General features: G+C 45.6%; 2 long non-coding RNA genes across 2 annotated transcripts; one reads left to right on the forward strand and one right to left on the reverse strand.

Annotated features, from left to right (window-relative positions):
• Nucleotides 1–18,098: 18,098 nt before the first annotated feature.
• LOC121138754 lies at nt 18,099–23,387 on the reverse strand. Its single transcript, XR_005875612.1, has 2 exons — nt 22,062–23,387; nt 18,099–19,664 (listed from the first exon to the last, which is right to left on the reverse strand). It is a non-coding gene; the product is annotated as an uncharacterized LOC121138754 (long non-coding RNA).
• A 638-nt stretch (nt 23,388–24,025) lies between these two features.
• Nucleotides 24,026–50,342, forward strand: LOC121138755. Its single transcript, XR_005875613.1, has 3 exons — nt 24,026–24,775; nt 29,175–29,227; nt 49,690–50,342. It is a non-coding gene; the product is annotated as an uncharacterized LOC121138755 (long non-coding RNA).
• The last annotated feature ends 21,747 nt before the right edge of the window (nt 50,343–72,089 follow it).

Raw genomic sequence — 72,089 nt, forward strand, 5'->3', positions numbered from 1 at the left:
GATTATCTTATAGACTTTCAGATAGAAGAATTCTCAGAAATCTTTAGTTCCACTAATACAGTGTTTCTCAGCTTTATGTTCTTCATATCTGATATGCGACCCCTGTAGGCACATAGGTTGAGAACCTCTGCAATAAAGCCTGAATATGTGCAAATTAGAGATAATAGTGCACACCATTAATCCCAGCACTTGGGAGGCAGAGGTAGGAGGACCTCTATGAATTCAAGGTCAAACTTGTCTAAAGAGTGAGTTCCAGGACAGCCAAGATTACACAGAGAAACCCTGTCTCAAAACCACCACCACCCCCCAAGGAAAAAGAAAAGAAAAGCTTAGCACAAAAAGAATAGTAGGTATGCCTTTTATAGTTGATTTGAAACAAGAAAATAGCCCATGAAGGTTTTGAGGACATATGTTAGTGGCAATGCTTCCAGTATGGACTAAGAGACTTAAATGGTTCAAAACACAAAAAGGCCTTATAGATCTCAATTTTCATGGTAGGTAGAGGCACCCAAACAGTTGATAAGAGGAATTCCTCCCAGTGCTTACCTTGTGGAATTATAACATTGCTATGAGTGGTGATAGGAACTGCTGTAGTTAACCTTTTCAACTGGGAGCATTTATTCTATCTTGTGCCTCTTATGTAGAAGTACTATGTAGTGTTAATTGCCAACTCTAAGTAAAACATCTTTAAAACTTAGCAGTTTAAAAACACATTTGTCATACCGTTCTGATTCAGTGTCTGTCACAAAGTTCCATACATTTCCATCCGCATCTGTGTCTTGACCACAGAGTTCAGTGGGGAAAGCTCTCTTCCTGGGCCCCACTTTGAAATCCTCAGGTTTCATTCCCTAAGGACTTTAGAACGAGACCTTTCATTTCTCAATGGCTCTTCGCTGAAGGTCACTTTCTGTTCTTTTCCTATAAACCCCATCAACATGGCACATGTATCTTAGTGGGGGCAGGAAAAGAAAAGGATGGAAACAGACAGGCAGACACTGATTAGCAAAATAGAAGTTGCCATCTTATGAACCTAGTCACTGGCAGGATCCCCTTCTGTTTGTACTCTTCTGGATGACAGCAAACTATTCTAGTAACAAGGATTGTACAGAGCCACAAATTCCAGGACATGAGGACCATGGGGACCACTGAAGAAGCAGTCTAAGCCAGGCGGGTAATTTCCTATTCTGTTCACGGGTGTTTAAATCTGGGCCTGATGTATATCACAAGAACCAGCTTGTGGTGGGTGCCGTGATTAGATGAGGCTTTGGGAGGAGAGGATGCAGAATAGGGCCAGATGAGAAGAGCTCTTAACAAGAGGACAACCATAGTGATTGGATTGTCCATCCCTATCTTCATCCCCGTGTGGTGCACACACACACACACACACACACACACACCGCTACCACACTGGTCTCATGGTAGAAAAAGTGAAGCATCGTCACCATGTGTGGCTTGTTTCTGTAGTGGATGGAAGCTAATGACACAAATGAGTTTAGGGAAGAGGAAGGTGAGTCTGTGAATACAAGATCCAGATTTGCGTATTAAAGAAAACCAGGGAGTTTGAGGACCATCCCAGACTTTGAAGCCCACATTAATGGAGCACTGTGAAACTTTGAAACCACAGGCTGGTTAGGCCATTGGGTTGACCCAGTATTGCATTTCTTATATTCATATCATTTGGGCTTTCTTAAAATAAATATACAATTTAGTGTGTAAGCCCCCAAGGGAAATGTGTAGTTTTTTTGGAAAGACTATAACTCTGCCCCCATGTTTCTTTTAAACTAATTACAAAGGACTTAGAGATGCTCTGACCCCAAGGAGGTGGGATAAAGAAAACTGAAAGAAGGGGCCTCACCAGAAGCCCTGGAGCCTGTGTTCTCCGACTGTGGGCGAGAGAAAGTGGAATTTTGAAGGCCGCATGTTAGTTTTCAGGTGAAAAGTTTGTACGGACCTCCAAATCATCCTGGGAGCAGATGAAATATTCAGAAACCAAAAAGTGGCTCGGATTATTACCACATACTTCACAAAATCGGCTGCTTGAGAATTAAGAAAACACAACCCCACTGTTCACCACACTCTATAAGTCTCAAATCATTGTGGTTTGGGAAAATGCACATGAAACTATGATAGCAATAATTAGTTCACATGAATGAATGAAAGAAAGCAGGAGACTGCTTTTCCCAGACAACATTTTAGGGCAGAATCTTCCATTTTAAATGCAGTTAATACCACAGAAGCCAGATGACAACCCAGCTCCCGAAACCATACAGAAAGGAGTGGAGCCAGCACAGGATCATGGGAAAATGCTACAAGCCCCACTGGTTGGAAATAGTGGTGTGTCTGAGTCACGCCACCACCAGTCACTCTGGTGGATGTCAAGATGCCCAGTGTTCCAGTAGATTCCTAAAGAGGACTACAAAATGGATGCCAGTATAGTAATCCCATGCCTGTAATTGTATTTAAAAATGGATTCTTATGCTCCGTTAGGCATTTTGGGCTTAGTTAGGACCTGTTTCCCACTCACCCTCTGGTGCAGGTGTTACCAAAATTTACAATAGATTAATGGACCAGAAAAAGTCCCAAACAATATCCAGGTGGATATTATCATCAGCATCCACATAATCTGATTTAGATGCCACTTGATATGTGTGGGGCAAGAACTAGAAAAACCAGAAAAGACACTATTTCATAAAAAGCAAACAGGAGCGTGGCTAGAAACGTGGGCCTCTGTTAACCTCAGAGTTAAAGCCTTCCTCATGGGAGGTGAGCTCACTTGAACATAGCTAACTTGGAATTGTTCTTAAGCCTGCAGAGGGACAGGGAGTATTGGTCAGGGGTGTAAACCAGGTGGGCTGGATGGTTCCTTGGGAAGCTGCTGGATGGTTCCTTGGGAAGCTACGGAATATGCAGGTCCTTATAGGGAAAGACAGCTCACCTGTTCAGTCCATCCCTGTAGGGCACTAGGAGGTGCTTTGGATAACTTCCTTCCTCTGGTTCCAGGGCAGAGGCCTGCTTCTGCTTTCACCATGCCCTCCAGACAAAACCCAGCATACCTCAGAGCTCTAGGCCAGAGCTGGGCAAAGTGAGGCCCAAGGAAATCAGGTGTGCTCTCTCTCTCTCTCTCTCTCTCTCTCTCTCTCTCTCTCTCTCTCTCTCTCTCTCTCTCTCTCTCTCTCTCTCTCTCTCTCTCTCTCTCTCTCTCTCTCTCTCTCTCTCTCTCTCTCTCTTCTCTCTCTCTCTCTCTCTCTCTCTCTCTCTCTCTCTCTCTCTCTCTCTCTCTCTCTCTCTCTCTTTCTCTCTCTCTCTCTCTCTCTCTCTCTCTCTCTCTCTCTCTCTCTCTCTCTCTCTCTCTCTCTCTCTCTCATGAAAAGAGACTGTGGCCCTTCCTAGGTCCTAAAAATGACATGCCTTTGGGACAAATGTAACCTTCCTTCTGACTGAAGAAAACCATGGGAGTCATTTCCTCATATTCTCTCAGCTTCGTGTCAGGGTGCTGCCTCTGCCTCCCAGCACAGAATCTCCCAACAGCAGCTAGTCAACAGTATTCCTCCCAATGGTTCCGCTACTGCACCGTCTTCCCGGCCTCCATGAACTACGAAAATGCTTTCCCCAGAGCGGATCATCGTTGGTGTATAATAGCTCTGGGGACAGCTGGAGAATATGATCCTGACTAACCATCTTGTTATGGTATATTAACATTTAAGGAAAAAATGCAGCAGAGTATTTTATTGACCAAAATCACTGCAAGTTTCTGATTAATTAGAGATCTTACTGTGTCCAGGGAATATGGAAAATGTGCACTCAACCAAATCTTGCCAATAAAATGAAAAGGCATTATTCAGTCTCTTGGCCCCAAAACATTTCCTGCTTTTTAAACTAGCAAATACTAAACAGGATTTAAAGTCTTCCTTGATGACTCAGGGCCACCATTATGGAAAACAACTTCATACTGATGTGATTTCCCGGGGATTATTAAGACGGGGAGAGCTGCTGGCGACTGTCTAATGCCCAGGCCACTGGAGTCTTTGAAGTTTTCACTAGCTACCTCCAGCCTCCCTGGCTATCAGCTCTTTTCCTTACACTGATGTCAGACAGCCTGTCGGCCACGTCTAGTAGTTTCCGTGCCAGTCTAACAGGCACCATCCACCTGAGGAGATGCTATGCCTATTTGCTAAGCGAATTAACCACTCTTCAGTTCTCCTGTTCGCTTTTCTCTGGTACTAATTCTCCTTTTTCTTTATACCCATGTGTCTTTTAGTTACTAATTTAGTGGCTTGTTTTCTAGTAGTTTGAAAGGGAGTCTGAGGTCAGTTTTGTAGAACTCTAGAGTTGTGCTGAACTGTGATATCCTGTTTTGTTTTGTTTGTTTTAAATTTTTTTATTTTTAAATTTAAATTAGAAACAAGGTTGCTTCACAAGTCAATCCCAGGTCTCTCTCCCTCTCCCTCCCCTCCTCCCACGCCCTCCCACCAACACCCCCAGTACCCCCTTATTTCCCCAGAGAGGGTGAGGCCCACCATGGGGTGTCCATAGTCTGTTGACAGACAGAGAATTCATTCTTATCGGCCTGCGGGCCCGTCCTGCAGGCATGCACATCTCCAAGTTGTCGGTGCCCACTGCTTCCTATCTAGTACTTTTCCATCATTCATAGATATTGTTTGAGTGCCAACAAGCAGCTTTCCCTCATGGGTGCTGAAAGACGGTTATGTGGAAGCCAAGCCTTTGGCCCCTGTTGAGTCCTCACAGAAAGATGATTCCTGCTCTTCCCTGTGAGAGCCACTCCTGTGCACTCACTGTTATACAAATCATATGGTGACCTTTTCTCCGTGGGTATAACAAGCCTCATTCAAGGGTATCAGTGTCACACAGCAAATTCTCATTAGTTCCATGTGGGTTTCTCCCATCCAGTCCCTACAGATTATACTGCATCCTAGTGGGAAATTCTTCGCCTGTCTCGGAAAATACAAGCAAAGTAATGTAGGAAAGCAACCCAGCTAGACTCAACCTTCTAACATGAGGTAGACCTCTTAAAATGCCTTCATGAGGAAGCTCTGGGATGTTCATTCATTTGCCTTTCCCTGTTAGGACTTCAGGATAGACCCACGGATCTGCTCTGTATGATATTCATTTCAAATTGCAGTTAAGACATCAGGGACAATTACAAAGCATTTAAGTGGTCAGCATTGTATCGACACCGGTATAAACTGTAGGCTGGATCCTCCTGCTCCTTCTGACCTCAAGTTCGGCTAAGGAGTGATGTCATAGACTACACGTAGGGTGGGCCCCAGGACACCTTGTTTTTGTGACCTTCCAAGTGACTTTAAATACAAGGTCCCAAATTCTTGATAAGTATTCTAGCATTTTGGTTTCCACACTCACCCTAAGGGTAGTGCTCACAGTACTCTGCCCCTGAGTACTGTGGGGCATCACTCCTTGTCTGGAAGGAAGCCTCCCGTAAGTACTAATGGATATGATCACTGAGGAAAATTGATTCTGTGGCCCCGATAGTTCCTAGCCAGTTCTTTACGATGGATTGATTACCTTTGTACTCATCTGAAATCTCTTGTCTAAAGAACACAGAGTATCCGTTTTTCAATGTTACCTTTCTCCAAATATTTTCAGTGTGTTTAGGGTTGTATTAAAACAAATAAATAGATGCTTTTCTTCTCCTAAAGCAAGTCTCTGTCAAATGATGAATGAAGTATTCATAGATGGATTTTATCTCTCACATGGCATACCTTTGAATTGCTTTTACTTAGTTATTTAAAATGGTATCATTTAGGATTTATATCCCACTTCTAATAGATAATGAAGCAGTTCATAAAATTGCCTAGATTCAAGCCTCCTGAGTCAGAGTTTGATTTAATTCACTAGAACCCTTCTATTTAGCCTCCTTTGAGAGTCTGATTATCTGGATATAGAAACACCCCAGAGCCCTCTTTCTTCTTTGGACTCTTGCAGATCCCCTGTCCACAGGCCAGTGTGTAGCCTCTGCCTGGAAATGCAGCCTAGCTGCTTCCGCCTCCCTTTCCATCCTATCCCATTTCCTGCCTTTGTGTCTCCAAAAAATGTGGGCTATGGAGATGTCTGGTTCACAGGAGTCACTCATGGTGAGTGTGCTCAGAGAGGACCAGCAAATGCTCATCCAGTCAGTCCCCAGGTCAAGTTTCCCATGACTTGTTAGAATGCTTTACAACTTACCTCATTTTGCATTTGAATTTGCTATGTTTTAGTGTTCTAAAAATATCCTCTCTGTCTTTCTTGCCTTCAGCTTTGCATGCTAGAACCCAGAAAGACAATAGTGCCTTCCAGAACTTTGTGTTATATTCAAATGTCAAAAACAAACTATAGCTGGGTGTTCACAAGGATGGGATGGATGATATTTTCTTTAATCTTGCTGAATGTTGATAGACAAAATATTGTAACTGTATTCTTACTTGATAACTGTTCTGTTATATATAATTTGACTATGTTAAAGTTAAGACCTTTCTTTTTGTTTAGACAGAAAAGAGGAGATGTTGGGGAAGTCCTGTGTATATGTCAATAAAGCGCTGTTGACCAATAGGGAACCAAGATAGGTGGGACTAGGAGTCCAGGAGGACTCTGGGTAGGAGAAACACAGGAAGTCAAGATGTAACACCATGGGGTAGGAAGCCCGGAAACCTCTCCAGTAAGAGAAATACTTAGATTAACAATTATGGGGTAATTACTTAAGTCAGAGCTAGCCAGTAAGAAACAAGCAAGGCCAACAGCTTCATAATTAATATAGCCTCCTGTGTGTTTATTTGGGACTGATGCGGCTCTGGAATCAGGCTGGCGGGAAGGCTCCTCTCAAGGAAAGACTTCCCTTTACAGCTGGGAATGGTGGTATAGGCCTTTAATCCTAGTACTTGGGAAGCAGAGACAGGAGGATATCTGTGAGTTCCAGGCCAGCTTGGTCTACAAAGTGACTTCTGGGACAGCCAGAGCTATTACACAGAAAAACCCTGTGTCAAAAAAAACCCAAATCAACAACAAAAACAACCTGTATTTTCTAGTCTATATTTACCTCTTCAAAATTCATACCTTTAAAAGAAGTAGACAAGACTTATATGAAATGACAGACTTTGGAGATCCCCTCAAGGAGGGCCTCACCATGGGGAATGATGTGGGGATGGGTGGGGGACTGGGGGGGGTATTGGAGGGACAAGGGAGGAGGGGTGGGAGAGGGAGCTGAGATTGACAAGTGAAGCATTCATGTTTCTAATTTAAATAAAAAAAATATATTGAGGGAAAAAAGAAATAGACAAGAAAGCATTAAAGGAGTCTCACCTTCAACTATGCATAACTGATATTTTCTAGTTTAAGATAACAAAGAGTCGGGTTGGGGAGATGGTTAAGTACTCACTGAATGCTCTTCCAGAGGACCCAGGTTCAATTCCCAGCACCCACATGGCAGCTTACAACTGTCTGTGACTCAAGTTCCAGGGGATCTGACACCCTCACACGGACATACATGCAGGCAAAAACACCAATGCACTTGAAATAAATAATACGTAATAAAACCAGATTTATTTTTAAAAAGAATATTTTAAAAAGATAACTAAAAGAATCACAAACTAAAAGATGAGGCTGAGGAGGTGGCTTGGGGGTAATGTGTTAGTGACTCAAGAATGAGGAACTGAGCTCTGTTCCCAACCCCCACTAAAACCTGGGACCATTGTGCACATCTGTAACCTCGGAGCTGATAGGCTAGAGACAGGTGAATCACCGAGGCTCATTGGTCGGCCAACCTAACTGAATCAGTGCACTCTAGCTTCAGTGAGAGACTGTCTCAAAAATAAGGTAGAGGCTGATAGAGAAAGACACTGATGTTGACCTTTGGTCTTCACATGTGTACATAGATGTGCACACTCAGGTGTTCACAAACATGGAGTAAATAAATAAGAAATATGGGGAAAAGATAAGAGAAACCAGAGTCTAGCCTGTCACCCACAGACACTTTTTTTGTTTTTTAACATGGGGCCTCACTTTGTAGCCCTTGCTGACCTAGGTTTCAACATGTAAACCAGGCTGGCCTCAAACTCGCAGAGATTCACCTACCTCTGTTTCTAGAAATCTTGGAGTAAAGGCGTGTGCCACATTCCCATCTTGACTGGCTGGGAATGTGGCCATTTGACCCACACTGTTGGACATTATTCCTGCTCCCCAGGGACTTTCGATAAAATAACAAAAGATAAGTATAGCACATATATAATGTATATAAAATATTTGGGTTTAATGTATATATGAAGCATATAATAACAAGAGCGTAAAATACATTAGTTAGCAGAATCCAATATGGGCATCCTCTCTCATAGTCTCTAAATTCTGGACTAAGATGTAACATGAAAAATGAAAGACACAGAAACAGATATTGGGGTTCAAGCTTCAAGTTGAAGATCAGAAAAGCAAAGCAGCCAAGCCACTAGCTCTTACCTCTGCCTCAGACTGAAATGGAGCTCCTGTCCTCACCGTGGCTGGAAAGTGAATGCCTTTCTATCCTCACTGTGGCTGGAGGAGGAATGCCGGAGACTGACTACTGAAGACCCTGCTCCTCTCTTTTATACCTCTAGTGCTGGGATTAAGGGTGTGAGCTCTGTTACTCTTTTAGACTCATTCAATCTTGTGCAGCCCTGGGTAGCTTTGAACACAGAGAGGTGCATCTGCCTGTCTCCTGAGTCCTGGGATTAAAGGTGTGTGCCACCCCTGCCTGGCTTCTATGGCTAACTAGTTTGACTGCTTTGCTATTTTGATCTCCAGCGGCTTTAATAAACCATAAACAATACATCACCATACTAAGAGTGAAAACTCTGATCTTTCAGGGGCTTCTTTGAAAGACCAAAGATGTAACTTTCCACTTTGTACTCTTCTGTTTGGGAACCAATGCACAGGTACAACCCCTGACTCCACGGAACTTACAGTTCAGTGGGAAAAAATACCTTATGCATATTCTTTCGAAAATAATTATGTTTGTGTAAATGGGGTAAGTCTCAGAAATGGTTCAGTTTACAGGAGAATGTAACTGAACATCTTTATTCATTTTCTATAGCTATAACCCAATACCTTAATTGGAATAATTTATACGGGAAAGATCATGGATCTGGAGGCTATATCTAGCAATGTCTCATCACATGGCCGGCTCCATTCCACAGTGTGCACATATTTGAGAGGGGTGGGTGAGGATGACTGGGAGAGATGAAACAAGAGACAGCTTAGTATCCAACCCACCACACTGAGACATCCTGCATCCTGTGTATCCCAGCCACCACTGCAGCCCACCACACTGAAAACAAAACTCACCATTTCCTGGGGGAATGTGCTCCTCTCCTTAGGAGGGCTCTGCCCCAAGCCCCCATTCTCCACATGAGATCCAGCTTCTAAATCTGTCCTCAGAGCACTATTTAGACTCATGTAGAAAGAGTTTTTCCTATGTAAAGACCAAAAGGCATTTGACTAGTTGAAGTGATCAACAACAAGGAGCAAACAAAAAACCCACCAAGTACAAATGTGTTGAGAACTTCATGATATGAATAAATAGTCTATAATGACTATTTTTACAAGTTTCAAACCTTGAAATCACTTCTTTAAAGATAATTGTTTTTTAAAATTTAACAGTGCAACAAAATTGTCACTTCATTGGGGTGAATCTAAAAATATCTTTGTGAAGAGCTTGGTGGGGGGGACATGGCTCCGTTGATAAAGTGCTCCTTATGTTAATATGAGGGAGGACCTAGGTTCAGTTCCCCAAAACCACACTTTAAAAGACTGGCATCATAGTGAGTGCTTATAATCTAACTCTAGGGATGCAGAAACAGGAAGACCCCCGAGGCTCCCTGGCCAGGCAGTGTAGCCTACTTGGCAAGCTCCAGGCCAGCCTCAAAAAAGAGGTGGGCAATGTTGGAGGAACACCCAAGGTTGTCCTCTGACCTTCATACTTACGTGCACTCGCACATGCATGCGTGCACACGCACTATGTGTCTCTGTGGTCTGTTCTTAAGGTCTGAGTTCTCTTCTTTACCAGGAACACTGCAGCAGTCAGGGTTTGTTTTTATTTTTCCTCCCAAGAGGTACAGACTAATCGGGACTGCTTGTGCTGACCATGGGCCTCCCACGGCAGCAAGGTGACTACCCAGGCTGCAGCTCCAGTTCCCATCCTGGCTTTCCAGCAGACAGAAACACAAAGGCAGGATCAGTGTGTATACAGTCAGGAAAGCAGAACCCAGGAACCATGCCCAGGTCTCGAGTAAACTTTGTTGTGGGATAATCTTGTACACTGCGAAGACATATCACTCCGATTGGTTTAATAAAAATCTGACTGGCTGATAGCTAAGCAGGATTTCCAGGCACAGAGGGTGCTGGAAAGAAGAAGGGGCAGATGCCAGGGAACATGGAGCAAGCAGGATGAGCAGCACTATAGTGATGAAGTAATAAAGTCGTGAGGCCGAAAGTAAATTAATAAAAATGGGTTAAGTTATAAGAGTTAGCTAGAAACAAACCTAAGTTATCGGCTGAGCTTTCATAATGAATAATAAGTCTCTGTGTCATTTTTTTTTTTTTTTGGTTTTTACGAGACAGGGTTTCTCTGTGTTGTTTCAGAGGTTATCGGTCCAGCCCAGCCTCGAACTCACAGAGTGCTGGGATTAAAGGCGTGCTCCACTACCGCCCGGCTCTCTGTGTCATTTTTTGTGAGCTGTCAGTGCAAAGAAAAATCTACCTACAAAACTTCGTTTCTTTGAACAGTGTCACATGGCCATGCCAAGTTGCCAGAAAAAATGGGGAATATTTTTAGGCTGAATATCAAATATGAGGTCTGCTAATAAGGAAAACGAGGATGTTGGATGGTGTCTTAGGGTATCTATTGCTGTGATGAAACACCACGACCAAGTAGGAGAGAGGAAAAGGTGGATTGGGCTTCTGTATCACTGCTCATCACTAAGGGAAATCAGGACAGGAACTCAAACAGGGCTGGAACCTGGAGGCAGGAGCTGATGCGAGGCCGTGGAGGAATGCTGGTTACTGGCTTGCCTTTCATGGCTTGTTTAGACTGCTTTCTTATAGACCCAGGGCCAGCAGCCCAGGGATGACGCCATGCCCGATGTTGTGGGTCCTCCCCCATCAATCACTAATTAAGAAAATGTTTTACAGGCTTGCTGCCCAATCTTATGGAGACATTTTCTTAACTGAGACTCCCTCCTCTCAGATGACTTTAACTTGTGTCAACTTGACATAGAGCTAACGGGTACAACTGACCCCTTGTCATCCGGACACATGAACACATCACTGTAAAGCTACAATCTTTCTTTCCTTATTCATCCCCAAGATATCACAGGAAAAACTTAGATGACTTAAGAAACATAAATAACTTTAACAGTCTTTACAAATTCAAACATACTAATCCAGTCTCTTAAAAATACCCAATCTCCTTAAAAATTTCAATTAAAAAAAGTTCAAAGTCTTTCAGCTGTGAGCTCCTGTAAAAATCAAAGTTAAGTTAAATTTGTTCTTCAAGAAGAAAGAACAAGGGGACAGTCACATTCTGAACCAAGCAAAACCAAGCTCCAATAGTGTAAATAACTCAATGTCCAGTTATCTGGGAATCACTCATGATCTTCTGGGCTCCTCCATGGAGCTTGGGTCACTTTTCCAACTCTCCTCTCTTGCAGCATACACAGTTTTTCTCCTAATCTCCAACTAGCTCCACTCCACAGCTGCTGCTGTTCTTGGTGGTTGTGCCATGGTACTGGTGTCTCCAAAACTTGTTGCTGGAACTGGGCAGCACTTTCACCACTAGCCTTTCCTGGGCTGTCTTCAGGGACTCTAGCCTCATCACACAATGCCAAGCCGCCTCAGCTGTTTTCCATGACCCCGTCTTGCCTTCAAAACCAGCACCACCTGGATGACTCTTACACTACCACGTTCAGCTGCCAACACGATGTACAACCTTGGCCTCCTCTGGAGCACAGCTTTTTTTGTGATCCTGAGGAATCGCTTCTCAGAAGGCTTCGCCTCAGTGATGCTGGTCTCTTCTAAATCACCACTCCTCTCTTAGCTCCAGTCAGCCAGGATCAACTACTCCAGTAACACAAAGGTTTTACTGCAATGGTGTGGTCTCCTGGTAATCAAGGCTGACTCTTCAGCCCCAGCCGACTAGAACAACAGAATCTTAATTTAAAATAGCAAACAGCCTTGATAGAATCTTTACATTGTTGTATGAAATGTCACAAGCCAGACCCCATCTTCTGCTCTGCTCTCAACAATCTTATCTCCAAGCTCCTGTAGAACATCCCACTCAACACAACACTCAATAGCTTTTCTAGCTCCATAGTCCTTCCATAACCCTCCACCAAACATGGTCAAGTCTGTTATAGCAATACCCCATAATCCTAGGTACCAACTGTCTTAACGAGGGTTACTATTATTGTGATGAAACACCATAACCAAAACAAGTAGGATAAGAAAGATGTTATTTGGCTTATACTTCTATAACATATTCTGTCACTGAAGAAAGTCAGGGTAGGAACTCAAACAGGGAAGGAGCTGATGCAGAGGCCATGGAGGGCTCCTGCTTACTGGCTTGCTCCTTATGGCTCACTAAGTCTGCTTTCTTTTTTTAATTTTTATTTATTCTTTTCTCATGCAATACATCTCCTCCATCCATTCCTCCCAACCCCCGCCCCTTTCCCCAGATCCACTCCTCCTCCATTTCCCTTCAAACAAGAGTAGGCCTCCCAGGAATATCAACATGGCATAGTGAATTACAACAAGACTAGGCACAAACCCTCATATTAAGGCTAAACAAGCCAACCCAGTAGGAGGAAAAGGGTCCCAAGAGCAGGCAAAAGCATCAGAGACATCCCCACCCCCACTGTAGGAGTCCCACAAGAAAACCAAGCTACACAACCATAACATACATGCAGAGGACCTGTCGCAGACCCATGCAGGCTCCATGATTGCCACTCCAAGTCTCTGTGAGCCCTGCTTAGTTGATTCTGTGAGCCATGTTCTCCTGGTGTCCTCAACTCCTCTGGCTTCTATAATCCTTCCTCCCACTTCCACAGGGTACCCCAACCTCCGCCTAATGTTTGTCAGCCTATTTTCTTATAGAACCCAGGACCTCCAGTCCAGGGATGACACTACCCACAATGATCTGGGCTAATTAAGAAAATGCCCAACAATCTTGTCTACAGCTCAATTTTATGGAGGCATTTTCTTTTTAAACTCCCTTTTATTAAACATAGATTCTTTTCTCATACAATATAATTTGAATATAGTTTCCCCTTACCAACTCTCCTCCCAGTTCCTTCCCACTCCTCTCCCATCCAGATCCACTACCTTACTGACTTTATTATAAAAGAACAGGTTTCTAAGAAATAACAACAAAGAAAGCACAACAAAAAATATAAAACAAAACATAAAATCGTTATATCAACATCAAAGTTGGACAAGACAAGCCAACAGAAAAATAAAAGAACCCCAAGAGAAGGCACAAGAATCAGAGATGCAACAATTCACACATCCAGGTGTCCCATAAACGTTCCTCTAACAAGGACCTGGTGCAGAGGCATGCAAGCCCTGTGATTGCTGTGTCTGTCTCTGTGAGTTAGTTCATAAGAGCTTTGCTTAGTTGATTTAAAGGACTTTGTTCTTCTTGTGTCGTCCTCTGGCCCCTGTTTCCCCCATTCCTTCTGTCTCCTCTTCCGCTGGGTTTGCTGAGCTCTGAGCGAAGGGGTTTGATGGAAATGTACCATTGAGACCTGTGTGTTCCAAGGTCTTTCTGCTTGATGTCTGGCTGTGGGTCTCTGTATTTGTTCCTATCTGCTGCAGTAGAGAGGGAGGCATTTTCTTCATTGAGGCTTTTTCCTCTCCAGATGACTTTAGCTTGTGTCACTGACATAAAACTATCCAGGACAGATGAGTAATCAATTGTCTGTGTGACCAAGGGCTTTTTAGTCTGCACGGTGAATGGGGATGGTTTTCAATGCACGTATCTAATTGATTTGGTGCATGTATTTAAAAGAAATTGTCACTTTAGGACACATGTTCAACAACATCTATGCCTCTGACCATCTGAAGGAGTCTACTGAAATGTTAGACACAAGCCAAAATGAATCTCATTTTATAATAACACAATAAGTGTCTTCAAAATTGTGTTCTACCTTGTTCCATAAGACTAGAAGGCCTTGTCTATCCTCCTGTTAAAAGGCAGGTGGTCTATGCTGTCCTGTAGCCTGTGTGCCATATTTGGGAGAGGAAAACCAAGAATGAAATTTTCAAAGTGATTTATCTTATCTAGGATGTGTGCCATTGTCAAATCATCTCACATAATTGCAAAAGTTTAGTTCAGCTTTGTGTGTTGGCTTTATCTGAAATCTTTTACATTGATACTCTTCCAGGTTCAGCTTGAGGAACCAAGGAAATTACTAGGTTTGTGTGGTGGAAGGCATGAAGAAAGTATAGCTCCAGTAGGCACTAGAAATATCATGACCTAAGTCCTTGTGGGCTTGTATATTATTTCATCTGTGTTGGTGACACGGATGAATGGACTTTTGTAAGTTTGACCTACGTGACCATCTAAGCACTGATTCACATATGGTAGCCAGCCTACACGATGGCTTCTAGGATGGTTAATTATAATTGTCAACTTTACAGGATTTAGAATCACCATGGAAACAAAGCACGGGTGTGTCCATGAGAGGGTTTCTTCACTGGAAAAACTGGGTTGCAAAGGCCTCAAGTGAATGTGAGCTGGGTACCAACTGTCATTGCTCTCTGCTTCCTGCCTGTGGGTGGGGAGTGACACTGCCACCAGGCTTTCTTTCCGTGCCTCGGTGGGTCTGTCGTACTGTCAAATGTCCATCTTTGAGTTACTTCTGTCACAGGTACCCTTGTCTCACAATGAGGAGAGTGATTACTGTGGCTTCCAGTTATGACTGCTTTCTGTTGTTATCATTCTTCTTTAATTTATTTTTATTTTATGTGCATTGGTGTTTTTCCTGCATGTATGCCTGTGTAAGGGTGTTGGATCCCCTAGAACTGGAGTCACAGACAGTTGTGAGCTGCCATGTGAGTGCTGGGAATTGAACCTGGGTCCTTTGGACGAGCAGCCAGTGCTCTTAACTGATGAGCCATCTCTCTAGCCCCCATTGTTCTCATTCTTGAATTGCTCTTTCTCACAATGTATCAGGATGGGTCTCTGTGGCGGTAACTTAATCGATGTTAGAGGTCTATGGAAATATCTTATCTAAGCTTTCTTTCTCTCCTCTCCCTCCCTTGCCTTCCCCTCCCTCCCTCCCTCCCTCCCTCCCTCCCTCCCTTCTCTTCCATGGGGAAGCTATCTTTTGAAAGTGTAAAGACACTCAAACAGTTCTGTAGGAAGGGCTGTGTCATGATGAGGGCTGATGGCAACAGCTCACGTGGAACTGAAGACCCTGGCATCAGCCGTCCTGGACGCAGTGTCTCCAACCCCAGGCAAGTCGCAGGGTCCACACCTGGACTGTGGATCATGAATGATCGATCCTAAGGCAGTTTACAACTGTTCTTTGACTCCTGACCTGCACAAATTATGAAATCATAATTGTTTATGGTTTGAAGGCTCAGATATTGGGCATGATTTACATTACAGTCACAGATAACTAATTGCACTGGTTTTTTTCTTTCTATCCTGGGGCACCAAAGATGCCGAGGAGGGTCACGCTGGTTCAAGCATCTACACAGACCAGGAAGTTAGTTCTAGAAAAGACATCCTTTGATTGATGGAAGGAGCTGGTGGATAGTGAGTCTACTTGTAGACCTTAAGTGTGCTTTGCCGGTGGTCCCAGCAGGATCCAGTCTGGTTCCTGTGGTGGTGCATTCCCACTCTCCAGGTAGCTCATGCTCCTTCCCAGGATCACCTTCCATCTACCTGAACACAAGCCTGCAGCCAGGCTCTTCCTTCACTGAAACGCAAGGTAGGGGAGTGAATGACTAATACACGTGCACAAAAGCTCGCAAGAGCTGTGGGCAGGGGAGCACAGAAAGATAAGGCACGAGCTAAATCTGCTTTATACAGCTGTTCTACAGTAAGTCGCGTAGACCTTTCCAAGAACACACTCGCCTCTTTTCATGAGGAACCCACCCAGTTCCCTCCCACCATCTCCCAGTGCTGCCAGAAAACTTCTCAGCATGAGTTTTGGTGGTGGCAAACCGTCTTTGAACTGCAACCTTAGTGTCAGGATTGATTGGGGATGTCAGGGAAGCCTCTAGAAGGAACTGCCATGTAGGTGGAGGCACTGCTGATTTTCCAAATGAGCATGGATAAGAGCAACAGTCTTGGTCTAATTGAAGTGGATGTCGCAGATAAGAAATTCATTTTATTGGAGGATTGCCTTAGCAGGATAATGGTAAGTGCTTTTTTATTTTTCTTCTCCTCCTCTTTGAAAGAATGAATGAGGTTCACATGGTGTCAGCTTTGACAGCTTCCTAATTAGGCGTTTACAAGTCAAGGGGCCTTAGAGGCCCTTTCTCTTGGCATTAGTAAAGAATAAAATAGTTCCTGAGGGGGTCAAAAAGGGTCAACTGTGCATATTGTATTCCTTGGTCTCAAAAGAGAAAGCTCACTCTCGGTAGGCCTGGCTGCCCAGTCTGGGCACAGGTAAGCACTTCCTGAGGCCTTTGGTGTCACAAAGGGAGAGCCCCCACCTGCTGACCAGGACTGGGAAAGAGTGTCATGGGGGAATTTTCTCAGGATGAGAAATCCAAGCTTCTTCCATGTGTCAGGGCAGACAGGACTTTTGGATATGTTTTAGGGAGGACAGTGGAGCAGTGGCTTCCATTTTACAGCCACTGAACTCCAGGGCAGTGGAAACAAAGGCAGGTCTTGGCATTTTGGGCTCATTTGTCTCATTTTGATCAAAGCAAAAGTCACCATTCATAGATGTTCTAAAAGAATTCTGTGGCATTGATCCCATTTTACTGACCATCAAGTCAAAAGTGGTTCTTCACAGTCAGGTCTTGTTAGACATTAAGAGAAGTGTGGTGGTTCAGTTTCTTAGGCTGTGACACACTTATTAGCTGCCTTTCACATGGCTGTAGCCAAATACTTGACTGCAAGCCCTTTAGAGAAGAGAGTTTATTTGGCTCTGTTTGAGGAAGTAGTCCATCCTGGTGGGGAAGGCGTGGCATTGGACGGGGCTGGAGGCGGAAGTGTGTGCGAGGCTGCTTGCTCCCATCTCCCTGCGCCAGGAAGAGAAAGAGGTGCACGGTTTCCTCCTCTCCTCATTTCTATTCCATCTAGGACTCCCAGCCGTGGGAGAGTGTGACTCTCATCCCGGATGAGTGCTATTCCTTCACTTAAGCCTTAATGGAAAGGCCTTTACAGGCATCCATCCACAGACACACCCAAACGTTTGCTTCACAAAGATCCTAGATCAACCCAGTCTAGCTGATACAAAAGTAACACGCAGCACCTGAGAGACAGTCAAATCAGCCGTGCAGATCGCTTCAGTTAAACCGAGTCCATCTCCCACTGACTCAAGGGCAAGCTTATGTAGCTCCCGTCCACTGATTCAGGGGAGGGTGAGGAGAACGGAGGCATGCATCTGTGTGCACATGTCTGCGAAGTACAGAGCTGAGTTCCGAATGTTCTTCCTTGGGTACTATCCACTCTGTTTTTCAAGACTTATTTTTATTTATGTGTGCCCGTTTGTATAAATGTATGATACATGTGTGTAAGTACCTGAGAAGGCCAGAACAGCGTGTTGGATCCCTTGGAGTTGGAGTTAACAGTGTTGTTAGGTTCTCTGGAAGAAGAGACTTCACTCACAACCACGTAGACATCCTTCCAGCCCAAAGCTTGTTTCTCTGAGACAGGTGCTCTCACTGATGGAGGGCTTTCAAAATGGCCAGTCTACTGTTGCTTTCCCAGTATCTGGAATATAAGTTTTCAGAAATTTACATGGGTTCAGGATGGACCTCAGGTCCTTGTATGGGAGGCTCTTTACCAAATGAACCATCTTTCCAAGCCCGGCATTCATGAACTCTGTTGCTCAACTCACCTTATAAAATCACATTTATAGCTGTGGTGAAGATAAAAGCTATTCTAGCCACAGAAAATGTCTTTATTATAAATCTAGGCTTCAACATGAAGATTACAGAATGAGAGCGAAGTCAAATTGGACAGGACTGAGGAACCCAGAGAGTACAGTCAACATTGGGTCAGCACCCCGGAACACAGCAGCACTCAGATGCAGCAGAGTCGATGAACCAAAAGCTACTGAAGGCTGCAGGCCAATCGCTCAACATTTAGAGGAGCTACAAAGCTCAACTTGTAATGATGGCACAAACCTTGTCCGAGGGGTGCTCATTGGGGGTGGGGGAAGGAGGAGGGGAGGATCCTTTGTGTTTTAGAAAAATTAATCAGACTCCAACGTAGTGTCATTTTTAAATGTTTCCACTGGGTTTTTTTGGACAAAGACTCTTGATAAACTAGACCTTGTAGTCATGACAGTGACCATGATTCCTATTCTCACCCCCCCCCCCATGGCCTTCTGAAGCAAGTTTACAAGATGATGCAATTAAAGCTTTTGGGAAAGTGATTTGCACATGTGTCTCCAGTGAGCTAAGTCCCCAGAATGGCTCAGAGTCCCTCATTCCAATCAAGGCTTTTTCCTCGACACACAAAAGCTGACTTTCCTAGCTCTTGCCCTCTTCCCCACAGTGTTCTGCCTTTTCATCACGACCCCCACCTTTCCTTGTACTGTCTGGGGCAGAGGAGGCGGGCTGCCCTGGAGCTTGCCTGTGAACTGAGCCCCATTGAGAACAGAGCCTTTTGACCAGAGTATCAAAGCAATCCAGCTGTGGATTAGAGAAACAGAAGGCTGCAGCCTTGGTTTAAGAGTCAGGTCATAGGCTTCTTTGAAGGACTTAAGCTCTTGGAGGGGAAGAAAAGGTGGGAAGCGAGTTCTAAATGCACACTCATTTCAGTTACAAAGGCAGGCAGGAATATAAAGGGAGGTAAGAGGCTCTTTAGGAATATAATGGCACACAACTATCTTAATGAGTATCGCCTCCTTCAGAACCAATTACCATGGCAGACAGAAAGCCTTGGTAGCTTTCACCACAGAAATCTATTTTCCCATGGTTTTGGAGGTGTGAGGTTGATGATCAAGGGCTCGAAGGTTGCCTTTCTCCTGACGTCTCTCTTCAGCTTGAAGGTGGTCCCCTTCCTTCCTCTGTACCCCGAGTCTGCATGTCCAGATGCTCTCATAAGAACAGAGGTTGGCTAGGACTGGGTCCTCACTTGACATGGTGACCTCTGTATGGGCACAGTATAGGCATGGAATTCCCCAACTACTGTGTCCTGAAGCGTCGCCTGAGAATGCCGGTGTGTTAATCAGTAGACGGATGGATTGATAGAAAAGCAGCACTGCACAGTGGAATGTGATTCTGCTGTTCAGATAAATGCAGACCTGGCACATGCTACAACATGGATGATGAAGCATGAAGACACAGTGACAAGTGGAAGAAGATTGCCAAGAAAGGACAAATGTTGCACACGTTCGCTTAGATAAGGATCCTAGTCAAAGGAACACAGCAAGAATGCAGGATGGTGGCTTTCAGGGACTGTGCAGAGGGAGAAGGGAATCTGGTGAATAGGTGGATTTTCTCTGTAAGAGAATGAAAAATGAAAAAATGGTGAAAATTATACACTTATATGATGTGTGTATTTAATCATAATTTAAAATCTCAAAATAATGTTTGTGGTAGTCACGAAACAAAGTCTACCCAGTGATTTTAAGGCCCCGGGAAGACTGTATTTCCTGTTTTCTCTGTGCTGTTTATAAGGGTTCAGGCATTATGCTGACCTGCCCCTGTCACCTGGCAGAATGCACTCAGGCAGTACCCTGGTCAGCCCAGGGTTCCATGGAGGTATAAAGGACCCCTTTAAGAGAAAGACCCAGCCCACTTAATGGTCTTTCTGCCCGCTCATTTCTTTCTGCCCTTTTCTCTTTCCTGCTCCTATGTTTCCACTCTCTCTTTCCCCCCCTCTCCTCTCTTTCCTGCTATTCCCCTGGGGCAGACCGGACATTTCCTATCTCCCTCTTCTCTCCTGTCCTCTCTGTGTCTCTTTGCCTTTTTTTCTCTTAACTTCCCCCTTCTATCTCTGTTCCCGGTTGTCCAACACCTACCTCTCCCTTCTCTCCCTTTCCCACTAAACCCCATGTGGGTTCGTGTTTCATTGCCCCGCAGCTGCAGAATACAACGACACTGTTAGTTTTTGGATTGTGACAAGATGCAGGCTCCAAAAGGAGACAGCAGCATCATGGGGAGAGAACAATGAAATGAAAGTTAAGATGTAGGGTAATGGAGCAGTTCTTGTACACCCGGGGTAAAGAGGCTGAGCTGTGTACATTGGCACCATGGTGTGGGCACAGTCTGCAGACACAGCCTTTCCTCACTGCTACTTGGAGAGCACTCAGACCCTGTGTATTATGTCTTACAAGGAGGATGGTTTCACTTGGGAAACGCGATTGCCTTCTCAGACATGAGGCATGCTATGTTGTTATCAGGAGCTGTGTAAAATCTGTGTACATCATAATCTGCCTAGGTTCTGTCATGCATACGTCATTCCAGGAAAGCATTTGTGCCCCTGGTCCCCATTTCTTTTGAGAAAGGCAGACTAGATTTGATAGTAAAAGTTTTTATACCTTTACTAGAAAAAGAAGGCGAAGCTGGAGAGATGGCTCAGCAATTAAGATCACTTGCTGCTTTTGTAGGGGACCAATGTTCAGTTCCCAGCACCCACATGGCAGCTCACAACCACGTGTAACTCCAGTTTCCAGGGATCCAATGTCCTCTTCTGACCTCCACGGGCACCAGGCATGCACATGTTGCACATGTATGCATGCAGACAAACATGTATACACATAAAACAAAAGTCAAACACTTTACACAAAATTCTGTGAGAGAAAAGACACACACACACACAGAGACAGACAGACAGACAGACAGACAGAGAGAGAGAGAGAGAGAGAGAGAGAGAGAGAGAGAGAGAGAGAGAGAGAGAGAGAATTTACTATGAAGCTCAGGTCTGGAAAGCCAGGGCCTCAGGGGAGCTGAGTAGTTGGGATGTAGGATCCAGTCTCTCTAACAACGGTGATTCAGCCACATACACAGTTCTAATTTTACCTGAATATCGCTGTGTTGGTCCCTGCAAGCCCTTGACAAAGAGAAGGCCTGGGGTGAGTTGGCTACATGACTGTCTATGGCCAGGACAGAATCTCATTAAACCATAAAAAGAATTAAGTCTGGTTCCCAATTCCCTCTCAGTGCTGCCTCACCATCTGCTGAAGTCACTTTCTTGTCCCAGGGAGTACCACATGTTTTCATACTAGAGTCCTGAAACCCTAATCCTGTTGCCATCAATTCCCAAGCCTGGGTCGGTGGCCCAGGAAGCCAGGCACAACCTTGTTCGGGCCTATTAAACCTTCTAGTGTGCTGGCAAACAGGTCTTCATGGAGCTGAGGGTAATGCCCACAGACACTCCTCTACAAAAGGTGTTCTGCTTTGTGAAAAGAGACTCTGAGAAGACACTGACTTCACTCATCATGTAGGAAGGGATTAAACTCATTCACAGGTGTAAATGGCTGGAGGAGGCTCTGGTTATACAGTTCCTGGTATAGGCCACCCAGGACCATAGATGTCATTTCTTGTCATACTTTGGCGGTCCAGGTCTAGGACATAATTTTTCTCCCAAGACTAAGATCAAAAAGGAATCTATTAGCACCTGGCAGCCCCAATTACTAGCTATTTATCACCACCAACCTCCTCTGCACAAATGTGACTAGAAAGTGCCATTGGTTGACCCAAGTAAGTCTTGTCGGTGGGATTATTCTTTTACACCAACAAAACACAATCAACCTTCTCATGAATGTGGCCCTGGTTTGGAGTAAATGAAAAAATCCACATTAAAATGGTGTTCTGTTTGGAGTTGCTGTATTAAATAAATAGTCCCCACCTTGCAAATGTATTTGTGTAAGGGACTTCCTTTATGACACGCTCACCTTCGGAGTAGCTCCTTCTAGACTTTCCTGAGAGACATCTAGATTGCGAACTGTCCATGTGCTGTGGTAATTCCATCCTGACTGCTCTTCCCACCGCAGGTAGCTCCAAGCTTTACTGTCAGGTGAGTGCACACTGAACAGCACATCAAGACTTGCGAAGGTGCTGCATTGGCTTTGGAATTAATGTTATCGGTGCGGCTGTGGCACTGCCACATCAATCTGTCCCCATCCAGATCTTCCTGCAGTCCTGTCTCAGTCTCAAGAGTGAGGGATGGCATTCCTAGCCCAGTGCTAGTGCATTTCCTGTCTCCTGCTGGCTCAAATCTTGTGTGGGAGACGACTTCTCAGAGGTTAAAAAAATAAATAAATGGGCCAGGTCCTCTGGGCAAGGAGGGACATTGTTCCTACCTGCTAGGTTTGGAAACCAGGCTTTAATCAAAAGGAAAATGCCTTTCTGTCCTTTATGACTTTACATATGGGGTAAAGCAACCCTGAATCTCCAGTCCAGATAGACCCTGCCACACATACCAGTGAGATCTGGGGAAGCTCCTCAAGTCCAGAACCTCCACGGGACTTTTCATTTACTTATCTTATTTTTAACCTCTATTATCACATTTTATTTATTATGTGTTCAGTCGCAGGTCAGAGAACAAGTTGAGGGAGCGTGCCATGTGTATCCTGGAAAGCAAAGTTCCCTCAGGCTTGGAGACAAGCACCTTTTACTCCTGAGCACCTCACCTGCTGTTCCCCAAGCTTGTGATCATCATAAACAGCCTGTTGTGGGTCGTAAATAAGAATTATAAAGCAGACGGTCAGATAGGCAAGTGGCGCTGACCCCGACGGTTATTAATAGTGGCTTGGGGGGGGGGGTCTGTACAGGTCAGAGCTTGGGAGCTAAACCATCACCCTCCACCAGCGGCCCTGGCCTGAGGTCATCACATCGGCTTTCACACAGAAATTAGCGTGAGCCAAGTCACATATGAACTAGAGGAAAAGAGAACTTTCTCTAGAACTCAAGCTCCCTCAAGGAAGAATAGAAACTAGCGAATGAAGTTAGATAGCCAAGGCCTGAGGCCAGCTGGGAAGAGGTGGCAATTCACTAGTCAGTCCCTGTGCTGGGAGAAGCAGTCAGGCCACTAGCTCCAAGTGTTCCTGGCTCAGATTAAATAAATCTAGCGGGGAGGGAGTTATAATCTCACTGAATGGAGTGAGAAAAATGCTCTTTGATGTACACGTTCAATAAAGGGAGACGTCGTTAGTAAGTTGAGGTCTTTTCCAGTATGATGTGTTTTCCTCCACGATTTCTACTTGACCTCCGGGTTGCACCAGGCAGGTCCTAAGGCTCCTGGGGTGGGTCCCGGGAGGGAGGGGCAGGGAGCCTGCAGGGACCAGGGCAGCAAAAGAGCAGCGACCGCCTTGGAGGCGCCCCGCGGCTCCCACTGGCTTTTTATTTTCCCCGCCTGCGGCTTGGGTGCGGGTGACCGGTGACCACCATGAGGGCGGCGCTCCAGGGACCGCCTCTCACTCCAAAGACCACCACCACGACCCCAGTCATCACCGGGTCACCCCGACCGCGTGGGAAAGCCCGCCGCGGAGCAGCATCAGGGCTTCGTTCAGCCCAAGCCAAGTTCACGCGCGTCATTGCTCAGGACCTCCCATAGCAATGCCCCCCTTTCTCTTTCTCCTCCACTTCCTCCTCCCACGCCTCCTCCCTCTCCTCTCTTGCGCTCTTCCCAGTCTGTGCTGCTCTTACTGCAAACCAATGGTGCTGCCCTCCTGCCCTCCCTCCGTCCCTCTTTTCTCTGTCCTCTCCCCTCCCCCATCCTTTCCCCCCTCTCTCCTCCTATTCCTCCTCTCTTCTCTCCACCCCTCTCCTTTCCTCCTTCTCCCTCCCCCTTTCCTCCAACATTTTGCATTTAATGGTATAAGGATAAGCTTGCTTTCCCCTGGCTGCATCCCCGCCCCCACCTCCCCCCGCCCCGCCCCCAGGCTTCTGGCCAGCAGCCTCTGCGGAGCACAGCGGGGGTCCAGCCGGAGTTTGGCCTCTTCTCAGCCGAGCCGGACCGCTCTCTGCTCTGTGCTTGAGTTTTTCCGGTGAGACAGTCGGCGTCACTGGTTTGCTGTCAATGCATGGCATGAACAAGGAAGGGCTGCCTCCTCCAGTCGCCGCACGTAGGCCGACATCTCCTAATCAACAGATCAGTTAACCTGCTTAGCAGACACCTGACAGGAAGGTGACTGGCGTGGTGGAGCTGAAGGGACAAAGGCTGTGCGTCAGGAGCCCGGGGTCATGTTTCCACCTCTGCCTGGGACTTAACCACCTCTACGGGCCCAGCCCCTCCTTCTGCATTGAGGGCCTGGATAAAGGGGCTTTGAGAACGCTCCACCGAGGATTAGAGAGATAGCATCAGCGCGCAGTTCTGCGGTCTGGAAAGAAAGCGCTGTGTCAATACCACTGGCTGAACTCAGCCCTCTCCAGGCTGTTCATCTGGCCTGGGCTTCCTTGTCTGTTTTGGCATCGTTATGTAACCCGACGTGTACACGGATGTGCCTTGTGGGGATGCCGGGAAGCGCGTGCGTTTGGGGAGGCACGATGGGATTTAATAGAAAAATACTAAAGCCTGGAAAATTCCAGACTCGAGACCCCCACGACTGGACAGGCTTTACATTGCCTTTGGCCTTCCAAAGTCATTGAATGAGCAAGGTAGTGAAATGTAAGTGAAGGTCATTCTTTTTATTTTTTCTTTCTTACTTGCCCATATCTAAGTGTTGACCTTTTAAAGACAGCAAGAGGCTTGAATAACAGATAGTGATAGCACAGAGGGAAGCTCAGGACCCTGCTGGAGGCCAGCAGGGAGCCGCCCAGTCCATGGTCTGCTCATTGCTGGGAGTACATGGAGTCAGAAAAAGGAGACTCATGTACTTACACTCAGTGCTGAGCTCAGCCTGCAGCCAGGGCAGGGCAAGCAGTAAGTCACGCCTTAGGTTCAGCCATCTTGTCCTATTGGGACCCGACTCTGCCCACCCTCAGTTTCAGGCTGGAATAGCACCTTGGCTCCACAACCCAAAACCTCCAAAAACCTCCGTGCTTCTCAGTGACCATATGCCTCTGCAGTGGCCTGTATGGCTCTCACTCAGTCTCTGTCTCCATCTGTCCGTCTGTCTGTCTGTCTGTCTGTCTTTATTAAGTCTGATAAGTCTGTCATCTATAGACACTGCTTTACTTCCAGTTATAAATAAATAAATAACAATTGTGTTCTGAAAGGACTCATGCATAGGCCAGGCTTCACATGCCCAAACAGATCAAACCGACCTTACGTCTTCTGATTCTGAGGGAATAGAAGCACTTGGCGACAGATACCTATTTCCTTCCTCTTTGGTACATGTCCTTAAGGAGTTATGTGATTGACAGCGATTTGCACTGAGAGTTTCAAGTGTAAGAGAAAGATGGATGACACATGCACTCCTACTATGTGATACTGTACCGCCAAGCTCAAAACAGCAGGACCAGTCCCATGGTGGTTTGACGTCACCCCAACCGGGAGCCAAAAGAAACCTCTCTTCTTATAAGTCACTTACCTCTGATGCTTTATCACAGCGATGGAGAGCTGGCGCACAAACCCAGAAGAGCCCAAAGATGACTAACTGTTCGTCACTAGGCTTAGCTAAGTCACCTCACTCTTCTGTTTCACTGATAAATGCAAAGGGAAACAGTAAATGTAGGGGAAAGCAAAAACAAAATACCGGATGTATCCAGGAAAGCAGAACTTGCCATTGAACTGCCTAGGTGATGGTAAGGAGTGACTAATTTATGTTTTTGTTTTCTCTTATAAGACAATGCTCTGGGGAAGCAACACTCCACTCATAGTCACTTCGTCCTTATCTCTGAGATGCACTGTCAAACTAGGAAGTATCGAAAATAACCAGAAGGGCTCGGGAGGCCTTTACTATTATTATTACTTATTATTATGTACTTATTATTATTATGTATTTATTATTAGGAGATGTGCATGGGCTTCCCCTCAGAGCCCACTGGCTTTTTCTTGAAGCACAATTCATACAGTATTTGTTACTTGACTATACCACTGTAAACAATCATAACTAGACAAAATTCTAAATGTAACTATTGAATGAGAGACTCCTTTTCCCCCCAAACAATTAACAGTTCTCAAAAGAGTCACAGGTGCTTTTGACTGAGCAAGCCTTCCTTTCTGCATAAAAATCTTTTCTTCTTTTGTTGAGACGGAGTTCTGGTGCACATCCCAGATTTCCCAACGCTCACTGTGTAGCCCAGGCTGGCCTTGAACTATCAGTGATTCTGCCTCAGCCTCCCAACTGCTGAAATTGCCACTATGTCCTGCTCATCCCAACATGACAGTAATTATAAACTTTCATTATTAGCACTGATTAGGAAAGCAGGAAATAGTAACTTTTATATAGATTTTCATGAACGTACAGGCTGTGAATAGGACTGAGTCAGACTGGACTGCGTTTGCTCAGACAATGAAATAAAGTTAAGAGACTAAGAAGTAGTTGTGAACTATGTGAGCAGAACCCCCATTCTTCTGGGGTGTTGGGGAAATGAAGCACTTTAATAAGAGACGCTCCCAGGACCCTCATTTACATGTCACTGCAACAGGAGACTTCAGTTCAACCTCAGTCCATTGCTGGTTCAGTGCTGACTTGGTGAAGATCATCCTCTGACAAGCCCTCACACCCTGTCGTCCTCTGATTTCAATCCCAGAAGGGGCTAATGGCCATAATTCCAGACATGCTGGGCCTGGGTAGCCATGCTGTCTGCATACACCATTAAAAACTGAGAGGCAGTTTGATAAACTCACAGAAAACACGTGCAAAGCCCAGGGTGCAAACTGACCACACGGATTCTTTGGGAAGTTACAGTCAAGGTGCCTGAAACATCAGGTCATTCTGAGACTGGCACAAGGAATATGAGGGAAGAGTGTGAGCTTTTCTAGAGACAAGGCAGTAAGACCAGGCAGTCATGGCCACTCTGAGCTGTCCAAAGAGGAAGACAGGTGTGGGTGGGAGGATGGACTCAACCATCAAATTCTGAGACCGAGACTTGGCTACCTCAAGCAAGCACGACTGATGGATGCTTCGAAAGCTGATTTTAAAAAGTAGGTGTGTTAAGAACAGGCTTGTCCCTGGGCAGTGGTGGCACACGCCTTTGATCCTAGCACTCAGGAGGTAGAGGTAGGTGGATCCCTCCGAGTTCGAGGCCAGCCTGGTCTATAGAGAGAGTTTAGGACTGCACAAAAAACCCTGTATGTGGAGGTGAGGGGGTGAGGAAACAGGCTTGAAATCTCAGCATTGACGATGTGGAACTGGGAAGAGCTGAAGTTACAGATTGAATCCAAGGCCAGTTGACTCAAATAAAAAGGTACGTGTTAAAACAGGCTTGTTCTATAAACATAACTGCGTAAAAACTGAAAACAAATTAATCTGAGATCTAGTTCCAGCACTTTGGAGACCGAGCATGAAGACGGCTGTGAATCTAAGGCTAGCTAGGACATATATAGTGAGTTCTAGGCTAGCCTGGGCTACTAAGTGACATCTTACCTCAACAATAGTAATAAGTATTAAAAATGAAAAGAAACAAGCAAAATCATTTATGCCTTGCCCTGATATAGTTACCAAATTACATTAAAAAAAAACTAGTGGTCCCAATATATTTCCTTGCTTTCAAAATGGATAATGCAAGTGACCACTTGGAAGAGAGTGCTGTGCCTCCTCTCTGTTAGCAGATGCTAGTTTCAAAACTCAATAGTTCTCCCCTTCCCGTAATGATAATCAAATCCATCTCTATGTTTTTTACATGGGGGAGGGCTGGCTATCCCATTTGCTGAACAGCAGCCCTGTTTAGAAGCTGAGTTATCTCTGTTATACTAATCCAGTTGGGAGACCCTTCATTATCCTCTCTAGATGAGGAAGCCAGCAGCTTAGTGAGATAAGTTCTAGGACATGTATTGGCCCAAGGAATAGAGTGAACCTTCCAAAGAGAGTACTCACCCTGCGTGTCTTCCTGGGGATTGTCTCGTGTTCCCGTGACCTGAATGTTCATCTGTGCATCTGTGGGATGTCTTTAGAATTATTGTTATTTATTTTATGTGTATGAGTGTTTTGCCTCATGTAAGTCTGTTCACTATGAGCATGGTCGGTATCTGAAGAGGCCAGAAGAAGGTCTTAGATTCCCTAGAACTGGAGTTATAGATGGTGTGGGCTGCTATGTGGGTGCTGGGAATCGAACCTAGGTCCTCTGGAAGAGCAGGCAATGAATGCTCTTACCCACAGAGCTTTCTCTCCAGACTCTGAAGAATGTACTTTGAGACTTTGAATAGTATTAAAGGGTTATGAATTTGGATTATTTTTCCTTTCTAAATAAAGATTCAAACATCCCAAAGTATCCATCTCTACCAGTCTAGAGGCTGAGACGTGTGTCCCAATCTCCTCCATATTGCCAAGCTGCTTCCAGGGCAGTCAGAGCTGCTGGGTAGATGTGGGCCCTAGCTGAGAGGTAGGCCTGTGTTCTCCCTGTGGCTCCAGGAGAGAAGGGAATGGGGTTCTGTAGTCTGACAAAGGGCCGGTGTTGTGTTCTGCTACAGAAAAAGGATTTGCAGTCTTTTGTACTTGTGTACTTTCTACCCTTTTGTTTGGAGGCTTGAGAAATTCTGAGAGGTACAATAAGGTAATAACACAAAGTTTAGCTTTGTGAAAATGAAAACTAGGAAGCATTTACCCCATGGCATCAAATTTCCCTTAAAAAAAACACAAATCTGCATTGCCCATAATTTCTTTCCAGATAATAGCACTTGTTCTTCCAATGAGCTAACATTTTAACTATTCATCCTATAAAAATAAAGAGGATTACCATTCATTACCCACTTCTTCCTCCTCCCAGAGTGTGGGAGGGCTGAACCTTGGAGCAGTCAGATAGCAGTGTAAACCTCTTCTTTCTTTTTTTTTTGATACAATATTCATTAAGTGATCATAATGTTAAACATCAAGAGAGAGTCAGAAAAAACTACATAAGAAATGTTAAATTTTCAAAGTCCTCATTTGAAATAAGGAATTTCTGGCTTGGTTTGCTTCTAGGTTCAAGGTTCAAGGTTTCCTGTCTTCTAGAAAGGATGCTGACAATGGCCAAGGTTGGTACATTTGCCTTGGTAGTTACTTTTTAACTAAAAGCCTTCTGTTTTAATTAGCAGGGTTACTCATACACCTTGCAGTTTAAATCCCTATCTTATAGCTGAGTGCTTTAGAACTGCTTTTCTCTAGGAGATCTACTGATGCCTCCTCCCCGTTATAGTCTCCACATCTTGTAAAACCTCTCCTCCTAAAAGCAAGAAACAGGAGGGGAGAAGCTATAAGGCCTTTAAGCCCAGTCAATGATTAGTAGCCATTTCTGCACTGAGATTCCAGACAAACAGTTCAGGGGCTGCCAACTATGGGGATTGCTGGCCTTGGTAAGGAGAGATCTTTCTTTAGGTTCTGAATGTTAAAAAGTCAAACAATGCAATTTAGCAATAGAGTCAAGCCAGGTATGGACCGGCACGTGTCTGCAATGCTGACATTTCGAGGTAGAAGCAGGGGGGTTCTGAATTTTAGGACAGCCAGGGTAGTACAGTGACACCTTGTTTCAAAAAAGATTTGAAAATCTGAGTGTAATGGCACACACTTGTAACCTGGGCACTCAGGTGAAGGCAGGAGGAGGAGGGCTTCAGGATATTCTCAGCTACACAGAGAGTTCAGGGCCAGCCTGTGATATATAAAACTCTGACTCAGACTCAAACAGGCATTCAAGACATGCAAGCCTGCTTTCATGGCTTGATTTCCCATTGTGTCAGTTGTTTTTCTTGATGTTGTGGTCAAATACGTCCCATGAAACACCTTGAGGAAGAGAAGCTCATTTTGTTTAGGGGACAGAGCTCATCACGGCAGGACCGTGGAGCTGGGACAGGAGCATCTCACAGCTGTCCATGGGCACATGTTTGTATCTGGGAGGATCAGGAAGACAGGGCGGTTGATGCCGCCTACTTTTTTCTTTTTTATTCAGTCTAGGACCCGAGCCCACTGCAAGGTAGCACCCACAGTCAGGGTGGATCTCCCCTCCTCAGTTAAACCTCTGCAAACACCCTCATCTGCTTGTTCACAGATGTCTCCTAAATTCACTCAAAATGGCATGAAGACTGACCAAGACCCCTTTCAGCCAGAGCCACCAGGACAGAGTCCTGGTTTCTGTCATCTCTATACACACAGAGCCCAAGCATTTTCAGAACTCAGGACATAATTGCAAATCTAGAATTTTTTGAGCACCAATATGAGACCACAAATGGATAGTTTTGTAACTAATCCCTATGATAGGAAAGAGTGAAAACACACACAGGTGTGGTCTGGCCGGGTGACTTGGTGATGGACGCTCTTCCTGCTCAAGGCTGAGAAGCTGGGTTGTATTCCCGCGTTCCACAGTGGAAGCAGAGAATAGATTCCCAAAGTTGTCCTCTGACCTCCACATGTGTACTGTGGCACACTAAAATTTTTATATCAAATTACCTTTGTCCATGTGTATAGAAAATGCAACTAAGTTTTGTGTTTTCACTCGGGTCTCGTCTCCAAGATATTTCATTACTTATAGAAAAAATACTCCAAAAATCAAAAGGAGTAAAAAAAATTGGAGACCCATTTCATGTAGGGGGCTGCTCAACTTATGTACAGACTTCTACTCCTCTACAAGGCTAAATCACCACCGAAACAAACTAGTGTGCCCTAGAATGAGTTTCAGAAGCCTTTCACCTCCAATCCCCAGCCTTCTGCCCCCACACCACTTAGCCAGTTGCTTGGACCAAAGGTCCCAACATCACTCCTAATGATATTTCCGTGTCACAGGGAGCACTTCATGTTTACACAGTCATTATTTTCCTTAGTCTGTTTTTAAATGAGACAGTGTACTCAAAAAAACTTACTCAAGCTTTGTTATGAAGTTAGACACGTGGTTTCCTTTACAAAACCGATTATGATACATTCTCCCCAGTGTCTGGCACCATTGTCATCAGCTATCTAACATGTTTGACAGACATTGACTGGGTGCTTTGGTGCACACAGTTGAAAAAATAGCTCTTGCCTTTAAGAGATGGTTTTCAGAGGGGTAATTATTATCGGCAATATTGCACAAGAGAGCTAAGTACCAGTAAAGTCATAGCATATAGTTCCTGGGAAGTGGATGGAGAAAGTACTTTCACTAGCAATGGCCAAGAAAAGCCTCAGTAAGAACAGACAGCTTTGAAGTATGTTAGGATTGCAAAGGCAGAGACAGATATTGGGGTACAGAGAAGCTACCAGCTAAATTCATGGGAAATATATCATCTTCAGAGTTTTTTTTTTGAGGGGAGAGAAAAGGGAATCATTTTGTCATGTTTCAACCATTTGTGGTTTTAACCCAAGTTCAAGGTAGCTGAAGGGTGTGACTTCTCCTAAAGAGAAAACTTTTCAGTAAATATAGTTGGTTTGCTTTACAGAAGCAGTAAGCACTTGTGTCTTAGGGTTGCAATTTCTGTGATGAAACACCGTGACCCAAAGTCAGTTGAGAAGGAAAGGGTTTGCTTGCCTTATACTTCTGCATCCCTGTTCATCATTGGAGGAGTCAGGACAGAAAGTCAAGCAGGGCAGAATCCTGGAGGCAGGAACAGATGCAGAGGCCATTTTGTGTGTGTGTGGGGGGGGTCAGTAGTTCTTATTGGTTTGCTCAGCCGGTGTAGGGGGCATCCAGTAAGCTGGGTCTTCCCCCATTATCACCAATTAAGAATTCCCTACAGGCTTTTCTGCTTGCAGTCCAATCTTCTGGTGGCGGTTTCTCAGTTGAGGTTCCATCCTCTCAGATGACCACAACTTGTGTGAAGTTCACATAAAGCTAGCCAACACAGCAATGAGAACACACATCATACCCAACTGGTGCATGGCCCTTGGAGAGGCTCGGGAGAGGAGGGATTAGAAGGGTACCGTCTCAGAGCTACAGGAATGGATGGCTTGGCTTCTTCAAAGAAGACTTTTCATAGCATGGTAAGAAACAGGACACGGAGGAAGCAAAGTGCGCGTGAGTGGCGTGGAAGGGGAGGCTAGGAAGGCAGATGGGCGTTCTAAGAGCCAGGCTGTGCTGGCCCGTGACGGGAGAAAGAGACTTTAGGTAGAGGGGTCAGCTGGGCTCACCGGCAGCACTTGCAAACATCATATGTCTTATATAATACACAGATACAATCTACATAATAAGTAATATTGTGTGTTGTAGTTAGTACAATCCGAGCTGCTTATGAAGGCCAGAGAGAAAATGTCTGAGGTGTTTGAAGCTACAGAGTGCATATCTGTACCACTCCTGGGGATCATCGCTTGAATACTGAAAGATGGGTAAAGTGACTTTTCCAAAGTCAGACTGTCGGCTCTCCAGGATGCATTCCTGGTCTCCGGCCCTGGTCCACTGCATTTTCAACTGTGCTATTTCCCAAAACCTAACCTCACTTCCAGCCCTGATAAGCCGACATCATGCTTTGTAACATGTACATATTGTAGGGATGTAAACATAATATTCTTACTACTTTATCTGAAAAACCAATATCCCTAAAGGTTTCACAGTCATCCTTACACATTTCTCCTTAAAGCCATGGCTGGAGTCCACAGCAGGACAGCAAGACACTTATTTGTCTTCTGAGAATAGAACTGTCATCCTGCGGCCCAGGAACTTGGCCTTTCTTAGGGAAAATAAGGAATTCCTGTGGCGTTTCAGCTTTCACCAAGGAAAGGGCAGTCTGCTCCTAAATATTCTCTCAGCCAATCAACAAGTTCTTGCTGATCCCCTCCTGTCACTACCTCGTGACAGCCACTGTGCACGGAAGCAGGACAGACGAGCACCTTGGTTTTGTCAAGAGAGAAACAATAACTTTGAGCAGACATTCCTGGCTTCTGTGTCCCTGTATGAACTTTCCATTGCACAAACAGCAGTGAAGTTTCCCCTAAGCATTCAGTTGGCACTATGGATTGAAGCCGGAACGTTCTCCACAGCATTGTGCCTGGTCCCCAGCTTGTGGCACTACTTTGAGTCTCTAGGCGGTGGAACCTCGTGAAGATAGCCACTGGAAATGGGGATTTGAAAGTTGTGTCCACCCTGGTTCTGGTTTAGTCTCTCTGCTTGTCATCTACTGCCATGTGAACCAGCCACTGCCAGCAGAGCTCATGCTGCCCTGCCTTCCCCTTTAAACCATGAACCCAAGCAAGCCCTTCTTTCATAAAGTTGGTTCTGCCAGATATTTTGTTACAGTGGTGCAAAAAGTTTAACTTTATAGTTAGAAAGCAGGCAGTATCTCCTAAAAGGAACCGCTTAATCTCTGTGTGATTTTTGACTTTGCTAAGACAATGAAGGCAGAGCTGAACTTTGAGATAAGATATTCTACTCTATTACATCCAATTTTTAGAAAGACAGTTATCACTAATGTCAGTAACTTGTTCAGTGTCACTTGGCTAATTAGTGCCAAGCCAGGGCTAAACTGCAGGTCTTCAGATACTTTTCACCACACCTGCCCTTGGGAGCCCACGGTCAAGTGTTGGTTAGGACAGCTCAAATGAGCTAGCTTTGCTTTTCAGGTGTCTTGGGTGTGGGGTAGGGATGTGCCTCTAGGTGAGGCTGGCGATGTGCCCGTCATCCCTCTGATGTCCCCATATGACAGGAGGATTTCATCCCAAGGGCTGGGATTGAGTACCTGACATCTCTGCTTATAGAGAGCAGAAGTCAGCTGGGTGCCTGGTCCATGATGTCAAGGATCAGACTCCACCTACTCCAGACTAGCAGCTGGAGTAGGTGGAGGAGGACTGAGACAGCCTGCTGGGCCCAGCACTTTCAGTAAGGAAGCAGAGGGAAGTCACTCTGCCTCTGCTGCCGCCGCTGCCCAGTGCCTTAGCCCTGGACAGAAAGAAAACTGATCTTTCCATCTGAGGGTGGAAGATAAACATCTTCTACGGAGCTTGGGCTGACTCTCAAAGGCTGGTAATTGTTGAGGATTATGCAAAAAGGCTTATTGGAAGCAAAAAATAAAATAAAATAAAAATCTAATCACAGAGTTCCATTTGTCCCGGTTGTCAGAATGAGGTAGAGACCCAGGAAGGAGGAAGGAAAGACTCAAGCCCTGGCAGGTGGGTCACAGGTGCCCATGTGTGCATGCTGCTGCTTGAGCTGGTTGGTAACTGTAGACCAGGCTTCTGAACACGAGTGTGCCTGAGGGAGCCAGTCCCCATTGTGCTATGCAAGGCTGGAGGGGTGCTGGTGAGGAGCCTCAGCCTCCTCGGCCTGGAGAACGGGGGGTCCTTCTTTTTCTTTGCCTCAGGCAGCGCATTTCCACTACTCATTTGCCAACTGCTGGCCCTGCCCCCCTCCCCCTCCTCCTGCACATGGTCCTAGCCTATCCGTTATCTTTCCAAACCCCTTCCATATACAGCTGTTTCTTTCCATCCCAGGGACCACACTTTGGTCCGAATCACATCCATCTCTCATCCTAACTAGTCTCCACCCAGCAAGCAGGAAGTCTTGAAGAGCGGTCTAACTCTGTGGAAAACCGTCTGTGGCTTTTTGTTGCTCTGAGGATAGAATACAGACTCTTCAGCACGACTGAGCACTTCCGGAGGTCCAGTTACTGTCGAGTCTCACCCTGTGGTAGGGAATCTATCTTTTCAATTTCTCACACACTGCGTTCTCCACCATTGTAGGACTTCAGCTCAGCTTCTCCAGCTGAAAGGGTCTGCCCATCACATGGTCTGCAAGATTCTGCAGTGTAGTTTTTCATTCTTCAGAAACAACTTCTCTAATTTCTGGCTTTTCCTGTTATGTGCTCGGTATTACGGTCTGAATGTGAAGTACACCCTATAGGCTTGCGTGTTTGAACACTCAGTCCCTAGCGGGTGGCACTGTCTTTGGTGTCCAATAAAATACCCAGGGCAGTGCCTGTTTAAGAGACCTTTAGCCTAGGCTTCTCCCATGGGAATGTGTAAAGCTGCATCTTTCCTGATCCCTGAGGGGTGGTCTTCTGTCTTTCCTGGTCATGCAATTCTTCATTCATGCCAAGGAACAAATTCCAAAATCCCCTAGACAACCATCATCACTGCCTCCTGTAATGATTCTTTCCTTCCACCACTGCGAATCAAATTCAAGACATCGGACTCAGTGGCAAATGCCTTAACCCACTAAGCCAACTCTCTAGTCCAGGGATGGTTCTTTATTTGCTTGTTTTGTTTTTGTAAGTTCTCTCTCTTCGACTCATTGCAGTATCACTGCTTTCTCCACTTTTGTCATGATACATAATAGAAGGTCCACGGTGTCCTCTAAACAGCTGAAGCCAACGAGCATGTGATGAGTGTGTGGGGGTGGGGTTGGGGGTGGGATCCCATGCTTGGGAGCTTGTTTGGAGGTTCTATCAGGGGAGAGCAGCTACTCCCGTACCCTTGACCGAAGACCACCGGCCCTCCTCTATTCAGGGAGCAGGGAGGGAGTGGGGGAGGTCGTCCTCTTTGACTGAGCTTCGGGAGGGACACACATGGAGTGGTAAGAGAGGAAGGGGTCACCCTCCTAGCTAGCCAGATCTGCCGAATCAACCCTGGCGATCAATGGGGTGCCAGGAGTCGAAGCCAGATCGCCCTCACATCCGGGGATATCATGCTTAAGAGCTTATCCTGGGTATATAATTAAGTAGAGGCATTACTCCCACCCCCCTGAAGCCGAGAGATGGGGATGCTAACACGGGAATACAGGACAAGAAATAACTGCTACGTGGAGACGCACAGAGTATGCCGAACTCAAGGGGAATATAGCAAGGGGCGATGGTACATACCTCTCTAGGAAGCCGGTCCTTCAGCTGAGGGTTGTAGGGACAAAAGGAGACTGACAATGTTAAAGCCATGAGTGCTGCAAAAGTGTGGAGTGCAGGCTGGAGAGCTGATGATGAGAGGAGCCCCAGGATGCTGGAATGTGGTGACACTTCATCTGTTCCGTGAATCACAGGCTCGGAGGTGGGTGTCTAGAAGTCAAATGGCTAAAAGTATTGAAGGACTCCATCCGCAAAGGATCACGGGAAGAAAGGGTTTCAGTTCCCCGTGGGAAGACCTCACTAGTTCAAACCATCCTGGTGGCATGGCATGGCTCCTGTGTCAACACTGAGTGATGCTGTCTGTTACATTGTTTTCTCCCTGTCACCACAAAAATGACATGCTTTCCCTGAGGGGGAGCCCATAGGAACCAGGTTGGGAGTGCTGTGAGAGTGGCCTGTTCCCTTGGCAACCATCTCTGTCTTCTCCAAGCACCTCAGCTCATCCCAAATGAGGGAGGTTAGGGGAACTATGTAGTTGGCTCCCTCTACTTTCTACGTGTGGAACTCACACATGGGACCCCCACACGTCCCTTTCCTGCTCCATTTGTTAAGCTCCTCCAGACTCCCCAGCTCCATTCTTCTGGAAGAAAGGAATGAACAATATTTCATCTGTGAGTGAAAAGCAGACACAGACAAACTGGTTTAGAAACAAAAACAATGTCCCAAAGAAAGGAGCTGTGCTAGGCTTCTCTGTCATTACACCCCACAGTGTTTCTGAACTGCCAGGGACACTTGCCTTCACCCATTGTCCTAAGCAGACAGGAATGGCTACTGCTGTTTTTAGTTTTTGTTTTTTAAGTTTCAGTCAATGTCACTATCAATTAGGACATCGCAAATTCAAAGGCATGATTGCCTTGGAATGTAAGTACAGAAAGCTAATGTCAGAGTATAACAGAGAGGGAAAAATAACATGGACTTTTACTTTCTGGTCCTGGAATTAACAGCATGAGTACTGGGAAGGGCTGCTGTTTTATTAGCCAAACGGTGACAGCTCTGGGATCAGTAATGAAAACATTACTGAGCGTTGAATGGGGAGGGCTGAGAGGACAAGGGCCTGCCTTGGGCTGGCAGCAGGAGATAAACGTGCCAAAACAGCAGAGAAGGTGAATGGAGGAGTTTAATAATCACCCTCCTTCCCACCCCACCCCGAGTCCCTGCTATCTTTCTAGATGAGATTGACCTGCTCACAGCCACCTGTGGGTTCATCCCTGACCCCTAAAACAGGAGTGAAGGAAGGCCAGCAAGGTTTTACCAAAGAGCCCAAGGTTCCTCCCTGGAACTTCCAGGGATGCCTGCTATGTGAATGAAATAGAGTTCATAAATACTTTAAAAAAAAGTGTCTTACTATGTAGCCTTGGCTGGCCTGGAGCGCACTATGTAAACCAGGTTGGCCTTGAATTCACAGAGATCCACTTACCTCTCCCCGCAGACTGTTGGGAATAAAGGCCTGTGCCACCACGCTCATTTGTACTTGTGAATTAATCGCTCTGATAATCTCAGTGGGATAATATCTTCTGTCCTTAACTCTCCTGCAAACTTTTTCTTTTCTTTCTTTTCTGGGAGGTGGGGTTTGGGGAGAGAGACAGTGTCTCGTGTATTCCAGACTGGTGTAAAACTGCTGTGAGTTTGAACTCTTGATGCTCCTTCCTCTATCTCCCCAGTGGTAGAAATACAGGCATGCACCACCTGGCCATTTTGTGGGATGCCTGGGACTGAGCCCAGTGCTTCTTGTATGATGGGCTGGCACTTTATCAACAAAACTATATCTCCAACCCTCTGGTACAAACTTCCATGAGGGTAGAGACTGAGTCATGGTGTGTGTGTGTGTGTGTCTGTGTGTGTGTGTGTGTGTGTGTGTGTAACTGATGTGTATTTGACATAAATGAATGCATGCACATTTTCACTGTTCAAACAGGTGTGTTTGAACAGTACATTGCTTGTGTGGGCATCACCTAAAATAAGATGCCAAACATTTTAGGACATTTTCATTTTTCCAGAAAGTTCTCTCATGCCCCTTGGTAGCTTTCCCCCATGACTTCATTACCAACAAAACAACCATTTTCTGAACTGATCACTGTAGGTAAGTTTGACTTCCTGGATTTCATCTAAATAGAACCACACAACTTGTAACCTTTCGTATGTTGCTTCTTTCCTTTATCAGAATTCTCTTTTGTGAAGAACACTCCATGCGTCACAGTCTATTCTGTTCATTCTCTGTTGGTCAGCCATAAGGCTCATCTAAGGTGAAATTCTTATTATAGAGTAGATATTTAATATTAAATAAATAAAAAAACCCTTCCAAACACTTCTCCAAGGTGTTCAGAACATTCTGCACAGCAATGTATGAGGGATTTTTTTCTTTTTGGCATTTTGAGACAGAGTTTCTCAATAGCATACAATGTCGACAGTATTTTGTTTGTTTGTTTTAATCGTTATCATTAATTTGGTTTGAGTTTGCATTTTCCCAATTACTATCATTGTCTTCCAGTTTTAATGTATTTGTTGCCCAATCACATACTTTATAAAGATTCCATTCAAATATCTGATCTTCTATCAAGTTATATTTCTTCTTTTAGTAAAAGTTCACTACTTGTTCTGATGGTAATTCTTTTATCAGCTGCCACATACTCAATTATTTCTCCCTTGGTAGGTTTCCTATGCTTCAGTGGATGGGACTACACCGATGCTCATATGGGCAGCACCAGTTGGACTCAGGGGGCTATATTTTAAAAGAAGTAATAGGAAGTTGGGAAAGAACGTGAGGAGGAGGGGTCCAGAAGGAGTAGAAAGGGTTGTATGATCAAAATACATTACATACCCAAAATTATCAGAGAATAAGTACATTTAAAAATTATATTTTGCACCTTATTTGGAAATCAGTTGTTTACATATGTAGGCATATTTCTGAACTATTCTGTTTTGTTGAAATATTTACCAACCCCTCTATCATTGTGTCTTTTAAAATGGTTTATTTTTAATTATATGTGTATAGAGGGAGTATGTGCACAAGCATGTGGGTACAATATACCTGCTTAACTGATCAGCCATCTCTCCAAGCCAATGTATTTGTTTTAAAGTTCAGAACTGCAGTCCCTTCACGCAGAGTTTTCTTTTCAGCTTGGCTGGTCTGAGAGTCCTTTGTGGTGGCTTTCTTTATCTGAGAGGGACTCTCAGCTTTTATTGCTTGCTCTGGCAGGGAGGTGGGGCCTAGTGAATCTGTTCAGTTTCAGGAACTTCCTGAAGCTATTTATAGTTGTTTATCTCCTCTTTAAGGAGCTTTCTAAAGCACAGAATGCTTCAATCTCGGGAAACTGTTGCATGACACCTAGGGTAGCCTTGAGTTACCTATGTAACCAAGTGTCCTAGTTAGTTTTAACCATCAACTTAATACAGCCTAGAGACACCTAAAAAAGGAGCCTCAACTGAGACCAAGATTTGCCTGCGGGGGATTTTCCTGATTATTGAGGTAGAAGGGTACACTCTGCTGTGGGAGACGTCACTCTCTGCATAAGTGATCCTGGAATGTGTAAGAGAGCTAGCTAAGCGTGAGACTTCAAAGAGCGAGCAAGCAGCATTCTTCTGGCTTCTGTTTCAGGTCCTGACTTCCCTCAGCGATGGATGTGACCTGTAAGCTGAAATAAACCTTTCTTTCCCAGGTTGCTTTTGGTCATGGTGTTGTTAGTCATTGCAACAAAATGTATCTAGAATCCAAAGGTAACTTTAAACTTCTGGTTCTCCTGCCTCCACCTCCCTAGTGCTGAGATTTCAGCAGGCCTAGTTTATGTAGAACTGGGGATCAAACCCATGGTGTATGCATTCTAAGCAAGCACTCTACCAACTGAGCTCTGTTCCCAGCCATAGAAAGTGTATTTTTTTTTTAGTGAAAAGAGATTTTTTTCCATAAAATATATCCTGATGGTGGCTAACCCTCCCCCAAGGTCTCCCAGATCTTCCCCTCTTCCACACCTACCTAAATCCACATAATTTCTCTCTCTCATTAGAATATAAACAGGCATCTGAAAATAACAAAGTAAATAGGGATAGAACAAAAACAAACAAACTAGAACAAGACATAACAAACAAACAGAAGAAATTGAGCTTTTCAGTGGTGCACACCTTTAATCCCAGCACTCAGGAGGCAGAGGGAGGTGGAACTGAGTTTGAAGTCAACTTGGTCCTACAGATGGAGTTCTAGGAGCACAAGGGCTACACAGAGAAGCCCTGTCTTGAAATACAAAAGAAAGAAAAAAAGCTCAAGAAACGCATGTGGACACAGCGACACACAGAGCAGACACACACAGAAATACAGAAATCCCCTAAGTGTGTTAGTTTTTGGTTTTTAGACACAGGGTTTCTCTGTGTAACAGCCCTAGCTGTCCTGGCACTCTCTTTGTAGATCAGGCTGGTCTCAAACTCACAGAGAGGCACCTGCCTTTGCCTCCCAAGTTCTGTCACTGGCTAGTAAACACGTTGTTTATCTATCTATCTATCTATCTATCTATCTATCTATCTATCTATCATCTATCCATCTATCTATCTATCCATCCATTCATTTATTTATTTTTAGTTTTTCAGGACAAGGTTTCTCTGTGGCTTTGGAGGCTGTCCTGGAACTAGCTCTTGTAGACCAGGCTGGTCTCAAACTCACAGAGATCCGCTTGCCTCTGCCTCCCGTGTGCTGGGATTAAAGGCCTGTGCCACCACTGTCCCCGGTTAGTGAGTTATTTTAAGAGAAACACCATGCATGTGTTTACTAAGACATCAATTGTGCTGTTGTTTATACTGGTAGAAATCTTTGAGTTTGTGAGCAATAGGTATTAGAATGAAAAGGGAACTGTTTATTATATATATGGAATAGAACACAGAATTCAAGTTATGGAGCGGCAACTGCTCTCCTTAGAGCATGACCTGTTTATTTGGTTTACAGGTCACAGTTCACCATCAGGGAGTCAGGCTAGGAACTCAGCAGGAACCTGGAGGCAGGAACTGAAGCAGAGGCCACGAGGAGCTCTGCTTCCTGGATGATTCGTGTGGCTTGGCCTCGCTCCTCCTGCTTTCTTACACTGGCCAGCACCACCTGCGTGGCACTGTGGCTGCTGAATTGAGCTCTCCCACATCAACTATTACTCAAGGAATGGCTTTGCTTTTCCGATGGAGGCTTTTTTTAAATAGATTTATTTATTTACTTCATGTATTTGAGTACTCTATCTGCATATACAACTTTATGTGATAAAGGGGCACCAGATCTCATTATAGATGGTTGTGAGCCACCATGTGGTTGCTGGGAATTGAACTCAGAACCTCTGGAGAAGAGCAACCAGTGCTCTTAACTTCTGAGCCATCTCTCCAGCCCGGCTTTTTTTTTTAAGCTGAGGTTCCTCTTAGATAACTAATTTGTGTCAAGACGGCCAAAAGGAATGAATGAATGAATAAATAAATAAATAACCATGACAGGGGTCTTCTGTGTTTCTCACCGGTCTGGCTAATGATTAGCTGGGATGGTCACCATCCAGACTGGTGTGAGGTCCTTGCTGTTGTCACTACAGATGCCCCACTCCATTGAGGTTAATGCTCCAAGCTCCCACCTGCTTCCTTGAGTTCACAAACGAGTCTAGCGAAGTGCGTTGGGGAGTCTCAGGGTCCCTACTTGAAGGCACTAACTTTCAAGGCTTGTTTTGGATTTGTGTTACAGGTCTGTGGTCACTCAGAGATTCACAGTGACCAAAAATAAAATTTAGTGACATGAGGATTTGTGAAATACTGGTGCAGGATACCTATGATACCAGGACTTCAACTGAGAGTGTTCTCAAGAATAGTCTTTAACATCTGAAAGAAAGGAAAGTAGGCTGCTAGGGTAAGGCTTGGACAAGGTTGGGTACAGCCTTGACAAGCTAGGGTATGGCCTGGACAAACTGGGGTATGGCCTAGACAAGCTAGGCTAGGCTAGGGGCTTCCACATTAGAACAATAGTTCTTGTTGATGTAATTTTGCTACTGTTATGAATTGTAACTGTGTTTTCTGATAATCTTAGGCAACACTTGTGAAATGGTAGTGACACCCACAGGTTGAGAACCACCATGTTAGAGACTTTTTTTTTTTGCTTTTTGGTCTCTCAAGTATAATAAGTCTAAATGTAATATTAGCCGTTTGTTTGAGTTCTGGGATCAAGCTTGAACATAGTAGATAGATGTTCTATCACTAAGCTACATCCTCAGCCCAAGTTTTAATTAAAGACAAATAAACAAAATGCAGAGTTGCATGGTGGACATGTGCCAGGCCCTCCCCAGTACCCCTCATACACATAGTGGGTGTGTGTGTCTGTGCATGGATAGTGTATATGTGTACATGTGTGTGCACATGCATGTGGAGGCTGGAGGTTGACATTAGGACTCCTGCATTATTCTCTCCACTTCATTTTTATGTCCAAATTCAGGCCCTCCTACTTGTACAGCAGGCACTGTGCCAACAAAGCAGTATCTTCAGACACTGTATTTTCAAGAGAAGCCTTCAGGCGTTTCTGTTTAGAACCAGCAGGTTTGGGGGTTCAGCTTGGGGGATGTTTGTACACGAATTAGTAAGCTATGTGTTGGGGATGGATGGGGGTCCAAATACAAACAGAAGATTGGCTGTGTCTCATGTGTACCTTGTAGACACTGGCTGGAGGTAACCTTAGGGACCATTGTTTGTATGCCTGAGCTTTGTGACCTGTCACGTGAGGTCTGGTGCAGAGTTTTCTGCTTGTGCCATCTTATCAGGGCTCAAAGGGTTGTGGATTTTGGAGAATTTCTGATTTTCCAATCAGGGATGCTCAGCCTGTGCAATAGAATTTGCCTCCCTGAGTTCTTTGTTGAGTTTGGTTGCCTAGAGAACCCCCATGCCTGCAGTGGCTTGGTATCTGTGGCCCCCCAGGATGCCTCACACCTTTTAATCAGAGCCAGCCTCAAGAGTCAAGTGCATAGGGCGAGAACATGCAGCCTGGTCAAACTAGTTCACCTTTTAGAAAGAGCTGGAATCAGGTGTTTCTTTTCACTTTGACAATAGCTCTGACTGTCATTTAATGACACCTTAGACTGTGGAAAGTTATCTGAGTCGACACATTAGGGACAAAAAAAAAATGGACCAAGTTCTGCTTTAGAATTTCTTTTAGCATCAATCATAAAAGTTAAGTTTTATTCTTTCATCTGTCCATCATTTATTTATTCATCCATTCATTATCCAACAAACATGGGGTGAACAGACTTGTGCCAAGTGCTGTTTGGAAGGTATCTGTACTCTCCATGTTATTGTCCTGTTCACAGCCACACAAGCCTGAATGTGCTCAGCCTCACCTATATTATTGACCAAATTATTTATTTACTATTTTAAGAACCAGACAGAAACATGGTTAAGGCCTTGAATAGAATTCAAATAGAGGATGAAGAATAGATGAATATTAAATATCTATGTATCCGAATATAACTTTTTATCACAGTTTAGCTTCAACATTGTTCCTATAGAATAATACCCCTTAGATTTTGATGATTTGATGATGTATTTGCTTTTATAACTCATCAACACACTTTTATTACATTGATCAATACGGAACCTCTTAGACAGATTGAGTACAGTGATTTGACTTGGTAACAGAGTGAGTGCTTAGAGGAAACAGAAGTCAGAGAGTGTTCACATGTTAGGTGCATTTGGCATTCACTGCAGATCCAGAGATTCCTCAGGAGGTGGCCTGGAAATGAGAGCTGGCCTCCTTCTCTACCATACTCCGTCGTCCGTGGGCTGCTCCTGTGTCCCCAGTTTTCTGAGCAGTGGAGCCCTGTGAGTAGAAGGAGGGAAATGTGTGGGTCTGTGGGCCAGAGCGGGCAGATCCGGGAGAGGTGGTGGCCCTGGTCTTCTCACTCTGGTCTCTGCGCTCCACTATGGCGGCTGCTGCTTCTGGTCTGGCCAGCTTTCTTGGTTCAACAGTGGCCCCCTCGTCTCCTTTAATCTCCTGGTTATTCTGAGCTGTTTGATCTTAACTCTTCCTTCAGACCGGGCTTTGGAAGAGCATAGTCTTCTGTGAAGATAACTGGCCAGGACCCTGTCTTGTTTTAAGTGTACAAGCATCCATGAGGATGTGTAGAAAACATATCTTTCATTCTCTCCCTCCTCAGTGGATTCTGTTTCTTGCTCATGCTCCCTTTCTGCTCATCTTTCTGTCACTGGGTTACAGCAGGGTTGATCTTTCCACGGCTCTTTCTCTGCTGAGCTGGATGGCCCTGTTAATTGCTGGCTACTTCATACCAGCCTTAGGCTTGTTACTGAGCTTCCCAGAGACCAGAAACCTGAAAACCGCTGCCTGATCTGAGCAAATTCAGTTTGAATTGTAGAATCTTAAAAAGAAGTACAAATAGAATGCTTTGTAGAGCCTCCAGTAATGGCATATCAATTTTTGCAGGAGCCGGTGTATTAAAAAGTAAAAAAAAAAGCCTTCATTATGACCTCATCAGCTGCATTTGACATCACGGAGTGGTCTAACAGCTACTCGGTTCCAGATCCTTCACTTGCCTAGCAAATGCTTCTTGTTCACCCATAATACATAAGCAAAAGTCATTTTGATGTGTTGCTTTTGTTGTCGTTTTGTCTTGCTTTTTGAGACAGGGTCTCTCTGTGTAGTCCTGTCTATCCTCGAACTAGCTATGTAAACCAGGTTGTCTCCTAAGTGCTGGGATTAAAAGGCATGCACCACCATGCCTGGCTCATTTTTGTTAATATCAACAGTATATAAAATTTCACTCTAAATGTAACAGAGGTCAGATTTGGTGTGTACACATACTCCCAGGACCTGGATGTCAGGGGCAGGAAGATTCAGATATCAAGGCAATCCTCTGGTACATAATAAATTTGAGGCCAAACTGGGCTACATGGGACTCTTATTTTTATAATAATAAACAAAAACAAAAAAAGAAAAAATGTAACTTGGGGGCTGGAGACATGGCTCAGTGATTAAAAGAACATGGTGTTCATGCCCAGGACCTGGGTTGGGTTTCCAGTACCGGTATAGTGACTTACAACCATCGGTAACCCAGTTCCACAGGATGTAAGAGGCCCACCACACATTGTGCATATATTTGCATGCAGGCAAAATATTCATACACACAAAATAAAATAAATAAATTAAAAATAACCATTTCTAAAAATAAATGTCTCTGGGTGGTGGTGGCAGTGGCGCAGGCCTTTAATCCCAGCATTTGGGAGGCAGAGGCATTCCAGGCCAACCCGGTCTACAGAGCCAGTTCTAGGACAGCCAGACTGTCACACAGAGAAACTGTGTCTCAAAAAGCAAAACAGACAAACAAACAAATAAATAAATGTAATTAGATCATTAGCTCCTGTGTGGAGTAAGGGTTACAATAATGTGGGTAGTGACCATCAATCAAGATGTCATTTACTAATTGGAATAACAATCTTTGTGGACAGTCATCAGCTGAATCAGGGACTCATCAGCATGGCTGAGTAGAAATAGCTGACTGTTGTCCATGAGCTTCCAAGTTTGAAGATGGCATCATTCTTTTCAAGAGATGGCTAGCTAATAGTTCCAGATGCAGTTATATTTCCCTTGAGTTTTAGGAGTTCCCCAGCTGTTCACTAGGCGTCCTCTGTCTCTGGGACCTGGAACCTATGGGTATGATGTTGAAAGAAATGGCAGCTAGGATGAGGTTTCACAAAAGAGAAAGCAAGACTTGGGTTTGGGCAACATCCTTGCAGTGAGTTTCAGAGAACTCTGTAAGACAATCACAAAAGGACCACAACTTTCCCTCTTATCCAGAGAAAATCTCCCACCTTCCCATGTAGAGCACATAGGAGCTGCCGGGAAGGCCTTTAGCCCAATTGAAAGACAGATAACCTCAAGGGATGACTGTTCTTTCGCCTATGGTTTGTCTCCAGTGCAATTGAAAATCCCAAGTAGCAATTACAGTGCAGAGACTGGCGTTGCCGGAGACTGGTCCAACAGGGAGGAAAGATTTGACCATCTACATGAAGTTAATTATTAAAGGCTGTCAGATGTCAGAATGGGAATTGGTAATATTGTGGTTAAACGCCCACCACATGTCTAATTTGAGTTGTACCCACTACCTCCAGCGCCAGTTCAAATTAAGACTCCATTCATGTCTGATGACTCACAGCTGTTCAGCCTACAACTCTGGGTGGGAGGGTGAATTTTCATAGCAGCCAATGCCAGGTAATGATTAGGAAAGATTTGTATCTCTCTTCGTTGGAATATACGCCCTCGAAACCTAAGCTGTAGTTATTATCCTTATCTGACAACCATCTTCATGCTTAAGAAAACCTGTAAATTGGCTTCTTGGTGCCTTGTACCCAGCTTGTGAAAAGCAATCCCAGGTGAAATGTTACGAAGATCCCAAAGAAGTCAGAAAATGGCTGAATAAGGGTTGTAATTGGTCTGTCTCTACAATAATTCTCTATTAAATTTGATGAGATGTTATGGTTAGGGCTGCCAAAATACTCTTGCCACACACACACCCTGGGTGACAGTGGTTTTGAATCTAGTGCTCTAAGCAGCCCCCTGGAGCCATGGCCATGGTACCCACCTGCTTAGCATTTGGTTGAGGGAGTTCTCCAGGGGGCTTGCACCATGCCAATGATGTCACAGCAGGGTGGCAGCCGTCTAGAGAGGCAGAGAGCAGGTGTCACTCGGCTCAGAGGTACCCTCTGATGGTGTCGAGGGACTGTGGAAGCTTTGAGGATGATGGCCCATTTCCAGCAATCCTGAGGGCTGTGTGAGGAAGCCTTCATGCAGAAATATTTGGGGTCCTGGGCATACATATGGTTTTGCGCTATGTGGTAAGTGGAGGGGAGAGGATGGTGGTGGTGGGAGCCAGCTTGGCACAGGGGATTCCATGTCTTTGGCCCTTGCATGTGCTGTTGTACATGAAGCACTGTAGACAGCAGGAAGTTCATGAGGGGTGTTGCAACTCAAGGAACAGAATCACTGGCCAAAGACCAAGGCTGGAGTCCTTCATGTATTATTTATGAGTGTATGTACTTATTTATATATTAGGTTTGTGAGACAGGGTATCCTACTGTGAAGCCCAAGCTGGCCTGGAACCTGTGACCACCCACCTTTGTCTCCCAAGTGCTGAGGTTACAGGCATGACACCATGCCCAGCTTGAACAGAACCTTTAAATATGGAGCACGTTGTATAGACCATGCATAAATCAGAAGTCATATCACTGCACCATTTATAAGGGAGTTGGCACAAACTCATGTCACAAAAGCCAAGCAAAACTAAAGCTGCCTTCTTCACTTTTGATGATGGAGGAACTGTTTGTTAAAGAGCAAATGATAGGCAAATGACGTGAAAGGGGGGCTTTGTTAATAGTTAAGAGTCTTCAGTCATGGGCAAAGGAGCTTTTGGAAGACAAATACACTGGCTCACTGCCGCAACCACAGCACTCGGGCGACTGAGATACTCCGAGCGCTATGAGTTTGAGGTCAATCTGGGCTATATTGTGAGTTCTAGGCTACCCTGTGTTGTATAGTGAGTCCCTGTTCTTCAACAAGGTAAAATAAAACTGGAGTGAATTGAATGTGTCACAGGCTTGGCTTCATGTTAAACAGACCCCCCCAGAGTTGTGGGATAGAGACCTCACTCAGGGCCAAGAGACTATCTAATTGTTTCCATTGGAGTGCCTAAAAAAAGCCTGCACCCGGAGGCAGCCTCCAGGCCAGAGCAGGAGGCCAAGTGCAGGCCCCTCATGGTCACTCTGGTTAGTGTTCTCTTTCTGTCCTTCAAGTGGGCGATTAGAAAGCCAAACTTAATGACCTGTTGGAGATGGAGATCATAGCCCCAGCTGTTCCCAGAAGCTGCTGCTGACATCACCTTGACAAGAGCCCCCAACTCAGGGGTCATTTGAGTGGAGCTGTGGGTTCTGGGAAACTTTCAGAACGGGACTTCTGGCCATGACGGAGGTGTAAACTTGTTTTCTTTCCTCTTGGTTCTCCATCTGAGCTACACTCCCGACTCTTTGCTTATCACCAGTTTGAAATTGTTACTTTGTTCGGGTGCCTGGAGACTTGGACAGGGCTACTGAAAACAGTAGCACTCCCAAGCACTAACCAGGCTTTGGTGACAATGACAATTCAGCCACTGGGGCCCATTTGCAATCAGCAGCACATGGTGGATCTGAGGATGATGCGTCTGCTCCCAAGGTTGATTTCTTTTTGGTTCCTCCTTCTCTCACCTATGTTCACAGTGACCTGCCCCACTGTCTGCTTTGTAAGCAGGGGCTCAACCCTTGAAAGCTGAATCCGAGAAGGCTTTCAAGGTTTCATTTCAAGCCCTGGAAGGATTTGGCTCCCTTGGGGCCAGGTGCAGTAGAAGGATCCCAGTAGACAGTATATTTGTGTTGTAATGTCTGTCAAGACTCAGGATACCAGCTAACCACATTTTTACCTACAAATGTGGCCTGCGGGAGCTGCAGAACATTCTAGCCAGATTTGCCCTGGCCACCTGATGTGGTCCTTTTCCTGTGTGTGAGGTAGCCTTGCTCTCCTGAGGTGTTGATGGGGTCATCTTCTTGCCTGGGAGGGGTGAAAGAAACCTGCCAAGCTGACTCTAACCCACCCTTCTTTGCTACATGGGTAGCCTTAAGCAAATCACTTAGCTGTTTAATTTTTATGTGATTTATCATGCAATCTATTATATGTCTGTTTGTGACGTGTGTGTGTGTGTGTGTGTGTGTGTGTGTGTGTGTGTGCATCCATGTATGGAGTTCAGAGGACGACTTTCAGGAGTTGGTTCTCTCCAACTGTGTGGGTTCTGGGGATTGAACGTAGGTTCTCCAACTGGCTGAGTAAGTGACTTTATTGACTGGGCCATTTCCCCAGCCCTTACTTAGCTTCTTAGTATTTCAGTAACTTGGTTTGCAAAGAGGCAAAATAATATTCACCCTCCACAGCTTGTTAAAAGAAACTGATGGCCTTGTCCACGTGGTCCAGCTTTTATGTGGGACATCCCTCACAGGATCATGTATTTGATGGTGATGCTGTTCTGAGGGGCTGTGGAAGCTTTTTGTAGCGGGGCCTGTCTGGAGGAGATGAGTCACCTCACTCCTTCTTCTATCCTGCTTCCTGTCCACTTTTTGATTTCCAGTCCAGAGAAGCATGAGGGAGTGAGCCCCTCTCACCTGTTTGCAGGCACCCATGGAGGCCCTGGAACTGGAGTGACAGGTGACTGTGGATGCTGGGAACTGAACTCAGCTCCTCTGAAAGATCAGCATTGCTGAGCTGCCTTTGCAGCCCCATACTCCTTGTGTGTTTAGCTACAGCAGTGAGAAGAGAGTGATTCGCCACACAAAGCATGAGCTCAGCCCCAAACACACGCTAAGGACTCAACTCACAAGCCTTGCTTTCCATCTTACCGCCAGGTGCTATATCGTAAATGCCTCGAAGGCAACGTATTTCCTTTGATTATTAAATACATCATTCAGCAGGAAGTGGGAGGGGGAGGGAGGTTGGGGTGGAAATTATCAAGATACATTATATATGCGCTTGAAATTGTTAAAGAATAAATAAGAGATATTAAAAGTGAATGCATCCTTAGAAACAATGCATATAGATGATGACTTTTGAAAAACTTATTTTTGCAACACTTGTCATAAGTTCTATCTATTTATTTTTGGTAGAATGATCTGTTTCTTGTCTTTTTTCTCTTCAGACAGCCAATCTTATGGAGAGGAGAGCAGGTGCCTGCCTTTCTCACAGATTTCCTGGCCCTTCTTACCCCTGGCACAGAGGTCGGATAAATAAATCACTTGAAAACCCAGATTTCCTTAGTATGGGGGAAATGGAGAATCATAGGGAGGATGATGCCTGGCAAACAAAAACTTGATGTTGGAGGACTCAGCCTCTCCACCCTGCTATTTCTCAGCATTTTCTTTGGTGCAGTCTTCACCAGAATATTGATACCAGAAGTGAGATCCAGGCCAAGTTAAAGTAAATAAATAAATAAATGTGAAAAAGCAAAATCATGAAATGGAAAACATCTTATAAAATCTTTGGACAAATTAATTGCATGCCTTGCTTGTCACCCCCATGTTGTCATGTTTCTGCTGGGCGTATGGCTCAGTTGAATTCCCTCTCATGGCAGGCATTGGGTGCACGCTGTTCCTTTTACCTCGCCTGCCTTCCTCACAGGCTCTCCGTTGCCTGCCTGCCTCCTGTTTCCTCTCTGGCTCTCAGTCTGGCAGTCACTCTCTGTACCACACAAACTTGTGTGCTTCTGAGTGGCAGGTTTCACCATCTCTAATAAAAAGTTGCAGCCAGGTGGTGGTGGCGCACACCTTTGATCCCAGCACTGGAGAGGCAGAGGCAGGCAGACCTCAGTGAGTTCAAAGCCAGTTTGGTCTACAAAGTGAGTTCCAGGATAGCCAGGACTGTTATACAGAGAAAAATCCCTGTCTAAAAAAATGAATTGCACTCTAGGGGAATGGAGAGATGGCTCAGCAGTTAAGAGCACTGGCTGTTCTTCCAGAGGTCCTGAGTTCAATTCCCAGCATCCACATGGCAGCTCACAACTGTCTATAGTGGAATCTGATACCATCTTCTGGTGTGCACATGTAGACAAAAACTCTCATATATAGTAAATAAATAAATAAATTTAAAAAGGAAAGATATTTAAAACAGATTAGCATATTACACATCTTCCTTATGTATTGAGTTCTTTCTCCAAAATGTGAGTTCCTAAGACCAATAAATTTGTCATAGCTGATATGGCCCAGAGCCTGCTTGAAACACGTCCTGAGAGAGTGTTTGGGGGCCAGGGAAATGGATCAGCAAGTAAAGGTGCTTGTCACCAAGCCTAATGACCTGAGTTTGACCCCTGGGCTCCACAATGTAGGAGAGAACTAGCCCCAGCAAGTTGTCCTCTGGCCACTACTCAAGTGGTGTGTGTATTCATACATACTTGTGTGGACACAAACACACACCGAATAAATAAACAAGTGTAAAAAAGAGCTCGTGGACTGGAGTGTAGAATAGGAAGCCAAAGTCCTATGGAAACACGCCCCTCCCCCCATTGCTTACTTTTATTATGGTCAAGGCAGCTTACGCCACCCACTTAAAGAAATATACCCATATGTGTCACACATGCAAGTTCTAAATAAGCTACTTGAAATTTTGTGAAAAAAACTGAAAAACAATCAAAGGCGGTAGATTTTGCAATTCCATTTGCAAAACAAACCATGTATGACTCCTCCCCGTGGTGAGGGCCATAATAAACAAGACGAACAGATTCGCTAGAATCTGGAATCCCTTATTTCTACCTTGAGCGGGATTTCACACCTCCATCAGCAAAGCCTTTCTTTGGCTTCAGAACAGGCTGAGTGGTCCAGCATCCTTGCAGCAGGCCTTGCAAAGGTTAGTCAGGAGCCTGTCTTTGAGATGAAGGCTGAGAACTTCCAAGACTTCTGGGAAGGAAGCAACAAGAACAATTCTTCACTGTGTTCTGCTAAGGCAAACCAACCTAAATGGGGGAGGGGAGACCCCAGTCTCTGATAAATCACCTTTCCATATGAAGCCACATTGGTGTGCCACAAATAATGAGCTGTCCGGGGCCCTAATGGCCTTTGCTCTCAGCCCAGCAGCACCCAGCAAGCTGCCTCCCCCCCGAGTCTGCTGCCAGTTTCCTTTCAGCTTCCAGGACTGGAACTGGCAGAGTGGAATTAGTTGTGGGCCAGTGAGGATTTTCCCACAGGTCTCACTTGGAGATGAACAGCTATTCCTGCTGCCCAGACAGCTGGCCAGACTGTCCACTGGGAGAGGAGCCTGCGGAGGGGAGTGCAGGCCTTGTCAGCAACAAGGCTGACAGCCCATCCGTTATCCACAGGGCTTGGCAGAGAGTGGCCCAGTCACCTCTGCCTGTCCCAGCACTGCCTGGCTACCCTGGCTACTATTTCATCCCAACATCCAGTGGCCCAAATGAAAGAAAAGAGAAAAGTCAAATCCACTCTTCCTAAGGGTCAAGAGGAAACAGAGAGGGTAAAGAGACACAGCCCGATACCAATGTTTGGAAGCAAATTAAGTGCAGGTTTTGTGTGTCAAACTATTTTCATAATTGTGCTTTGTGTCATTTTACATCTGTTCCCCACATAGTTTTAACAGGGTTACAAAAAGTAAGTAATTCCTAAATGGTAATGTACCAAAGCCCATTTACCAAAGACACTAAACATCCCTAAGAAATTTTAGTTTCTGAAGGATGAATTAACTATTCCATTTTCCGTGACAAAGGCATTTTAAAATGACAGTAAGAGCACACTGATGTGGCTGGGTTGATAGACCGCCTGCCTGGCAGGAAAAAGGCCCTGGGCCAGGCAGGATGAGAGAGACAGAGACAGAGTCTAAAAGAATGATATAAACACCAGTGCCACACGATGAAATGTGAAAAATCAATGGATAAAAATGTACCTAATGTAACAGAGAGGGAGGACTGATGATCAAAGGGATTAAGACTGGGCTGGTCTAACCCCCAGAAACAGCTGACCAGACAAAGGTTAACTCTTGAATCCCAGGCATTAGCCTGGGAAGCCAGCATGGGACTGATCAAGACCCCCTGAATCTGGGTGTCAGTGAAGAGGCCTAGGGATTCTACTGAGCCTTGGGCAGCAGATCAGTACCCATCCCAAGTATACACACGGACTTTGGACTCCAATAGAACAATGTGAGGTGCACTCTCACCCTGAACTCTTGGGAAAGGGTCTAGGCCCTGCCCTATATGAAATGACAGACTATGCACACCCCCATGGAGGGCCTCACCCTCCCTGGAGAAATGAGGGGATAACGGGGGGGGGGGGAGGAGGGCACGGGAGGAAGGGAGGGAATGGGAGAGGGACCTGGAACTGACTTGTGAAGCAACCTTGATTCTTATCTAAATTTAAACTGGAAAATAAAATTAAAAAAAAATAAAATTAAAAAAAAATGTACCTAATGTTTCTGACTGCCCTTTGTTCTATTCGTTTAGGAAACTGGCATTAAGGCTTTTGATCCCTGGTCTCATGTAGGCCCAGGCTGGCCTCAAAATCATTTCTGTAGCTAAAGATGAACTTGATTCTGATCCTCCTGCATTCACCTCCCCAGTCCTGGAATTACAAGTGACACCCACTTTGTGGGAGGCTGGGGACTGAACTCTCAAGCAAGGCAAGGGAACACCACAGCCAGCTAGCCCCCCCAGCTACACCCCAGCTACCCCAGTTACACCTTAGCTACACCCCAGCTACACCCCTGTTGCCCCCAGCTACCCCAAGCTATACCCCACTTACACCCTAACTACACCCAGCTACACCCCAGTTAACCCCCAGCTACACCCCAGTTAACCCCCAGCTACACCCCAGTTACTCCCAGCTATACCCCAGCTACCCCAGTTACACCCTAACTACACCCAGCTACACCCCAGTTACCCCCCAGCTGCCCCAGCTACACCCCAGCTACACCCAGCTACACCCCAGTTATCCCCTGCTACACCCCAGTTACTCCCAGCTATACCCCAGCTACACCCTAACTACACCCAGCTACACCCCAGCTACACCCAGCTACACCCCAGTTAATCCCCAGCTACACCCCAGTTGCCCCCAGCTATACCCCAGTTAATCCCCAGCTACACCCCAGTTGCCCCCAGCTACACCCCAGTTATCCCCTGCTACACCCCAGTTACTCCCAGCTATACCCCAGCTACACCCTAACTACACCCAGCTACACCCCAGCTACACCCAGCTACACCCCAGTTAATCCCCAGCTACACCCCAGTTGCCCCCAGCTATACCCCAGTTAATCCCCAGCTACACCCCAGTTGCCCCCAGCTACACCCCAGTTATCCCCTGCTACACCCCAGTTACTCCCAGCTATACCCCAGCTACCCCAGCTACACCCCAGCTACCCCCAGCTATACCCCAGCTACCCCAGCTACATCCCAGCTACCCCAGCTACCCCAGCTACACCCCAGTTATCCCCAGCTACACCCCAGTTACCCCCAGCTACCCCAGCTACACCCCAGTTACCCCCAGCTACACCCCAGCTACCCCAGCTACACCCCAGTTACCCCCAGCTACACCCCAGCTACCCCAGCTACACCCCAGCACCCTTCTTTTGCTGTGATTACTTTTGTTGTTCGTTTGTGTGAAAGAGGCTCTCATCCGCAGTCCACACTGGACTTGAACTCACGCTGTGGTCCTGCCCCAGTTTCCTTAATACTAGGTAGGATTATGGGAGCTTCCATATCTGCCTTTTTTGTTTTGTTTTTTCTTTTCTTTTTTGTGCACATAAAATTTCTATGGATCTTTGAGGAAGTTAGCTGTATAATTAAAACAGCACTTGATTACAGTTATTCAGTTCAAAATTAAATAAAAGCAGGCAAGTAATCATGGGTCTGAAATGTCTAACAGTGGAATGTGGCAGTGACTAGAGCCCTGTCCTTTGGGTGACAACTTTGAGACCTGAGGTCTCTCGGAAACCGCTGAGATGAGATAAAAGTATGGGTGTCACGTGACGGCACCTCTGGAAAGCAAAGCCGAGTGATGGGGGAAACTGGGTCTCTCTCTTGTGACTGGTTCCCTGATCTCCACTTGGAGGGAAGCTGGAGGTAGGGGAGCACAGGGAGTTACAAATTTGGAGCCCCTCACCCTAAGGGAACTCATAGGTAACTTCCTTGAAACTGCACCATGGCAATATTAAATGCTAAATTCCAGGATGAACACCGTGTGACCAATGTTCCATTGTACAATGCCCTGGTTAACCTTGAGCCATCTTGACTCCCTGGTGACTGACTAAAATCATCTCCAAATCACACACCAAAATTAACCAGAGCCAAGGTCTACACAATTCAGTGAACTGTATGCAGTTAGAATGGGCACTTGGAACAGAAACTGTGAAATGTCTTACTGTATTTTACACTTTCAGTATCGGATACATTTTGTGCATTTTCTCGATACTCAAACAGAAACTCCATGACAGAATTAGACTAGAAAAACAAGTATCTTTCTATCCTCTGCTATAACTGCATCCATTACCTGCACTCCGTGTGTGTGGTTTTTATTCATTTTCAGGTTTTTCAATAGTAAGGTTTATAGATTTAGAAATCATTCTGTTCTTTGCAGCCAGAGAAATCTCAGGTTGGCCGAGCACAGCAGATGTGTACTGCCATCCCCGAATCTATTTTCTGCTTTTAGAACATCCCCCCAACTTTGCTCCTAAATTTTATTGGCTGAAAACTATTTTCTCTCCATTCAGGAAACCAGAGTTGTCCAGTTGAGTCAAGGACACTCTTCTGTGGCGTGGATGTCATTGTACCTGTCACATTCTGAACTCCCTTTCTTCTCTGCCTTCAAGATCCTTGGGAACAGAAATCTCTTCTTTCTTTCTGATAACATCTAGCATGGAGAAGGTTATCAACAAAAGCAGATGTTGGAGGACATTGGAGGAGGTAAGGTGACAACAAAAGGTAGAAGCCATAACATATTTCCATTCTGTGCATGCCAAGTCCTTGGAGGTCACCATCCAAGCCAGCTAATACTGTGATCAGACACAGAAGGTAAGGCTACCAACAAAGGGTAATTGAACACAAAAAGCTGGGTCAATTATGTAACTAACTGACATTTATTAATACGATACTAAATGCAATGAGCAGTAATTGCTCTATGACCACGGAATGTAACCCATGCCACATTTACTTTTATTTTCTTTAAACAAGACTCATTCGTTTTATTTTCTGTGTGAGACTGGTGCCTACAGAGGTTAGACAAGGGTATCAGATCCCCTGGAATTGGAGTTATGGATAGCTATGAAACACATGTGGGTGCTGGGAATTGAACTCAGGTCCTCTGCAAGAGCAATAATGCTTTTAACCACCGAAGCATCTCCTCAGCCCCACATTTGGCTCTCTAAAAAGCACTAAATGATGGTCTGCTCTTGACCACATAGTTGGATTTAAGTCCAGATTCTGTTGTCATCTTACAGTTCACTCCTTCGTGTGTCTGGGAGGCATGGGACCTGTTACACAACCTTTGCTACCTACCCACTTCTCTAGTGTCCCCAGTCTCTAGGAAACACCGTTAGTCTCTCGACTGCTCCAGGACCAGCTTTTGAAAGAGTCTAACCATGAGCGGGCACTTGTGGTACTTGCCTTTCTACTCCCGGCTTATTTCACTTAACAGAATGACCTCTAGTTCCAACTGTATTGTTATTAATGATACCATCTCTCTCAACCCCTTTTAAGCCTTAACTGTATTCCACCATGCTTTCCCATTTATTCAGATTTTTTTTATTCACAGATAGCAAAAATCCACTGGCAGATAAATACTCCAATCTTGGGTTGAGGTGATACAAGGAGAGAGAGAGAGAGACAGACAGAGACAGAGAGACAGAGAGACAGAGAGAGACAGAGAGACAGAGACAGAGAGAGAGAGAGAGAGAGAGAGAGAGAGAGAGGAGGTACAGGAAATAAATAACTAAAGATGAGGCATTTGGAAACACACTTACCGAGTATTTATACAGTCTGTTTATTATCTACATGTTCTACTTCATAAAAGGTCGGTAACAGATGCTATTCTTGCAAACATTAAATTGATGCCATATGTATCTGGCCTTGAATTTGCTACATAGGTTAGGCTAGCCTTGAACTCCTGGTTCTCCCGCCTCCACCTCTCAAGTGCTAGATTGATGCATTTTAATTCTCATCTTTTTGTTACTTGATATCTGATATGCTTTCCTAAGAAACCAAGTGAGAAGGGCAGAATAGAGAGAGCCCCCAGAGGCATTTGACCGAAGGGAAAGAAGACAGCTTATCGCATCAGATTATAAAGTTCATTTCTTCATTTAAAGTTTCGTTCAAAAGGTCAAATGTTAAATTCAGACAAGGATTGTATTTCCTGAGCCACTGAATTTGGGGACCAGAGAGAGGGAGGAGCAGAAGGGCTAAGGTAGGTTCCTTGGCCCAGCACCATTATGCAGAGTGGAGGCAGAGTTACTGAGTTATTCATGACCTACCTGATAAGAGTTGCTAAGTCTCCAAGGGGTCACCATGGGAGGTAAGGTGTCCAACAACAAGGAACAGGCAAGGTTGAGGGCAGCGGGACTAGAGACCACATAGCAGATGGCTGAAACCAATGACAGCCTAGGGGAGGCCCTGGGACACAGGGAGGGCGAGGCTCTGGGCTGAGCAGCATCGGCCTCAAGGACATCAGCTGTGCAAATCGGCAACAGATACCAGCTCAATGCCCAGGAAGCACTCAAGCCAGCCATCCCTGGTGGGCCTCTAACAGCCGCTTTGCAGCTGGTCCAGAGAACAGCAGGGCAATCTGAGTCCCAGGCACCCAGCTGCCCCGAGGTCACTGGGATGCTCCGTCCACCCACGCACGTCAGGCCACGCTTCTGGAGAAGTCACAGAGAAAAGCGTGGAGGGAGCAGCTGGGTCACGCCCACAGACTGCTGTAGTAGATGGCACTGGATCCAAGGGCAGAGATCTGGTTATTGTTTTGCCACTTCCTAGCTAACCGGGCCAAATCAAATCAGATGCAAAGGGAGCCAGGAAACAAGAGCATCTATAGTTCCTCTGTGCTCAGCAGTTTGCACTCAGTCACTTCCGTCTTCCAGGCCTTCGCTGGAGATGCGAGCAAGGCCGGCCTGCTCATTTGTAGAATGACAGTGGTCCATAGAAGTCCTCCAGGGTTTCTTTCCCCCTTCATCCAGATGGGTGAGGGGAATACAGCAGTGATTTCACTTTCAAATCTTTCCGCTGTGATCATCTGGAAGCAAAGAAGAGAACACTTGTATTTAGTAGGGCTGTCATAGGTGTGGTTTACAGCATGCCACTGCAGGCAGGATATTTCTATAAGCTCTTGTGTCAAAAAAATGGAAACACAGGTAAGTGTCGCATTCTGTTTCCCAATATATTTATGCTTGCCTTCTCATAAAAGCATTGACAAGCTTGAAGATCAACAGTGTCTGACCCGTGACTTCCGTCCTCCTGTTACGCAGAGTGCTGTGACTGGCCCAGAAAGGAACATCATGAGGATTCAGTTAGGCCTATCTATCTTCCAGTGTAGGAGTTCAAGTCCTAAACCTAGTGACCAGAGAGAAACCTTCCTCCCCAGGAACGTACATCTCCTGTCAAACACTGCCCTTTCTGGAGCTGGCACAGCTGGCCTTGATGAAGAAGGCAGGACTGAGTCACCGTGAGTTAGGGCAGAATTTCCTCCCAGTCTCCACTTGCTTTCCCTCTGCACTCCTATCCACGTGACTGGAGGACTTACCCCTCGTGGTCCTGGTTGCTTCTGGCTCCTCAAAGGCTATGAGATGAGGACATGCTGTGCAAGGAGGTCAGGGTTGTGACTTACCTGTGGAAAATGTGTTGCCACTATGGTCATTTCCAGTCACCCCCCTCTCTCTCTGTACGTGTGTATGTGAGATCGTACATGTATGTGTGGGTATGTATGCGGTATATGCAGTTGTGTGTGTGTGTGTGTGTGTGTGTGTGTGTGGTATTTGCATGTGGGGGCAGGTGGGAAGGGTGGGTGCATGTTTGTGTGTGGTGTGTGTGTACGTATTATATTTATGTGTGGTGGTGTCTCTGTGTGTGTGTGTGTTGTATGCATGTGTGTGCATGCACGTGTACACGAACATCTGAATAGAAGAGGAAGATAGAGCATCTCCAACTATTGATTTCTACCTTGTTCTCTTGAAACAGGGTCTCTCCTGCAGTTTTCTAGCTAGCTTGGCTGCCAGACAGACAACACTAGTGATGCCCCTGTCTCTGCTCCCCTCAGCACTGCATTACAGGCATTCAGGCCACCTTGGCATTTTATGTCAGGTCCTTGAACCAGCATAGCAAGCGCTTTTACCCACTGAGCTATCTTTCTAGTCCTCTTGCCATGTTCTTGTGTTTAAATTCTAACTGTTCAAAAAAATACTGAGGCTTAAGTAAGAGTGAATATGACTTTCCCAGACTCTTGGGTGCCACCAGAGTCCTTACTAGAGATGGTAGAGAGCAAATGTGTATGCTTGCACACATGAATGCCCACAAGCTGGACCATCATATCAGACCCACCACACAGCCCTCATGATGCATTCATACATGGGGGTAGGGCACCATCAGCATCTGACCGGTGGAAACAATTTCAATTCATCCCTAGGCCTCCCGTGGTTGACGTCCACAAGGATCGGTGCCAACTCCCACTCTCTTGGCGGACAAACTGTGCTGACTGCAGGCCTGTTGGGAGGGTGAAGCTGGTTCCTTACTTTTGAAAGAGGTTTGCTCCAAGATATTTGTATTACTTCAATACTGTTTTTCCTATGGAGCAGGGTTGGTGGGGTGGGGGTGGGAAGTCCTTTCCTTGTTCCTGATATTTTTCCAGAGATCAAAATGAAAGCACAATGTGCCAAGAGCAATCAGCAATCTTTCAGAAGAATTGCGTGTACTTTTGCTTTCTGTAAAAGCCTACACGACACTTCTTTAACCTTTAATTATGTGCAGGGGTACACACTCAAGAGAGCTGGAGATCTGGGTCTCTGTGGAGAGCTTCCTATGCCTTCTGCACACTGAGCAGGTATTATTCTCGACTCATCAACACCAGTGTTTTTTATGGGCTCATTTACATTGGTCCTCAGGAGGTAAAAGAAGCAAATTCTTGGGTTAAAAAGTGGGGCTGCCGAGGTGACTCAGTGAATGAAAAATCTGGCCACCAAGCCTGATGACCAGAGTTCAATTCCTGAGTCCTACATGCTTAAAGAAGAGAACCGACTCCCAGAAGTTGTCCTCTAGTCCTCTGACCTCCAACATGCTTGCTGTGGCTTCAGCGAGCTTCACGTGATTGGACACACACACACACACACACACACACACACACACACACACACACACACACACACCCCACATGAAAAGCATAATTAAACAAATAAATTTCAGTGTAATGGTCAAAACGTGGACACGGACTTTTATGGCTTTGATTATCCAGGTACCCATTCACATAGTCCTGAAGAAGTCAGGGCTCAGTGGGACGTGAGTCACAGTCAGTGCTAACTATCTTTCTAGTCCTCTTGCCTTGTTCTTGTGTTTAAACTCTAACCACTCAAAAAATACTGAGGCCTAAGTAAGAGTGAATATAATTTTCAAGGACTCCTGGGTGCCACCAGTGTCCTTACTAGAGATGGTAGAGAACAAACGTGTGTGCTTGCACACATGAATGCCCACAAGCGGGACCATCATACCTGCTGCCTCTACTTCTTGTGTGCTGGAATGATAGCTGGATCCCGTCATGCCTACTCGATCATAATATTTTATTAATATCATTTTTTTGTTTTATTTCCTAGTTTGTGACTCTATTTCCAGGGCATCTGATACCCTCTTCTGGTCTTCACAGACATGCGTACATATGACATACACTCACACAGTCATACATACATACACATACTTAAAAGAAAATAAAAATAGCTGGGATATTCTGAAGGGAGCATTGTCCACCCTTGAAGCATATCTATATTCAGATTCCATTTTTAAAAGTTATATATTCAAATTAGTTTACAAAGTGATGGGTTTCCATAAGGGTTTTCCTATATCCATGCTTTAGATAACCTCCCCCTTCTTTTCCTCTGAACTGCCCCATTTCCTCTTCAATCTTTTTGTTTGTTCTCTTTTTTTTGGAGACAGGGACTCTCTGTGTAGCTCTGGCTGCCCTGGAGGTCTGTGTAGACCAGTCTTGCCTCGAACCCACATAGATCCACCTGCCTCTGCCTCCCGAGTGCTGAGACTAAAGGTGTGCACCTCCTCACCCAGCTCTCCCCTTCCTTCAATCTTTAATCCTATACCTTTTCATCTTACCCGTGTCCAGTGTCCCCTCCCGATCTTGTGGGTCCTTTCTAGACACCTGACCTTCATAGACACAGACAATTAAATGCGAGTTAAACGCATAAATCTAAAATTTTCAAGCCGGGTCCACATTCCTTTTCGTAGCTGTAGGATCATCTCTGAAACTGGGCATTTCTGCCAGCTCCCTTCTTTTCCTAGTTTAATCTTGTTAGCGTTTCCAGTTTCATTGATCACTTATAAAACAAGCTTTCAATTTGTTAATATTCTCTATTGTATTTTATTTCCAATTCCTTTTTATTTTTTTGCTCTTGTCTATATCATTTCTGTCCTCTGCATAATTTGGGTTTATTAACTTCTGCTTCTCAAATTTCTTGAAGTAGAGACTCTGGACACCGGTCTAAGAATACCCTCTTCCCCCTCTGCTCTCCTTCCCCTCCCTCCCTCCCTCTCTCCCTTCCTTTCTTCCTCCCTTCCTTCCTTTTCTCCCTCCCCCTCCCTCCCTTCCCCTCCTTCCCCCCTCCTTCCTCCCACCCTCCTTCTGTCTGTCTGTCTTTGTTACCAGGATTTCAATATGTACCCCTGGATGGCATCTACAAGCTGTTGAACATGGGTGCTGGGACCCAAACAGAGTCTCTGAAAGATCAGTACTTGCTTATAAAGACTGAGCCCTCTCCCCTGCCAATTACTTAGTATTTATTTATTTGTTTGCTTGTTTTCAATGTATATCTTGACCATCCCACCATCCCCCCCCACACACACCCTGCCTCCCCTCTCCCCCAGAGACACTCCTCCTCATTTCCCTTCAGAAAAGAGCAAGCCTCACAGGGATATTCACTGAACTTGCCAGTCTCTTATTTTTAACTGATACAAGACATCTATAAGTATTTTATTAATGTACTCTGTTGCATTCTTCCTTTTTAGAAATGAGTTTGCGCTGGGCAGTGGTGGCACATGCCTTTAGTCCCAGCACTCGGGAGGCAGAGGCAGGTGGATCTCTGTGAGTTCAAAGCCAGCCCTGGTCTACAGAACGAGTTCCAGGACAGCCAAACCTACATAGAGAAACTCTGTGAAACAAACAAACAAAGAGTTTGCTCTATTCTATTCCATCTGCACTGGTTTGCTCTGTTTTGGTGTTCCCAGCATAGGGACAGAACTACAGTCCATATCACAGTGCTCACATCCACCACTAAGCAGTGCTGAGGTCTCAGATCAAAAAGCCCAGGGGAGTTTCTGATTGCATTAGCTGGGCCTGTTCTTATCTGCTGTGATCACATGGAATTAGCAAGGCCCTTGTAGTAAATCTGTGGATAAACACTGTTTAGAAGGTGTATCCTTCTGACTAGCTAGCATGATTTTCACAGGAAACTTCTGATGGATTTCATAATTTTAAAATGGCTTAGACTGAAATAGGGCCCTGGACTTTGAAAGAGCAAGGCTCTTTTCACAATTCTCTGAAGGTAAGTTTTATTTCTCAAGCTGGAGTGCGTAGTGAGACCACAGGGACCATTGAGAGTCAGCGGGGAGACAAAGCAGTTTCCCTGAAGTGCGGTTTAACCAGAAGCCTGGGGAAATTTTTATACTGCAACACACCGGAGTGTAGGATGACTTCAAGGCACATGTTTCATTTATTTATTTTTAGGTTTTTCAAGACTGAGTTTCTCTGTGTAGTCCTGGCTGTTCTGGAACTCGCTCTGTAGACCAGTCTGACCTCAGACTCACAGAGATCCACCTGCCTCTGCCTCCCAAGAGCTGGGATTAAAGGCGTGCACCACCACTATCTTACAACAGAACCTGAATTTCCTAGTGCTGTGGGGATCCTTCTGATGAAGATTCAGTTGCTGGCTGGAAACACCACGAAGGATGTCAACAGTCTAGAGACTTGTGCTGTTTATTCTTGTGACTATTTATCATTTACAGCTGCGTCAGCTCCTCCAAGGACTGCTTGATTCACACAAGAAAGAAATGATGGCGATCATGGACAACCAGCATGGTTACTTTATCACACTCTAGGCTATGGGTGTCTCCTGACTTTGCTGCTGATGTGAGCAGAGTGAAGGCTTAAGGAAATGGTAGCACTATTTCCAGCCTTGGAGGAAAAAAGGAAATTAGAAGAGACTGAGGTCTTGGGGTTAGGGAGATGGCCCTGTTGGTGTTGTACTTACCATGAAAGAAGATCCGAATTTGGATCCCCAGCACCCATGTAAAAACTGAGCATGGTGCATTTGTGATTCCAGTGCTTGGGGGACAAGCAGGTCCTGGAATTTGCTATGACCAGATTTGTGAGACCAAGTTGGCTTTGAATTTGCAAAGTTCTGCCTTCCTCTGCCTCCCTAGTACTAGGATTACAGGTGTGTGCTACCATTCCAGAAAAAAAATTTTAAAGTGTGGGGGCTATTGAGGACCAGGTATATAGTGATATAGCTCAGTGGTAAGAGTGCTTGCCTAATATAACCAAGATCCTGAGTTTGATACCCGCCACAACACAGAAAAAGGAGGAGAAATGTTGAACAGGCATAACAGGGCTCACCTGTAATACCAACACTTGGGAAACTAAGGCAGAATTATGAGTTTGAAACCAGTCTAGGTTAGTTACCTAACAAGATCAAGGCCACCTCTGGCTATGAACTGCACCTGCCCCCACAAGAGAATCGATGCTTAGGGAATGAGGTATATGTGCTTTCTTGGATGGAGTCTGTCTGCTCTGGGAAATTGTCACTACAAAAAGAGAGTGGCTTGACAGACAAGAAGGGGAGTAAACACAGACATCTCTAGGGCCCAGGCCCGTGTCTATTCCTTCCTCCTGCTCAAACCCGTAGCTGAGCAAACACTAAGTTGGCAACAGAATACCAGGAACAACTGGGAAAGGAAATGGGAATTTCCTATTAGCCTCCATTTTCTTGGGGACAAAGACTATGGATTAGTCTACGTGTAAGAGAAAGGTCACACAGTGAGTACAGCTGTGACAGGTGCCTGTGCAGTGCACTGTGGTCACTTGGGTTCTTTTCCTCTCTAGCTCGGAAGGTGTCTGCAGGACAGTCTGGCTTTGTTTAAAGCCAGAGCGTGGGGGTGGGGTGGGGGTGGGGCGGGGGAGACTGTAAATGCCTGCCCTGCTTGGTGGAGTTCATCTATCTTTCTCATTGTGTACTTGTGGGGTGGGAAGGAGAAGGGAACACAGCAGAAGATCTCACTCTGGCTGCAGCTCTGTTGCTGTGTGCTGTGGCCCTACTTTTGGCTTTGAACTTCTGCCCTCATCTGAGCAGAAAGGGACCAACCATGGAAGCCACTCTGCTCTTCTCAGACTCTGCGCTCCAGGGGTCTCTCAGGAAAGACCATTTTTGAAAAGGAACCTGAAAGGGTGGGGTCCTATACCCCAGGACAAGGAACAGGAATAGACAGATACCAACTGCCTACTCTCCTGTTAAGCCCCCGGCTGTCTACTCAACTGACCATGGCCGCCATGAAAATGACCATTAAATGCATACTGGGTGCGGCTGCCATCTTGCTCCTTCTCACGCAAAGACTCCAGAGGCAGGAGAATAGCCAGTGTGTGGGATCCTAGGGTGTACAACCTCTCACAGACCTCCACAGGACCTGAGTCTTCAACTGTTACAATTCTTAAAACAACAATGGGGGTGCCCATTACTGCCATGGTGCAAGGCAGTGTATCTGTGACCCCTCCCTGCCCCCCCCCCCCGCCCCAGCCTGTTGGTCTCACCTCAGTAACTTCCTGAGGAGGAAAAGTGACAGAGGACCTCCTGTGCGGAAAGTCGGTTGATGCAGAACAAACCACCTCAGAGTGATGGGGCAGCTAGGTAGAAACCAGGCCAGGACGGAGCTGGCCTTGGTCCTTCCCACATCAGAGAGGCTGAGGCCCTTGTCCCCGGCTTTGTTTTGAGACAGTGTTTCACCATGCAAACCAGGCAGGTCTCCAAACTTGTGATCCTCCTGCCTCAGCCTCCAAGTGCTAGAGTTACATGTACCGTTGCCTATCTCTTCCAACTTTTTTTAACATAACAGTCACTTGTATTTTTATTTCTTAGGATCATGTCAATTAGATAATTAGATGCATGACACAGAATTAGAAAAAGGTTTGAAAGATTTAGGATGTGTTCAAAGCCCCAAGTGTGGTCTCTGTGCAACAGGAGAGAGCTAAACCTGGAGTTTATGGTCCCCTGAGACCAAAGCTTGGCTCTGGCTAGGGTCCTTGCAGGTCTCTCAGTTTCTAAGGCAGAGCAGTTCAGGCTCCTTGCCACTGAGACAGAGGCCCCCTGGGTAAAGTGTATGTGAGTTTTCAGCCCCTGTGAGAGGATGGGGGCCCACATGCTGAGGGCAGGGGCAGCTTTCCCATCTCCTGAGTAATCTTACTGCCTGGAGTCCTCCTGTCAGTCTCAGAGTTCTCCTCAAGATCCTCCTCAAAGTCCTCCCCCAGGTCCTGGGTGCCTTGCCCAGCAGACACCAGTGAGCTCAAGGACTCCTCAAAGAGGAACTGCAGCTGTGGCCAGAGATGCCACAAGCTGCTGACCCCTTTGTGGGGAGCCCTGTAAAGTCGAACGACTACGCTTCCTTTTGCCTTGTGCCTCGTTGCCTATAACCTTCAGAGTACCACAACATTCTCTTCATCACTAACCCCACAGCCCAAACTCTCTCCTTCCCTCTTACCCGACTTCGTCATCTGCAGTTGAGGTTATCAGTTTGCTTGCTAAATGCTCTCTGTAAAGCCAAAATGTTGGCTGCCTAGACAGGGCCACTCCCCGTACCCTGTGTTCACACATGCACGTGCCCTACTTGTGACCCCAGCCTGGATGGAGGCTTGGGAGGAAGGTGTGACGGCGTGGATGCCTCATTGCTCACTGCTGTCTTCTGACAGTCACCCTCCCATTGTCACGGCCCTGAAACAGTTGTTTTTGTTCTACACTCGAGTACACGACTGCTCTGACCTGAAGCCTCCCCACTCTGGACTGCAGTGCCGTCCTTGACATGCTTAACTCAGAACAGCTGCGTGTCTGAGCCCCCTCCCCCATCTCCTCTCCTCAGACCAACTGCTCACTCAGAAATGGGGTAGGGGTATGTCGAGTAAACGAGAGTTCAGGAAAGATAAAGATTTGCCTTTTTCCTCACAGACGCCTCTTTAATCTTAACCCTTGTTATCACAGCCTTCCCAAAATGTATCAGTTAATATCTTCTTTAACAGAGAAAATGGAGAATAATTTACCTCTTGTTGCTGTATGGGGGTCATCTCAGTGAACACAGGTCTTATACTCGATCACACTATAACAGGGCCCTGAAGGCTTAGGGACTTAAATGGCCCTAGATCTTGTGGTTCTGAAGTTATTTTGTAAACTTGTAAATAGATTCTCTGTCTCTCTACTCTTTATAAAATTGTTTTCTACTGGTTGGTGATGTGTCTCTATGCAGAAATTTTTCTATTTTAATTTTCAGTGTTTATTTGAGCATAGAAGATGAACACACACACACACATACACACACACACACACACACACACACACACACACACACAGGAACTGTGTGAACTCCACTAGAGGAAGGAGCTCCTCCATTCCAGCATAAACCAAAGGCAACATGAGTTCTCTACTGTGTTCTCTATGGCTGTGTCTGTTAGTGTTTTGGATCATATTAAAAATGGGGAGCTACAATACCAATTAATGAGAAATTATCCTCAAGTTTCTAGGAGTCATCTTTCTTTCTAGAAAATTCTTCAGTTTCATTCTTTGTTGTCATTGAGTACAAGAATAGGAAATGACTTCAGAAAGATTCTTCTTGTGGAAGAACTTCATTTCCCAACTTCTTTCATTTCATGTAACAGTGTTATCATGTTATTTTTAAACTAGCCACTTTTTAAAACCTGCAGGTGCAAAAACAAGCTACAACCACAGGTGCTAAGTTCCCCCCACTCTCGCCCCACTGTCCTCCTTGGCAAAGTCCCATGGGAAGCTGAGTAATTGAGCGAGGCCATTTGTGGGAGTGCAGCCCATAGCAGCCCCTTTGCGCAATGCCTTGAACTTAAGTCCTCTTCAACAGAACAGAGGTATACTCTCTTTCACATTGTTGACTTTGACCCTGAAGCTTAGCAAAGAAAATCTGTGCAATGTTTCCAGGATCAATGTATCATGCGCTCTGAGCAAACATGCATTTTTTCTCATCATTAAAGAGAAGCCAAACCCGTGGACATAATCCTCCATTCTGCTTTGTTTCTTTCCACTCCGTCATGTTGGAGATTCTGAAATATTAACGAAAGGATGAGAACATACTCTGATCTGTCCTCACACCCAGCCCCAGTGGGAGTATAGCCATGACCAAGAGCTACAAGGATGGGAAATGTCCCCTTCTACAAAACAATGTAGCTCCAAGCCTTGTTGTCTGACTTTCTACCTCACAATGTCCCAAAGCGGGTGTTTAAAGTCCAGGTTTCTGGTCTGGATCCTACCAAGTGGGATTTCTGAAGGACAGGTTTTGTAATTTACGTTTAAAAATATTTGTTTGTGAGAGAGGGGTGGGCAGCAGCAAGGTAAGTCATTTGGTGGTGCCCAGAACTGACATAGTAGAAAAAGACCAGCTTCAGCAGGTAATCCTCTGACATTCACATGCATGCCTTAGCACTTACACAGCCCTCTAAACAGATAAAATGTAATGAAAACCTTCACATATGTTAACTTGCTTGTTTTATGATATTTTAGTTAATCGTGTGTAGATGTGTGCGTGTTCACTCAAGTGCCACTACATGTAGAAATCAGAAGACAACTATTAAGAATCAATTTTCTCCCTCCACTATGTGTGTCCTATGGATCAAACTCTAGTCATTAGGCTTCACGGCTAGTCTTTCTGTTGAGCCATCTCAATGGCCCTGTTAGCTTATCTATCTATCTATCTATCTATCTATCTATCTATCTATTTATTTGAGACAGGGTCTCATGTAGCTCAGACTGGCCTTAAAGTTCTTTTATAGTCAGGGATGACCTTCAACTACTGATTCTTCTGCTGCCACCTCCTAAGTGCTATTATAACAGAAATCTGCCACGGTGTTTCACTATGATTTGCATTTCAGACAGTCTGAATAATGTCCAAGGCTTTTGTTTATGTATCCATATATTTCCTTTGAGCCTTCTGTATTGATTCAGTGCAAACAATTACAAATGCAGGATGCTAATTTAGTTAGACACAACTTCTCTCTTATAAGAATGCTTCTTGTGTGGATAGCAGCCTTTAGAGTGTTTCTAAGTGTTTTCCTTTTTAGAGGCCTCTCAGGGGCCAGGACAGTATCATCACCAGCAATTTTCAGATGGACTCGAGTCTTGGTGGTGACTCCATGGAGGTTGGACAGAGGGTCTCTTGCTCCGTCTCACTGTGTGTTTGACACAGCAGGAGGCTTCGTTAAGCACCCTTGGAGACAGCCTGAGTGGGAGCCCTGTGTTCAGAGCAGCCCCGAGCACTGTCAGTGAGCTGCACATTGCATTTGTTCGTGAAAGATGAAAGAAGGGAGCGAGCCCTGGGCAGAGGGCAGAAACGGGAGTCTTCAAAACAAAGAAAATCTCATTCTTCTCTGTTTGTCCCCTTCAATTTTCTGATCTCCCCTCCACTCCCTCTTTCTTGTAAAGACTCAAACTCTGAAATAATTATATGAAATTAAATCGGTAAAGGCCAGGCGTGTTTCCTTCAGATTGATGTGTTAACAGTTTGGGCAGTTTTCTCAGGACAAGGAGACAATTACTCCAAGCTTGGCTGTAGGTGTCTCCTTGTTCCTCAAGCAGGAGAACTTTATTCTCCCCACCCCACCCCCGCACCCCTTACCAAGACACAGCCTAACTGCCAGGCAGAGTTTAAAAATGTGCTTTTATTTTTGTAAGTGCTTGAGAATTTTCTTCTCTTCTGGGCACAACTACTCACTGTCTCCAAGAAGAAAAGGGGAGACACAGTGATCTGTAAACTTTCCAGACTGAATACAAATACAGGGCTGCCCTTGGCAGCTGTGCAAGGAAAGGAGGAGAGTCTGGGTATTGGAGGGGACGGGGGAGGGGTGTGGAGGTGGGGAAACCCTTTCCATGCTCACCTGTCCATTCTTATCTGTGCCTTAAACAAGACAAGTAGTCTCGGTTGTCAGCAAAGGGAATCTATTTCTTGTGCAAATTACGTTGTTATTTTAAGAATAAAGACGAGTATATCGCTTCCCCACTGTGTGCCACAAAATGAATGAAACACTAAGAGATGGCTAGGATTCTAGGAGTGTTCTGAAACGAAGCCAAACGGAAGCTCCCATGTTCCTCTGGTGAAGGCAAGCAGGGTCAGGTTCAAGAGGGGCTTGCCTGCCTTGACACGCCATTCCTAATTATGATGCCCCTGTAAAACCCCTGCCCTTTTGCTTCATAGGGCTTATAAAAAGCCCGGGCAAACGTTGGTCTTCCTGTGCCTCCCTGCCCCTAGGTAGGAATCCTCCCCTTGCAGGAAGTGCAAAGCGAAGTTCAAAGCTTTTGTGGTCAAAAGAAAGTAAGCCTGATCCAGGATAACATGATTAGGTCACAGACTAACGAGGGCCGGGGCCCCTGCCTCACTGGCCAGCTTGGCCCCCTGCAGTACCAGCCTTTCTGAAAGAGATTCATCATTTCTTGCAAACCCAAATTGAGCACGCCATTTGTTGGGGTGTTGGGCTGTGTGGGGTTGGAGACTTCTAAAGTGTTCGATGAGATGTCCCCACAAAACAGTGGTTAGCTAAAGGGTGAAGACAGACAAGAGGGCGCAGGGGTCCACAGACCTCGCAGTAGACCCTGGTGGTTTTCCATACGATGATCAGACTTGTTTGCACACTGTAAAACAAGCCCAGGTTTCAGTCTATGTTAGAAGCAGGTTAAAAGGATCATAAATCTTTCTGGGCATTGAAGATCCATGGATACCCCAGCCTGATGTCTTTTACATCTGCTTCAGGGTCTCAGCCTCTGCTGGTTCGCTGCTTTTTCTGCTCACAAGCCCCATTCAAGCGACTGAGTGGCAGGTATAAAGTGATCCTCCTTGGAGCGTTGGAGATGAGGGGTGAGCGTCAGGGCAGTGGGCAGGCCCCCAGGGCTGGCCCGCTGACACTGTAAGCTGACACTCGGAGTTGGTGAAGGGGAGGCGATGGGATTGACAGTGCGAGTGGGCAGCGCACACAGCCTGCAGGAGGCAGGCGGCGGGTGGGAGAGGGCTGGCTGAGGTGGGTCACACGGAGATTGAATTTCAGCTGAATTAGATCAGAGCTGTGGGAAACGGCTCCTCCTTCACACACAGCCGGTCTCATAGGAAGCCGTGGGAGGGCCGCTGGGGAGACAGAGGCAGGCAGCTGCGGTGGGATACCCAAGTCAGTTCTCAGCAGCTAACAGCTAACTTAATTACTGTCTACCTCTCCCCAGGGTGCAGGCCAGACTTCGCAGGCTCGAGGGGGGTGGGGTTAGACAGAAGCGCTCTGTGGTGTGAAGGGAAGATGGGGGCAGCCAGAGTCTGCCCGTCTGTAAAGGAGGAAAAGCACGACTAGGAAGGTATGGGAAAGGCGTGCGACTCTGTGCCCCAGCTGCCAAAGGCAAACTCCACCAGAGATTTTGGTAGCTTTCCCCTCTGCTTTTAGAGTTAGGTATTTTATTTTACAACGTTTTGTAAACACGCAATGTTAGCTCTCAGTACTGTGCCTGCTGCTGTTTTTTTTTTTTTTTTTTTTTTTTTTTTTCGGCCCTGTCGCTGTGGATCAAGCCTCTTGTGCCCTTTCTTGGTTTATAAATTACCCCCTCATCCGGGCTGCTATTCCAGTGACCGAGAATACCAGCTTTCCTTAGGGTGGCCTCCAAAGGAAGGATGACGGGGAGAGGGGGCATTTTAGAGTTAAAGCAGGAACATTCACAGTCCTAATAAAAGGGCAAGAAGTCCACTGCTTTGAAATCCACCCCCTCAGCAGGGGAGGCAGAACTTCCAGGAGAAGCAGGACACATTTGTTCCCTAAGCTAGCACAATGCTTTTCTCCAGGGTAGCCAGGGCCTGGCATTTGGTAAACTCCAATTGAATTGGAACCTTCAAATGATCTTTTTTCCCCTCTTCCCATCACTCAACAAGAGGCTAGAGACAAACATTTCTGTAGCAGCTTCCAGTGAGCCAGGCAGAGAACACAGCCTGAGGCTGCCCTGGGATTCCCTAATCTTCCAGTTCGCACACCAATTTTGAGCCCGTGGCCACTGGAGAAAATGGCTCTGGATCACTGCCCACAACAGGCCGGTATTAGGAGGCTGCCGTGTGTCCTGTGTATAAGGCACCTTTTCTCCGACTGGGTAGCTTCAGGGGTTCTATTCTTTGCCTGGGCCTAAGGAAAAGCGCCGACTTCCCCAAAGGCTGGGCGCCCTTGGCTGTATAAAGCAGTAATAACCAAGAGGGAGACAAGACGCCAAGCAGCACGGCACACCAGGTTTGAATTCTGGGTACTCTACACTCTGCCAGCCACTCTGACTCACAGACCAAGGCAATTAGCACCTTGACAGTAAGTTAGGCAGGGGTTTGGTTTCCTTGAAATGAGGTGGATACCCACAAGGGTTCCTGAGAAGAATCCGGAGTCAGGATCATCTGCAGTGGTGTCACCAATGTGTGTGTGCAAATGTTCCGGATACCCCTTAATTCCCAGAAAAAGACCCCTGGATTTAAGAACTATTGCTTTATAGTAAAGATTTTCCAAAGCTAGTTTTGGGGGTCATTGACTCCCCTCAGTTCTCAGACTCTGTCAAGCAAACAAGCCTGTCTCCTCTAGGGTGTACCACAAGAGAGCCTGGTTGTTGACTCACACAATGAATGCAAACAACACTGGAGAGGACAAGGCAGGCAGGGTGTTAGCAGGGCTCTCGATGAGGCTTGCTGAGGTCTGGAGCTCTCTCTCTCTCTCTCTCTCCTCTCTCTCTCTCTCTCTCTCTCTCTCTCTCTCTCTCTCTCTCTCTCTCTGATAGCTCCAATCCCTTAGACAACCTGAGGTTGTAGCTCCCAGGCCGTGCTCAGGGAGACCATTATTAAGGAAGAGGGGAAGCATAGGAGAGAATTCCAAGTGCTCCCAGCTTGATGTAGACTTGATTTCTATTGCACAGAGAAGTGTGATGAGCATCATGCAGGATCTAGATCCACAGATAGACAAATGCCCAGCTTAGGATGGTACCAGTCCCCCTTTGCAGGAATAAGGAAGATTCTTAGGGGAGAGGCACTGGTCATCTTACATTTTGAAAAAACAAAAGATGGCAGAACTCGGCAGCCAGTCTGAT

Source organism: Mesocricetus auratus, unplaced genomic scaffold (genome assembly GCF_017639785.1).
Source record: "Mesocricetus auratus isolate SY011 unplaced genomic scaffold, BCM_Maur_2.0 Super-Scaffold_6730, whole genome shotgun sequence".
NCBI lineage: Eukaryota > Metazoa > Chordata > Mammalia > Rodentia > Cricetidae > Mesocricetus > Mesocricetus auratus.